Below are 72,089 nucleotides of genomic sequence, written 5' to 3'. Positions count from 1 at the left end.
AGAATGGGGAAAATCCCGTCTAACTCAACTTTTATCCAGATGCAGATGTTGCAATTGCGAGAAAGAGGTCGTAATTGCGAACTCCTCTCAGAATCTCAGTAATTGCAATTGAAATAAAATGGCGCAAATGCGAACCTTTCTTCACAAATGAGACTCTACCTTCGTAAAAGCGAAAATGGCAAGTTCGCAAATTGCAAACTTTACCTCGCAAATGCGAGGACACCCCCCCTCCCGCCATGCCCAGGCTTGCAAAAGTGAAGATTTCTTTGCAAATATGAGGCTCACAAATGTGAGATCTGCAAAATATGAGGCTCAAAACACAGATCTGGGTATAGGGTAATACTGCAAGGTGCAACATTATCGTAACTTAATATTGCAAAGCGTAACATCATCGTAGTGTAATACTGCAATGTGTAATATCATCGTAATATAATTCTGCAGCACATAACATCATCGTAATATTGCAGGGTGTAACATCATTCCCCCCATTTGGAACATTCGTCCTCGAATATTGACTGATGCTCTTATCATTTTCATAACTTATAGCTCTTGTGAATACCTTAATACTCTCCTTGCCATTTAGGCAGTTGTTCTGTGAATAAATCCAAAGTCTAGGGTATTCCCCCCTTTAGTCCTATTTCTCATACCACGACTTGTGGTCGAAATCTTTCCAATCTCGTAACTGTTTCTATCTCCTGTCATGTAGCCTGTATGACTCTGACTTTGTAAGTGCGCCTTATGCGACTCTTCTTTCCTTTTCCCTCTAGCTTTTAGCCAATCTCTAGGGCTCACTTAGTAAATATATACAGATCTTGACAAGATGTCCCTATGGGCATCTATAGGTATACTTGAAGTTCTTTGCTCGATACTTTGTTGAACTTACAAATATTGCTATATCTTATTTCATAGATTTGTTTATCCTTCCATTTGACTTTACTGCATCTAGCCGGGTCATACTATTCCATGACTCATACTTCGATTTATAGTTACTGAGATCTACAACCAAACTCCAGGTTACTCTTTCGCTGCTTATCATATATGTATAAGTCTAAGTCCTTTAATGCTTCCTCAGTACTGATCATGTTAGGAATAATGACATATTTTCATCTCGTACTTTGTAACTTTTATCCTTCCATTGTCGATTCACCTCAATATTGATTCATAATATACCAGTGATAACTTGAAACTTCTTACGTAATACCTTGCCACTAGGGCTTCCGTTGCATCGAGAAATATTTGAAGTGATTTCCATAATCGTATTTCATAGTGTCTCAATATGATTCACCTTATGGGGGTATCCTAATTCTGGCAAGCAAAATCTTTTCTCCTTTTTTTTCCAAATCATTATTCAAATGAAGGCCCAAACATCATCCTTTATCTGTCACAATTACACCCTCATTTTATTACCAAGTCAGCATTTCATTATTTCTAAATGCTATTAATCTTAGACTCCTTTGAGTTCATTCAGGCTATACTGAACTTTCAATAACTTAGAGAAACCATTATCTCTCTTGTTTTTATGGACTTAATCCCGAGGACTTATCCATTCTCGTCTCCTTTTCACTTGCCTTTCCTTATACTTACTCATGTTTTCTTAAAACTTTGTCGCTCTACCATACTTTAGCTTGCGACCTATACATATCCATTTATACTACTCACAACTTTCCTTCAACTTTCTTACACCATAGATTTCCTTATATTATTTTGGAATGTCAAGTGAGACATCACATCGTCTCTAACCCTTCTCTACTCTCTTAACTAGATTTCTCAGTACTTAGAAACCATAGGCTAGAAGACATGCCGCTTACGATGCCACTATCATTCCAGGTTATTGGATCCCCACGCTTCTAGCCTTTTATCCGAGGTATGGACTATTCACAACTTTCTACATTTGAGTATCTCGTACGTTGTTCACCTTTACCTTACTTAAAATCTCGCATCATGTCTTCTATCTCTTTCATAACCTCCCTTCCATATAGGTATGATTCACACCACAACTTGAAGCTCTATTATAATACTACAATCCGGTGGGAGCTTCATACTGACTTCTTATGAGGCTGTTACCTTTTTTTAACTGGCTTTCATAGAGCCATTATAAACTGTGATTGTTGTACTATCTCTTTCGTACCTCTAATTTTAAGGGAGATCCTGCAATGTTCTCGATCACGATGTTTCTATTTTTCTAGGTCCAATAATCAAACTCCTGATTTACTTGGGTGATGTAACTCTTTAGTTTCCTCCTCCTTCTGATTGGCCTTTAGGTCAGCTTAAGCTATCTTCCGATATGTGGTTCATGGTATTATTTATTCTGTTTAGCCTTTCATGGGCGCTGAGGAATATGCATGATACAATGCTTTAACAATTTAATCTTTCGTTTATGACCTAGGCTCAATTCTGTCTTTTAACGTATACCAAAATCTTCTACAGATGTATATGCTGCATATATAAAACTCCGAACCCTTAAGTGAGTTCATAACGTAACCAACTCTAGATCATTGATTGAATAATTTCTTTTATTCCATTTTAGCTTTCTTTCAACGTAAGCTATTACTTTTCCTGGTCTTTCTGCCCCTTGTTGCGTCCATACTTAGCTCATCTTAGTGCCAACACATGCCATAGTTTTCATGTAACTCATATGATCTCGAATAATACTTTTAATTTTACTTCCCGTTCATTAGTCACGGTAGGTGCCACTTTTCTTTGGAGTGCTTATAATGTTGTTGTGAGACTGTTGTTACATGACCATTTCCCCTTTAGGTCATTGTGCTTAAGTTGAAGCTTTTTTTCCTTATTTCCTCAACTAGTCTTTCGTTGTAGTACTTAGGGAGAACCCTTGATCCTCGTAAAGCTGTGAGCTTATTACGAACCTTTTGATGTCCTTCCTTGCCTATAATTATCCTTAGTTGCTTACTTCTGTGCCCTTGTGCTTGCAGGGTTGCTTATGAACTGATATTTTGATTGCCTTCCCACTGACACTTTCTTTTATCCCCGTAATACTCATATGGTACCTTTAACTAGCCCGAATCCTATTTGAATATATATCAAGTATTATAATGACATTACTGCGAGGATGAATTCTCTATGTTGGGGTTTACTACATTCATCTTGCATGATCTGCGAATTTGTCCGTAACTTCTTGTCTAGTCATGACTAGGTTCTTCCTGAATTAACTACTAAGTACTCATCAGCCCAGTCTCATATCCATATTCCGCGTAATCTTTCTTGGGTTATTTACTTGTCTTAACTTACCTCACGTACTGGCTCCTTATCTATCAATAACATCCTAGGCAGGAACCCTTACTTCTTTTTTTGATGTCATGCTTATATAACATTCTTGAATCATAGCGTATCTGTAACATTTGGATAAGTGCAATCTCATCCCTTTCTTATTTTTTATCGCATTCTTCCTTTATCATTCCATATTTTCCCCTATAGGGGAGTACTAAGACTTGGAGCTATGACGACCTACCTATAGATGTTTTTCCTCTTTATCTTTGGTGTCCTTTCACATCATCAATGACCCTTACTCGCCTTGAGGTAATTTTTCTGTACCAAGAATAACAAAATTCCTCACTCGCGATGGTGACACTTAGTGTAACTGGCACATACAGTCCCTTAAGCTTAACTTTGCTCATATTGCTTGCTTTAGGGAAGCGTCTCCTTGAGTGACCATTCTTTGAATTCATCATGGATCTTCTTCTGTTGTCCATTCTATTATTGCCGGAATGCAATATGAAATTCTCATGATGCTGACTATTATCAAATCACTCAGTTCCTAATTTATGTTTAGTTTATCTTATTCACCAGTCCATATTGATTTCTATTACTCCAGGGTCTAACTTTTCCTTATGTTAATCACGTTAGAGTCGCGAACTTATTTCTCGAAATGAGGATGTGACTGTATGGCCTATACTCTTTGTTGTCTTAAGGCCCATCACCTTTCGTCTCTTTTTTCATTTTCTATAACACTCTACTGTTGTCATCCATGTATCATATCTCACTCATAATTCTTCCTTATCTATCTTCTTATTACTCTGCTAATATTTCTGCCTATCCCTTTCTTGTGAAAACTTTAACATGACATTCTTTCGCTTTTAGCTCTCCTTTCTTCATTTATCGACTCTTCGGGTTGCTCAACGTCCTTGTTCTACTAGGGACGAGAGTCACACTAAGGTAATATTTATCCATTCCAGGCTTTCAGTGTCTATCATCTAATTTTTTTTGATCATGCTAGTATTCACATCTAATTGTAATATTCTAGAGTACACCATCTCGATGTCCCACAAGGAGATCTATTAGCATATTTGCAATATCCTTCGGCAATGTTAACTAACACAAGCAATCCATTTATCAATTTGGGTTACCCTAACCCCAGCCGGATCTTGATATCCCGTCCTTCTCTTAACTATACCTGTTAGCCCCCACAGGGCATAACTGAAATGGGTGTGACCAATTGTGCATACCTCCATTAATGTTGAATATAACTCAAAAAGCTTATGTTTCTCTGCCTGAATTATAAACACTGTTAACCTTCATTAACTGGGCGCCTCGTACCCTTCTTCATCTTGCTTCTTTTGCTTGTTGAAACTTGTATTTATACTCTTAATCTCTCATTGTCTTTCACCATAAAGGTAGATAGACATTCATTCCTTAAGTCTTCTTATCAGGAAGCTTACACCTTTCAGTACATCCATGATCTGCTACAGACCTCACATTTACTTATTGTAGGCATCATATAAAAATCCAATTTCTCTGACTCAGCTCTTTCACAACTATCTCTCTTTCCAACCTTCTTTCCAAATGTAGGTATCGTCTTATTATGAATAAAATAGAATTTTGGAATTTGAATTCTTATAAGTGAGCTCTACCACACGATCTAGAGTAAGAAAAAAGAGTGACAATCCTAAATGCCCTGTAGCCTCCTGCTTATAAGTGTGTTGCACGACACACCCATAAACAAGACTCTACTAGACATAACTTACAGACTCTCTAGGATAGAACTGCTCTGATACCACTTTTTTCACGACCCAAACCGATGGGCTGCAATGAGCACCCAGTACCTTATTCAACCGAGTACCAACATAACGTATCTTTTCATGTCATACTATCATAAATAATTGAGCTAGAAGGCTGCCGTGAGATAAGTAGAATACAATATGTGATACCAACTTATACATAAGAATACATGCATATAAGGCCAAAATAACCACTCGTACACTGAACATAGGCCGACAAGGCCATGCAATCTTTTACGTACATGACATCTGTCTACAAGCCTCTAAGAATACATAATTTTCATAAGGGTCGGGATAGAGTCCCACCATACCAAACAATACACATCTAACTTATACTAACCAAACAAGCAACTCCGAAGTAAATGGAGTGCACCCACATCTTCCGCTGAGCTGATAGCCTACTTGGAGGGCTCTCGACCTGTCTATCGGGACCTGAGGGCATGAAACACAATGTTCCCAAGAAAAAGGGATTCCAATAAAAATGATGTACTGAGTATGTAAGGCACATGAATAAGTACATAACAAACGTGGAAGAAATATAGAGTAAATGACTCAACCTGTAATTCTAGATAACTTTGTAAATTATGAAATAGTTATAGTATCATGCATATGCGCATGAATGTCATGTCATGCATAGGTACATGTTTCATAACATCATCAGCCTATAAGGGTATCCCATCATATCATCTTGGCCACTGTGGGCAAAATCATCAACGTATACCAGCTGATCAGGTGGTGGTGCGTATATAATGCCGTAAACTTTTCCCATATCCCATATCCCATATATATATATATATATATATATATATATCCATATATAATGCCATCTGGTCATGGGTCAATGTGCATGTATAAATGAATGCAATGCATGAGAAGTACGTTAATAAAACCTCTCAAAACGTCATAAGACCATTATACCTTTGATTAATATCATGAAACAAAATTTATCAACTTACGTATTTTCTGAGACCCATGAACAGACGATAGAATAATAAGACATATGGGAATTCAAGAACATAGACATCTCTAATACTTCTATGAATAGAGTCATTTATGGAAATTGTGCATTTGCTCGTTTCATTTGTGTCGTATAGATCATAACAAAAAGAAAGAAGGGATAGCCTTAACATACCTGAACTGCTTCTTTTTTGTGGAAACACATAACGGCGGATCGAAGTAGGGAAAAAAATCCGTATGATATTCTTGAGAAAGATTGTACCGGGCTTTGTTTTGAATTAGCATAACACATTGGATTTCTCTCTGGAATTTCAAGTTGGATCTTGTTGGACCATTTTCATTTCTCTTTCAATGGTGTAGGAAATGTTATTGCTGGATTTTTAGAATGTTGGACTCTTTGAAAGAAAGCTATATGATCATTTTTTGATTATTTAAAGACCAAGCTTCCAATTTACATTAAATGTCATATGTATGACACTTAAATGGACACCTTTCATCCCAAGACATGAGTCATTTAGTGTATTCCAATGGGCTGCAACATTTTTGGGTTTAGTGTTTATCCAAAGACTTCAATTAATCCACCACTAGTTATTAATTAACTAGGTAATGTCCCATTACCCAATAATTAATCAATTACCCACATAATTAAGAATTATTTCCACTTACTTAAAATACTACTCACTTTTCACATATCTTATACTCTTTACTGTCATGGTCATGTGGTACCTTGTATGGCTCTAGCCCATAAATAGCGAGTATTTTAGCTCGGGACGTATTTTATCCCAACATGCCAAACTTTGACGAAAATTTATTTTCTTTGACTTGCTTCCCCTTTCACCTTCACGAATTTACTCATCACTTGTGAAATAGCATAATCCTTATAATCTCCAAATAATCTTTTACTTGGACTGATGTTAATTACCTTACGACAAATTCAATATACAATACTATAGGGTGTAACATCGTAGTAACTTAATACTGCAAAGCGTAACATCACCGTAGTGTAATACTGCAAGGTGCAACATTATCGTAACTTAATACTGCGAAGCGTAACATCATCACAATGTAATACTGAAAGGCATAACATCATCGTAATATTATACTGCAGGACGTAACATCATTGTAATATTGTAGGGTGTAACAAATTCAGTGGCATTTTTGGTCATGTAGTATCCAGTGAAAGGATCTAGATCCGAAGAAGATTGAAGTAGTAGAGTTGGCCCAAACCTCCCTTGGCTACGGAGATACGGAGTTTTCTTGGCTTGGTGGGGGTATTACTATCGATTTGTATAGTTTTTCTTGTCTATTGCAGCACCTATTAATAGGCTGGCCTAGAAGGGTGCTCCATTCATATGGACTGAGGAGTGTCCGGAGAGCTTTCAAAAGCTCAAGACAACTTTAACTATGGCCCTGGTGTTGGTATTGCCTACTGGTTCGGGGTCCTATATGGTGTATTGTGATGCATCGCGCATTGGTCTCGGTGCGGTGTTAATGTAGAATGGTAGGGTGAGTGCCTATACGTCTAGATAGCTGAAGGTGCATGAGAAGAACTATCCTGTCCACAACCTCGAGTTAGCAGCTATTGTTCATGCCTTGAAGATCTGGTGGCACTATTTGTATGGTTTCCCTTGTGAGGTCTACACAGATCACCATAGTCTACAACATCTTTTTAAAACAAAAGGATCTTAACTTGTGACAGCAGAGGTGGTTGGAGTTGCTTAAGGACTATGACATCACCATTCTCTATCATCCCTACGCAAGGTGGAGAGTTTGGGCAGTTTAGTATATCTATCGATAGTAGAGAGGCCATTAGCCTTGGATGTTTAGGCCTGGCCAACCAGTTTATCAGATTGGATGTTTCCGAACCGAGCCAAGTTTTGGCTTGTGTGGTTTCTCAATCTTTTCTTTATGATCGTATAAGAGATCGCCAATATGATGACCCCTATCTATTTGTCCTCAAGGACACGGTTCAACACGACGATGCCAAGAAGGTTACTATTAGAGAGGACGATATATTACAAATGCAGGGAAGGCTATGTGTACCTAATGTAGATGGATTTCTTGAGTTAATTCTCTAGGAGGCTCACGGTTCGCGGTACTCCATTCATCTAGGTGCCGCGACGATGTATCAGGACTTGAAACAACATTATTGGTGGATGCGGATAAAGATGGACATAATGGATTATATAGCTCGGTGCCTAAATAGTCAGAAAGTGAAGTATGAGCATCAGTGACCAGGTGGAGTTGAGTACAACATTTTACCCTCAGATGGACGGATAGTCTGAGCACACTATTCAAATATTGGAGGATATGCTTCGTGTGTGTGATGGATTTTGGTGGCTCTTGGGATTAGTTATTGCTACTTGCGGAGTTTGACTTCAACAATAGTTATCAGTCAAGTAACCAGATAGCACCGTATAAGGCTTTGTATAGTAGGGTGTGCCGGTCTCAGTGGGTTGGTTTGAGCCAGGTTAGGCTAGGCTATTAGGTACAGATTTGGTTTAGGATGCTTTGGAAAAGTTCAATTGATTCATGATTGACTACGTACAGCCTAGTTCAGGCAGAAGAGTTATCCAGATCAGAAGGCTCGCGATGTTGCATTCATTGTTGGGGAGTGGGTCTTGCTCCAGTCTAGTCCCATGAAGGGTGTTATGAGGTTCGAAAAGAAGGGAAAGTTGAACCCTAGGTATATCGGTCCTTTTGAGATTCTTGAGAAGGTTGGAGAGGCGGTTTACAGACTTTCACTACCACATAGTCTCTTTGTAGTTCATCCAGTGTTCTATGTTTCCATACTCCGAAAGTATCACGGTGATTCGTCTCCTGTGTTAGACTTCAACTTAGTCCAGTTGGAGTAGGATCTATCTTATGTTGAGGAGCCAGTGGCTATTTTGGATAGGCATTCAAAAGTTGAGGTCGAAGAACATGGCTTTTGTGAAGGTTTAGTGGAGGGGTCATCCAGTCGAGGAGGCAACTTGGGAGACCGATCATGATATGCGTATCCATTATCCTCATCTTTTCACCACTTCATGAATGTCTCTATACTCGTTCAAGGATGAATGTGTGTTTTAAGAAGGGGAGGATGTAACAACCCGGCCAATCGTTATGAGAGTATTAGCCTCGATCCCCTATTTATTGCTTCCTTTGTTCCATTTTGTGTTTACTTGATTTGCCATAGTGCTTGGTGTAGGGTTCGGCTGAGTTTCGGAGTGGAATGGGACACAGAGTCCCTAAGTTTGAAGTTTAAGTTGTAAGAGTTCACCGTAGTTTGACTTGGGTAAAGACGACTCCAGAATGGAGTTTCGTCGGTTCCAATAGCTCATGTGGTGATTTTGTTCTTAGGGGCATGTCCAAGTGTTTATTTGGAGGTGTGTAGGTCATTTTTGCATTAATTACCGAAAGTTACAAAATTGGAAGATTTTTGGAAAGTTTGACCGAGAGTGGACTTTTTGATATCAGGGTCGGATTTCGATTATGGAAGTTGGAGTAGGTCCATAATGTCAAATGTGACTTGTGTGCAAAATTTGAGGTCAATTGGACTTGATTTGATAAGGTTCAGAATCAGATGTAGAAGTTAGAAGTTCCAAAGTTCATTAGGCTTGAATCGATGCGCAATTCGTGGTTTTAGCGTTATTTGATGTGATTTGAAGCCTTGACTAAGTTCGTATGATATTTTAGGACTTGTTAGTGTAATTGGTTGAGGTCCCGGGTACCTTGGGGGTGGTTCGGACCATGTTCGGCACATTTCGGGACATTGATGAATTGCTGACACTACTGATTCTACTGATGTCTAGTTTCTTCATTGCATTCGCGAGCAGGGTCTCGCGTTCGCGAAGGGGTACCAGAGAGGCAAGTGAGAAGTGCTCTTCGCGTTCGCAAAGTAGCCCACGCGTTCGTGAAGAAGAGTGGCAGACACGGGTTGACCTCACGCTTTGCCTACACGTTCGGGATCAGTGGGCACTCATGTTCGCATAATAGGAAAGTTGGACCTGAAGCATTTGTGCTTCACGAACGTGAGGCAACTTCCGTGTTCGCAAAGAAGAAATAACTGGGCAACAATATTAATTTTCAAAACGAGGTTCAATTCATATTTTGAGCTGGAGATCTCGGATTTGGGCGATTCTTAAGGGGATTTTCAAGGAGTTGATTGAGGCTTTCTAACTCTATTTTGGTTGAATTACATGAATCCATCGTTATTTTTGGGAAAAAATGGCGAAAGTCCTTAGACCGAATTTTTAGGTTTTGAGAGTCCAAATGAGGTCAGATTTGGATAATTCTTATATGGTTGGACTCAATATCGAATGGGTGTTCGAATTTTATAATTTTTGTTGGGTTTCGAGACGTGGGCCCGATTTGACTTTTTGGGGTGATTTTCCTATTCTTGCAAAAATCATAATTTCATTATTTAGATTAGTTTCCCATAGTTATATTTATAGTATGTAATTGTTTTTGGCTAGATTTAAGATGTTTGGAGTAGGAAAATCGAGGAAAAGGCCTTCTTATTGATTGATTGAGCGAGGTTTGAGGTAAGTGACTTGTCTAACCCTGTGTAGGGGAAATCCCTTAGGATTTGGTACTGTTGTGACAATTCATGATATTGAGTGTCGTGTACGCGAGGTGACGAGTGCGTACACGGGCTAAATATTAAAATTCCAGTTTTCGCTAAGTAGTTTCCTTTTTATGCCTTAACTAAGTTATTTTAGCACATGTAGTCTGTATACATATAAACTTATTGGGTCTAATCCATTCAAAATTTGAATTAAATTCAATTGGGTTAAATAATTAATTTGGGCTTTACAAGTTAAATTTGTCCATTTTATTATCTTCAAGACCAAGGTCCATTTCATCTTAAGGCCCAGACTCATGCCATGTATCAAGTGACATAGAAAATCTTGTCAAATTGCAAGCCAAAAAAACGATGCCACGTGTTAAATGACATGGCAATCCAAGTCAAAAAGCAAGAACCAACCACAGGTCGCCAAGTCACTAAAATGACATGAACCAATCAGAATCAACCAAGAGAGTTCATATGTGTCTGGACTGTCCAATCTCTACAACTATAAATAGAGGGTTACATAACTCTCAGGGGACATGAAGAGTTGGAGAAGAGCATTCTGCAATTGGTGAAGATATTCGCAAATAGAGAGATCAATCATCAAGCGCATTGTTCTTCAATAAAGGAGTGGTCAACGGAGTTCTTCCTGGAGATCAACCTGAAACAACAAAGTGGTGCTCGACATTCTTGGCTATTAAATATATCACAAGGTGGTCTGCATCGTCCTACATTTGAGAAAGATGCTTCTCAAGCCCTCGAATCACGGAGAATTTCATAGAGGAGAATCAAGGGATACATAGAATTGTACTCATTTCTTCATATTTATATTGTGGTTACAATTTATTTTTGTATCACAAATAATTTATTGTAAAAAAATTGGCACGCCCAGTGGGACCGATTCTGCTGTTCATCTCTCTTTCTTGCAAGTTGAAAACTACGAACTTAAGATCTACCGCTATAATGGCCTTCTGCAAGTGTGATGTTTCATGGAAAGATAGTACTACTGCCGTATCCGCTGAGCTTAGTCATTTTGGCCCAATCATATGAAAAACGTTCAAGGCTAGTGGCTTGAATGGATCTGAATAATTCGCCTCCTTGGAGATGGAAAATAAGAGCAGATATCACATGACATCTGCAACGACAATCTTTGGGAGCGACACCGGATTCTCGCTATTTGACGAACTTTCTCAAACAACCTCCAACCTTGGTAAATTTGAGGATCTGGTGGATTCTCTAGTTTCAATAAAAGTAAACGCCTTAATGACCGACGCAACTAACATGGACAAAAAGTTTGCCATGATGGAACAGGCTATAGAAGTCTTGAAGAAATCTATGAAGACAAAGACCTTCAAATCGTTCAACTTATGAACAAATTGGAGGCATATGCACCTGGAGAGTCAAGCCACGTCCCTCCTCGTTCACCTGTCTTCACCTTGCAAAATGGATATTGAGGAATCGCTTTCCGAGTTCGTCATTTAGAGGGAACATCAATCCACTTCGGTTGCAGCATTATCTATTTAAAAATTGCAAGACATGATACGAACACAATACGGCGGACCATCACAAAGTTCATTATACTACTCTAAGCCTTATACTAAGAGGATTGAATGTCTAACTATGCCAACCAATTATCAACCACTAAAGCTGCATCAATTTGATGGAAAAGGAAACCCATGGAATCATATTGCCTACTTTGTCGAGACTTGAAGCAATGCTGGAACGCATGGTGACCTTTTGGTAAAACAGTTTGTTCGTTCGCTGAAAGGGAATGAATTTGACCGGTATATTAACTTGGAGACCGAGTCCACTGATAGTTGGGAGCAACTTGAGAAGGAATTCCTCAATCATTTTTACCGTACCCGAAGAAGTGTAAACATGATAGAGTTGACAGGCACCAAGAAAAGTAAGGATGAGTTCGTGGTGGATTACATCAATCGTTGGAGGGAATTAAGTTTGGATTGCAAGGATCGCCTTTCAGAAATATCTGCTATGGAGATGTGTATTCAGGGAATGCACTGGAGCCTTTTTTACATCCTACAAAGGATCAAACCGCGAACTTTTGAAGAACTTGCAATGCGAGATCACGACATGGAGTTAATCATCACAAGCCATGGAAAAGAATCTCCATTTGCTGATCAAAAGGAGTTCAAGAAAAATGTAGCATCAAAGAACCAAACCAAAGAATCTATGGCAGTGAAATCAACTTCTGTTAAAGTCACGACTAAGTAGAAGGTCAAGGAGGATAAGACCCTGAGTCAATGTCCCAAAGAGGAGAAACGTCGTCCAACCTTGAAGGAATTGGAGGCGAAGGTTTATCCGTTTCTAGATTCAGACGTACCCACTTTCCTCGATGAATTGCTGACCAAGAAAGTCATCGATCTCTCTGAATCAAAAAGGCCTGAGGAAATTGGTAAAGTTGGCAATCCGAAATACTGCAAGTTTCATCGCGTCATTAGCCACCATACAGAGAAATTCTTCGTCATAAAGGAAAAATTCATAGCTATTGTAAGTGAAGAAAAAATCATCATAGACATGGATGAAACAGCAGAAGCAAATCATACAAGCATCGCGCCCAAGGAAATGAAGTGTTCAAAGTTGCATAACATGTTAAGCACTACCTTCTTACAATTTGGAAGTTTCGAGCCCGTTGAAGTTAATATTCCAAGGAAAAGTCTTAAATGTTCACTAGAGCTATACAATCACTTTAAAGACAAAGACGATGAGGGTTGGATTCTAGTCACTCACAAGAAGAGAAAACATCAGGCAGTTTTGAGGCTACGAGTTTCTAATCCAAGAGCGATGATGAGCAATGCGATAGGCTACAACCACCAAGAAATATCAAATCTTCTACTAGAGTGAATATTAAAAGTGCCTTATCACCGAAGTTTCGAAAGTCCATCACATTACATGAATTCTTTCCTAGAAAAATCCTTCATGGAGGTCACGTTCGTGCAACTCATATAGTTTCTAGTACAAATGAAACAAAGGAAAGCAATGATGCAGTTGCTCCAATGAAAACACCAGAACATCATGATAACGAAAAAGTAGTCACATGTTGTGCAACAATTTCCTTCACAGATGATGAGTTGCTACTGGGGTCTAAGCCACATAACAGACCTTTGTTCATTGTAGGGGCCATTAGGGAACAATATCTCTATTGCATACTTGTTGATGATGGTTCGGATGTCAACATCATGCCGAAGATGGTTCTAAAAAAGCTTGGGATCTCTATCGATGAGCTATCCAAAAGTAACCTAACAATCCAAGGAGGACAACGAGCCATATGTACGATCAGTGTAGGATTATCCATTGGTGATATGAAGTCAAACACCTTGATTCACATCATAGATGCTAAAACATCATACAACCTACTGCTTGGATGTTACACCCTATATTTTTGTACATGAAAATACGCCATAAATAAATTAATGAGAACCCAGAAGGGAGATGTCATGTCCCGCAGTACTACATTACGGCGATGTTGCACCCTGTAGTATTGTACGATGAATTTGCTGTAATTGACATCAGTCCAAGGAAAAGATTATGTGGGGATTATAAGGATTATGCTATTTCAACCAAGTAACAAGTAAATTCATGAAGGTGAGAGGGGAAGCATGTCAAAGAAAATGAATTTTCGTCCAAGTTTGGCATATTGGGATAAAATACGGCCGAGCTAAAATACTCGGTATTTATGGACTAGTACCATACGAGGTACCACATGAACATTATAGTAAGGTGTATAAGGTATGTGAAAAGTGAATAGTATTTAAAGTAAGTGGGAATAGTTTTTAATTTTGCGGGTAATTAATTAATTATTGGGTAACGTGACATTACCCAATTAACTAATAAGTGGATAAATACTTAATAAATTATAGCATAGTAACGTGGCAGCTAAGATCTTAGTCATTTTAAGTAATGAGGTGGCTACCTTAGAACCTTATAGGAAAAGATTGGTTCTGATTCCATTCCTTAGTTTTAAACTTTGACTATTTCATTCCATTTTTGGTTTGAACATTTCAAGAACCAGAGAACAAAATCGTTCATGATTCCATTTCTTGGTTTTAAACTTTGAATATTTCATTCCATTTTTGGTTTGAACATTTCAAGAACAAGATATCAAAACCGTTCAAACATTTCAACAATCAGAAACGTAAATTCGTTCGAATTTTCAAAGAAGCAGAAGCTTAATTCCATTCAAATTTTGCGGTTAAAGAGTACGGTGCAATCTTCGTCAAGAATATTATACGGAATTTTTTCAACTCCAGGTATGTTAAGACCATCCCTTCTTTCTTTTGGCATGGTCCAAATTATATAGAAGAAACGAGCAAACGAACAGTTTCCACAAATTACTCTATTCATAGAAATACTAGGGGTGTCTATATTCTTGATTCCCCTATGTGAATTATTATTATCTTCTGTTCATGGGTCTCAGAATAATATGCAGTTGAAAAAGTTTATCTGGAAGGAATATTGAGATTATTACGTATTTTCATGCATTTCACCCATTTATACATGTACATTGACCCATGACCAGATGACATTATATACGCGTATATATGTAAATATATGTATATGGGATATGGGAAAAGGTTACTACGTTATATACGCACTACCACCTGATCAATTGGTATATGTTGATGATGTTGCCCACAGTGGCTGAGATAATATGACGGGATGCCCTCAGAGGCTAATGATGTTATAAAACATGTACCTATGCACGACATGACATTCATACGCATATGCATGATACTATAATCATTTCGTGATTTACAAGTTATTAATACTTACAGGTGGAGTCATTTACTATTTATTTCCTCTATGTCTGTTATGTACTTATTTATATGTCTTACATACTCAGTACATTATTTGTACTGACGTCTTTTTTTGCATGGGGACGCTGCGATTCATGTCCGCAGGTCCCGATAGACAGGTTGAAAGCCCTCCAAGTAGGCTATCATCTTAGCGGAAGATGTTGGTGCACTCCATTAGCTTCGGAGTTGCTTGGTTTGGTTAGTATGAGTTAGATGTGTATTATTTGGTATGGCGGGACTCTATCCCGACCTTTATGAAAATTATGTATTCTTAGAGGCTTGTAGGCAGATGTCATGTACGTAGAAGATTTTATGGCCTTGTCGGCCTATGTTCAGTGTTCAAGTGGTCATTTTGGTCTTAGAGACCCATATGTTTTATGTATAAGTTGGCATTACCTGTTGTATTCTACCTATTATATATGGCAGCCTCTCCAGCTCAGTTATTTATGATAGTATGACATGTAAAGATACACTATGTTGGTACTCAGTTGAGTAAGGTAACGGGTGCCTGTCGCGGTCCATCGGTTTGGGTCATGACAAAAGTGGTATAAGAGCAGTTCTATCCCAGGGAGTTTACAAGCCAAGTCTAGTAGAGTCTTGTTTATGGCTGTGTCGTGCACCCCACTTATAAGCAGGAGCCTACAGGACATTTAGGATTGTCACTCTTTCTTCTTACTCTAGATCGTGTGGTAGAACTCACTTATAAGAATTCAAATTCTGAAATTCTGTTTTATTCGTAATAAGACAATACCTACATCTTGAAAGAAGGTTGGAAAGAGAGATAGCTGTGGAAGAGCTGAGTCAGAGGAATTGGATTTTTGTGTGATGTCTATGATAAGTAAATGTGAGGTCTTTAGAAGATCATGGGTGTACTGAAAGGTGTAAGCTTCCTGATAAGAAGACTTACAGAAAGAATGCCAATCCACCTTTATGGTGAAAGGCAACGAGAGATTAAGAAGATAAATACAAGTTTCAACAAACAAAGGAAGCAAGATGAAGAATGGTACGAGGCACCCAGTTAATGAAGGTTAACAATGTTTATAATTCAGGCAAAGGTACATAGGATTTTTGTGTAGTATTCAACAGTAACAGAGGTATGTACAATTGGTTACACCCATTTCAGTTATGCCCTATGGGGGCTAACAAGTATAGTTAAGAGAAGGACAGAATATCAAGATCCTGCTGGGGTTAGGGTAGCCCAAATTGGTGAATGGATTTCTTGTGTTAATTGACATTGCCGAAGGATATTGTAAATGTACTAACAAAATCTCCTTGTGAGACACCCAGATGGTACACTCTGAAATAATACAGCTAGATATGAGTACTGTAAAAAAAAGGGCACTAGAAGCCTTGAAAGGATAAATATTACCTTAATGTGACTCTCGTCCCTAGTAGAGCGAAGACGTTGAGCAACCCGAAGAACCAATGAATGAAGCAAGGAAAGTTAAAAGCGAAATAATATCGTGTTGAAGTTTTCACAAGAAAAGAGATATGCAGAAATATTAGCAGAGTAATGAAAAGAGAGATAAGGAAGCATTATGAATAAGGTGTGATACATGGATGACAACGGTAGAGTATTACAGAACCTATAGTCAAATGAATAAAGAGACGAAAGGTGATGGGCCTTAAGACAACAAAAGAGTACATGCCATAAGGTTATATCCTCATTTTATGAAATAGGTTTGTGACTCCAAGCCGACTACCAGAAGGGAGAGTTAATCCCCAAAGTAAGAGAAATCAGTATCAGTGGGTGAACAAGATAAACTAAACATGAATTAGGGACTGAATGATTGGAAATACTCGGCATCATGGGAATTTCAAATTTCGTTCCGGCGGTAATATAATGGACCACAAAAGAAGATTCATGATGAATTCAGAGAATGGTCATTCAGGGAGACGCTTCCCAAAAGCAAGCAATGTGAGCAAAGTTAAGTTTAAGAGACTGTATGTTCCAGTTATGCTAAGTATCATCATCGCGAGCGAGAAATTTTGTTATCCTTGGTACAGAAGGATTGCCGCAAGGCAATGAAGGGTTATCGATGATGTAAAGATAAAGACATAACACATCTATAGGTAGATCCTCGTGGCTTCAACTCTTAATACTCCCCTAAAGAGAGGAATATGGAGTAATGTGGCAGTAAGTTAGAATTAAGTGAATCTAGTAACTATGGAGCGATAAAGGAAGGATGCGATAAGAATGAGAAAGGGATGAGATCGCACTTATCCAAATGCTACAGATATGCAATGCTTCCAGAACTTTATGTAAGCACAATGTCAAAGAAAAGGAGGAAAGTAAGGGTTCCTGCACGGGATGTTATTGTTAGATAAAGAGCCAGTACGTAAGGTAAGTTAAGACAAGGAAATAACCCAAGAAAGATTACATAGAATATTATATGAGAATGGGCCAATGAGTAATTAATAGTTGATTCAAGAAGAGCCTAGTCATGAATAGACAAGAATTTACGGGCAAATCGACAGATCATGCAAGATGAATGTAGTAAACCCCAATATGGAGAATTCAGCCTCGCAGTATATAATACTTGAGATATATTCAAATAGGAGTCGGGGTGGTTAAATGTACCGTATATGTGTTACAGGGATAAAAGAAAGTGCCACTGGGAAGGCAATCAAACTATAAGTTCAAAGGCAACCCTACAAGCGCTAGGGCATGAAGGTAAGCAACTACGAATAATTATAGGCAAGGAAGGACGTCAAAAGGTCTATAATAAGCTCACATCTTTACGAAGGTCAAGGGTTCTCCCTAAGTAATAAAAAGAAAGACTAGCTGAGAAAATAAGGAAGAAGGCTTCAACCTAAGTTGAGTGACCTAAGGAGGAAATGATCTTATAACGACAGCCTCACAACAACATTGTATTCACTCCAATAGAAAATGACACCTACTGTGGCTAAGGAACGAGAAGCAAAATCAGAAGTGATATTCAAGATCATATGAGTTCTATGGAATTCCAATATGTGTGGACACTAAGATAAGCTATATATGCACGCAAGAAGGCGCAGAAAGACCAAGAAAAGTAATTACTTACGTTTGAAGAAAGCCGAGATGGAACAAAAAGAATTATTCGATTCATGATCCAGAGTTAGTTACGTTATGAACACACTTAAGAGTTTGGAGTTTTATACATGCAGCATATACAGCCGTAGAAAATTCCATTATAAGTTAAAAGGAAGAACTGAGCCTAGGTCATAGACAAAGGACAGTATCGTGGATATTCCTCAGCACCTATGAAAGGCTAAACGTAATAACTAATACCATGAACCACATAACGGGAAGAACCTTAAGCCTACATAAAGGCTGATCAGAAAAAGGAGGAAACTAAAGAGATACATCATTGAAGTAAATTGGAAATCTGGTTATTAGACCCTGAAAATTAAAGAAATCATGATTGAGAACATTGCAGAATCACTCTTACTATCAAAGGTACAAGAGAGATAATGCAGTAGCCATATTCTATAGCGGCTCTACCATAAAACCAGTTAGAAGTGTCCCATCCTCATAAGAAGTTAGTATGAAGCTCTCACGAGATTGTGTAAAAAGGTGCATGTATTATAATAGAAGTTCCAGACCCGGATGTGAATTGTACCTATGTGGAGGGAAGGTCATGAAAGAGATAGAAGATGTGATGTGAGGCTTTAAGGAAAGTAAGGTAAAGGTGAACAATGTATGAGATACTCAAAAGCAGAAGGTTGAGAATATTCCATACTTGGGATAGAAGGCTAGAAGTGTGGGGATTCAATATCTAGGAATGATAGCAGCGGCGTCAGTAACATATCTTCCAGCCTATGGTCTAGGTATCGAAAAGCCTAATTATAAGAGTAAAGAATAGTTAGAGATGATATGATGTCTCGCTTGATGTTCCAGAACAATATAAGAAAATCTATGGTGCAAGCAAATTGAAGGAAGGCTGCGAATAGAATAAATAGATATATATAGGTCCCAAGCTAAAGTATAGTAAAGCGACAAAGTTTTATGATAGGAGTAAGAATAAAAAAGGGTGAGTGAGATGGTGACGAGAACGGATAAGTTCTCGGGATTAAAACCCATGAAAACAAGAAAGCTAATGGTTTCTCTAAGTTATAGAAAATTCAGTATAGCCTGAATGAACTCAAAAAGAGTCTACGACTAATAACATTCAGAAGAGATGGAATGCTGCCATGTTAATAGGATGAGGGTGTAATTATTATGATGTTTGGGCCTTCGATTGAGTAATGATCAGACAAATAAAAAAAAGGGATCTCAGGAATTGAACAAGATTAAAATACCTACAAAAGGTAAATCACATTGGGATGCCGTGAGATACGGTTATGAAAGTAAGGTATTACCCTAGGTGGATAAATCTAATCATTTCAAATGTTCCCCGATAAAACATGAATCCTAGCAGCAATATTACATAAAAGGTTAAGTTATCAGGGGTGAATTATGGATCAAAATTGAGGTGAATCAACAATGGATGGATAAAAGTTATAAAGTATGAGAGGAGATTAGGCCATCACTCTTAAGATGAACAGTAATGTGGAAGCATTAGAGGACATAAAATTATACGTATAGGATAAGCAATGAAAGTAACCTAGGATTCGATACAGACCTCAGTAACGAGAAGTCAAGGTAAGAGTTATGGTATAGTATGACCTATGTAAATGCAGTAGAGTCATACGAATGGATAACCAGGTCTATAAAATAAGTTATAGCAATATTCGTAAGTTCAACAAGCGAAGAACATCAGGATTGGCTAAAAACTGGAGGAAAAATGAGAGGAGAGTCGCATAAGCACACTTTCAAGGTCAGTATCATAGAAGCTGCATGATAGGAGGTAGCAACAGTTACGAGATTGGAAGGAATTAGAACACAAGTCATGGTATGGGAAAGAGGCCTAAAGGGGGGAATGCCCTGGCCTTTGGACTTATTCACAGAACAGTTGCCTAGATAACAAGAGGACTACTAAAGTATTTGCAAGAGTTATGAGATATGAGAACGATAAGCGCATCAGTCAACATTCGAGGACGAATGTTCCAAATGGGTAAATGATGTTACACCCCATGTTTTTGTACATGAAAATACGCCATAAATAAATTAATGAGAACCCGGAAGGGAGATGTCACGTCCCACAGTACTACATTATGACGATGTTGCACCTTGTAGTATTGTACGCTGAATTTGCCGTAAGGTAATTGACATCAATCCAGGGAAAAGACTATTTGGGGATTATAAGGATTATGCTATTTCAACCAAGTAACAAGTAAATTTGCGAAGGTGAGAGGGGAAGAAAGTCAAAGAAAATGAATTTTCGTCCAAGTTTGGCATGTTGGGATAAAATACGGCCCGAGCTAAAATACTCAGTATTTATAGACTAGTACCATACGAGGTACCACATGGACATAATAGTAGGGTGTATAAGATATGTGAAAAGTGGGTAGTATTTTAAGTAAGTGGGAATAATTCTCAATTTTGCGGATAATTGATTAATTACCGAGTAACAAGACATTACCCAATTAACTAATAAGTAGATAAATACTTAATAAATTATACCCTAGTAACGCGGCAACATAAAATGACTCTTAGTCATTTTATGCAATGAGGTGGCTACCTTAGAACCTTATAGGAAAGATCGATTTTGATTCCATTCCTTGGTTTTAAACTTTGACTATTTCATTCCATTTTTGGTTTGAACATTTCAAGAACCAGAGATCAAAATCATTCATGATTCCATTTCTTGGTTTTAAACTTTGACTATTTCATTCCATTTTTGGTTTGAACATTTCAGAAACAAGAGATCAAAACCGTTCAAACATTTCAACAATCAGAAATGTAAATTCGTTCGAACTTTTCAAAGACGCAGAAGCTTAATTCCATTCAAATTTTGCGGTTTTAAAAGAGTACGGTGCAATCTTCGCCAAGAATATTATGCGGAATTTTGCTCTACTCCAGGTATGTTAAGGCCATCCCTTCTTTCTTTTGGCATGTTCCAAATTATACAGAATAAACGAGCAAACACACAGTTTCCATAAATTACTCTATTCATAGAAATACTAGGGGTGTCTATATTCTTGATTCCCCATGTGAATTTTTATTATCTTCTGTTCATAGGTCTCAGAATAATATTCTGTTGAAAAGGTTTATCCGGAAGGAATATTGAGATTATTACGTATTTTTCATGCATTTCACGCATTTATACATGTGCATTGACCCATGACCAGATGGAGTTATATACACGTATATATGAAAATATATGTATATGGGATATGGGAAAAGGTTACGACGTTATATACGCACCACCACCTGATCAGTTGATATATATTGATGATGTTGCCCACAACGGCCGAGATAATATAACAGGATACTCTCAGAGGCTGATGATGTTATGAAACATGTACCTATGCACGACATTACATTCATACGTATATGCATGATACTATAATTATTTCGTGATTTACAAGTTATTCAGACTTACAGGTGGAGTCATTTACTATATATTTCCTCCATGTCTGTTATGTACTTATTTATATGCCTTACATACTCAGTACATTATTTGTACTGACGTCCCTTTTTGCATGGGGACACTGCGTTTCATGTCCGCAGGTCCCGATAGACAGGTCGAGAGCCCTCCAAGTAGGCTATCATCTTAGCGGAAGATGTTGGTGCGCTCCATTAGCTTCGGAGTTGCTTGGTTTGGTTAGTATGAGTTAGATGTATATTATTTGGTATGGCGGGACTCTATCCCGACCTTTATGAAAATTATGTATTCTTAGAGGCTTGTAGACAGATGTCATGTACGTAGAAGATTTTATGGCCTTGTCGGCCTATGTTCAGTGTTCAAGTGGTCATTTTCGTCTTAGAGGCCCATATGTTTTATGTATAAGGTGGCATTACCTGTTGTATTCTACCTATTATATATGGCAGCCTCTCTGGCTCAGTTATTTATGATAGTATGACATGAAAAGATACTCTATGTTAGTACTCGGTTGAGTAAGGTACGTGGTGCATGTCGCGGGCCATCGGTTTGGGTCGTGACATTGGACGTCCTTGGATTCATGAGAATGGAGTGGTATATTCTACTTTGCATCAATTGCTAAAGTACATAAGGTATGGAGAGATAGTCAAGATTGATGCAGGTATCAATCCTTTCACTAAGACGGAGTCATACATTGCAGATGCAAAATTCTACCTAGATTCTTGTGAACCGAGTGTGGAGAAACCATCATCAGTCGACGAAGCTGATGTCAAGTCAGAATAAAAAAATGAGGCTCAATGGACTACCACCAAGCTTCCTAAGAAGAGAACTGAAGAAGTCTCCATTAACATAGTCATCATGTTTAGCCTAATTTCACATGTTTACCTGTCTTATCTCTTATTTGCAATTTGTGCTACATGCTTCGTTGAATTACCTGCTTTCCTCATTCCATATATATTAGTTAACTGCGTGATTCCTTACTCGAAATGGCTATCATTGAAATATCATTGTTTCAGTTATTATGTTTTGTTTTTCGTGATTATTGTTGAGATGATTTTTTGGTTATGTGGCACGAGGTTTCTATCGTGCGAATTGTTTTAGGCACGACGTTTCTACTGTGCAGATTTTATTAGGCACGAGGTTTCGTCCGTGCGGAGTGTTATTTGGAACGAGGTTTCTGTCTTGCGGAGTGTTATTTGGCACGAGGTTTCTACCCTGCTGATCGTTATTGTGAGACAAGGTTTCTGTCTTTGCAGATTGTTATTGTGGCATGGGGTTTCTGCCGTGTGGTTGTTGTTTTCCTCTAGTTGTTGTATTGTTTGTTGTTATTGTTGTTCCTTAAATAGTAAAATTCTTGTTTCCTTACGTGTTGTAATTGTCTTCTTTGATTCCCGTGCTGTTACTTTCCATACATTCTTATTGTTTTATACGCGACAAAATCAGAGGACTTGATTTCTCGCTGTCAAGTCATTTTGGAAGAACGCCTCGAGACCCCGAGGATGGGAAGCCATGAACGAGTTCCCGACCTCGGGGCTCGTCGAGGCCCGACTCAGAGAAGACGGAGATCGAAGCCAGGATAGAAGGGGAAGCTCCCAAGGCACACGGCTAAGTCTGACAGGGTCGACCTATCCAGAGACTATGCTGAGGCATCGTGTCAAGATATCCCATCTCCATACTTTGTAATTAATCTCCACGTACTTGTAGCCGAGTTCCCCTCCTATATAAAAGGGACTCACCCTACCTTATAAAGGATGGAGGTTGCTCCATTTTCTCCACAAATACAATAATCTCTCTCTCTCTCTCTCTCTCTCTCTCTTTCCTTTCTAACTTGTTCGTTCTCACTGGCCCGAAGTCACCTTAATATTAATTGCTTTCTTACTAGTTTTTCATCGTATTGCTTAGTATTGACCGTGAAGAGCCTTTTTTAATTATATCCTCAAATTTTATCCCATACCCGACTATCCCCGATAGCTCGAGCTCGACCCTGAGGTCCCCCATCGACCAGACCTATACCCGGGTAGTGGGCCCCTTGGTTTAGTTACTATCTCGTTTTAGCTTGCATTTTGTCATTAAACTCCTTATTACTAGCATCAACTGCTCTAACAACTAACTTGGGAATAGATTACGTATTTTTAGAATCCCATTTACAAATTTAATTGTTGTTACCATTTTCACGGTAAACAGTTTGGCGTCCATCGTGGGGCTAAAAATAATAGTGATTATTTTCTTGCTAGTTTCATTGCACAAGCGCATATTATCTTTCACACCTTTTCTTGCCCAAAGGTCCTTTGATTTCGGGTCAAAATGTCTGGCTCGGTAAACGGAGTCAAGAACGACCACTGTAAGAATCACGGGGAAAATGGCGTGGCTGTCCCGGCCACCGGATTATCACTATAGAATCCCGATCACGCGCCCAAACCGATTCTAGTGGACGCGGACTCACAGGATGCGCAATAAGTCAACAAAACTTCTCACATCGATGGGAGCATTCAGCATATCGACCAACAGGAAGCCCAACAAACCCCGGCTTGGGAAACACATGAAGTTATTCTTCATGACAATTTTGAAATATTGCAGGCACAGCAGTTGGCTATCGCTCAATTGCAGAGCCATCCGGGGATCCCCAGCACAGTAGCGCCGGAAACGGCTCCCTGCGCCGAACGATTACCCAAAATATCAAGCGACAACATATCGATAACACACCCCACCGTAACGACAGCGCTGGAGGATCTCTCCAAGAGAATCGAGTTAGGTTCATGGAGGTTCGTGCAACAGTTATCTCCTGGGGAAGTGATCCCAGAACCCGCTTCACGAAAGTCCGGAACGCCGGAACTCCCTAGATGTGACAGGGCCTCGGATCCCGACGGTTCACTACCACTTACACATGCGCGGAAAAAGGCAGCAACCTTCAAAATTTTGAGTTCGAGTCTGTCTAGTCGAAGAAGTTTGGGGAAATACTCTCAAAAGGGACCATGATGTGGTGCTGCAGCCTAGCTCCTGACCTCGCAAACTCGCTTACCATATCAGCAGATCCCTCCGCAGGAGCACCCACCGATGCCATCGAAGTAATAACGGAAGAGCCTGACACATCTGGGGCCGAGCAAAGAGAGAATGAAACATCATAAGAAGCCGCTTCTCACTCCCTAATAGGATGAATGCAATCGCTCCCGGTTTCGGATGACTGGACAACCCAGGCCTTCGCCCGATGTTTAAACGAAGCATGCCTGACGACTCCAGGTCTTTTCAAGCGATGCTTAGTCAGATACCCAGTCGAGACCTGGCCGTATGCCCGTACCCGGAACCGGCCACGAATCAGGGCCATGGACAACCGTCCGGGAGCCTCTACGGGCCCATTAAACCCAAGCAGGCTCCCAACAAAGAAACTAATGCCAAACAGATGGAGGTACCATCCATGCGCCGCGAATGGGAGGAACGCCACAAGATGCAACCTACCTCGCAACGGTAGGGAAATAGTTTGAGGGCAACATCCTTGAGGAACCTTCAGTGGTACCAGATCAGACGAGGCACAGCCGGCAGAGGAACCATCCCAGTAGAGTATGGTTTCAACATTGCTATACCAAATATCATGATCACCATAAGCGAAACCAGGGATGCCGAATGACTCAAGCCTATTCGACCAAGACCCTTCAAAGGAACCACAACCCGGCGGGGAAACCGCAGGGTGCGCGCGGCCACAGGGCCAAAAATGGCCACCAGGTCAGAGGGACGATAGCCGTGTTATTCAATAAAAATCACCGCCGAGTACTATCGATCGGTCAGGCTGGAGTCCAGCTCCAAGGAAGGAAGGAAACCGGGAAGGATGAAGTGAACAATCCACGACGTGTTGCCACGATAGTGAAGGAGCGACAACACCCTCTGAGGACTCATAACATGGGAAGTGAAGATGTTCACCGTCAGGGCAAAGCGGGCCCAGGGAAATATTTCGGAGGACACCCTTACAACCAAGGGAAAGGGCACCGAGGCTCCACCCCGGCGTCATATTGACGCATTGGTAACCCTCTCCCTCGTTTGATTTATCTTAAATAAAACATGTGTTCGTGAATTCAGGTGGTTTGGTCACGTACAACAACGATGTCGGACCAAAGTCAGTGAGGCGGTCCGAACTAACGGACTAAATCGCTCTCGCATCTCGTATCCCTGGCGAATTCCAAATAACAAATTGCCACAAAGACCATTCTTTTGATACGTCCCGTCTAAGCTCGGGCTGGGACGTCGAGCTCCGTACAAACTGGATTGAGGCACAAAGCACGGACATCTTATTCAGGAAACCACCGGCACACCACCCGGAGGCAGCGTCGACCCCATTTTGCCAAAAGTATGAAACCCCTCGCAAATGGCAGACTAAGATAAGTCGACAGAGAACGATACGCGACAAGAGGAAATTCTTCACCATCTGGCGCGTTGCCGACATCAATGCCCCTCCCTCGGAAGGATAAAAGGGTAATCAAACCATATCTTCGGCCTAGAATAATAAGACATATCGGGGGCTGTATCTGGACTCACGCCTCAAAAGAGTAGGAACATACCAAATCTCAAAACATTGCCTACACATCCTGCGGTGAGGAAGAACTGCTTTACTCCCTTGTTATTTTTTCACTAACCTATATGTAGACAACTGGCCAGGATATTCAAAAGTTTTAACTCTACTTGGAGATCCCTAGGCTCTAAAAAAGGGCCCGCCGCGCTCTTTCCCCTCAATCGGACTTCCGCCCCGAAGAGGGCCTCATCAGCAAGATTATTAGCAGAGCAGCGTACCCTCAGAGGAAGATTCAATAAGGTCACTGACCTTCTTCTATAGTCCAATGACGAGGGGTGATCTTCTTCTAAGGGCACCGTCCCCTCGGGAGGACCGAGAAACGGTAGACTAAGTCTCGATAGGGAGTTATGTACCAGATCAAATGGTCAGAGAAGCCGATCCCACATGAGCCGAGCTCACGACAATGAAACAATGTATGTCTACACCAAGCAATAAAAGGATATATTTTCAACATCTTATTCTCCAAACAAGGAAATCTCAAGTATACACCGACAGGGGCCTCTCCACCAATTGCGTCCCGAGATACTCGGAGACTTAGCGTCAACAATTCAACACCTGCACGACCCCAAGGTCAGAACTCGGGGCTCATAAAGCCCCCACAAGGCAACTCCAAGCTCACAAAAAGTGGTCTTCTCGCTTAAACAAATTTGATGATTCGGAGACTATCATTCATCGCCAATCGCCATGCGCTGGAAAACCCAAAACTGTAAGACCCCTAGCGGGCAGACTTGGCATAACCAGATCTATTCTACATTACAAAAACTGCAAGACCTCAACAGGCATGACAAACTGTAAGACCTCAACAGGCATGACAAACTGTAAGACCTCAATAGGCATGAAAATCCCGAAGTTTAGGCTATACGTCACATTTGTAAGAGTCCCGAAAGGGCATACCCTTAGTGTAGACGCCTGAACTATCACTCGGGATCAAAAATGGCTCCGGCCAAACACATATGACTACGGTCAAAACGACTGATACAACCAAACTAACGCGACTCGGGGACACCCGACCATCGCTAAAAAAAAATCATAGGCCACTACTTCGAATATACTTCGGAAAGAACTGGTTAAAACATGCTTCCCTCAACAGGAAAAAGCGAGCTTCGACCATGTCAGCTCCAAATCACAAGGCTTCGACCTACTCAGCCTACGAGCTATGAACCTTCCGAGGTGCTTGAAACATCACCGATGATGACTTGAAATCGAGGTTCTTCCAGAACCAACGACGGGTCAGGCAAAAATCTCTCAAAAGACCTTAACGAGCGAAAAACAAAGCCTACAAAAAACCCATGGGCAAAAACAGCGTAAGAGCCATTGTCGCCAGCTAAGCAAGCCTCCAGGACACATATTAAAAGGTCTCTACGACCAAACATCGGTAGAGCCATTGTCGCCAGTTAAAAAATTGACAACATGAGGATTAAAATGAGCTCGAATCGTAACCCAATTCGGACCCCGGATCCAAAATAGTTAACTATGCAAGCCTCCGGGCCACATATTAAAAGGTATCAATGACTAAAACAACGTAAGAGGCACTATCGCCGATCTGAAAATCAAAAATACTTAAGGGTCAATTAAAGCTCGAGTCGCAATGCGACTCGGAGACTGGACCCAAAAAAAGTTGAAACAACAAATGACCGAGGGCGAGAAATGAAGGCCACCATTATCAGCCCATGCAGGTAGGAAAGAACTTGAGGGTCAATTGAAGCATGAATCGCAACGCAACTCGGAAACTAGACCCGAAATGGCTAAACTACAATAGCCTAAGGGCATGTCATAAATTCCACTATCGCTAGCCGAGTGAGCCTCGGTGCCACCCACCTGTAAGGTCACTTCGACTCGAAGCGCAAGAGGCCATCGCCATCCGCCCATGTAGGCAGGAAAGAACTTGAGGGTCAATTAAAGCTCGAATTGCAACGCGACTCGGAGACTGGACCCAAAATAGTCGAAATGGCAAATGCCCAAGGGCAAGAAATGGGAACAATTACAACCTATCTGCACGGGCATAAATGATTTAAGGGCAGGAAAGCTCGAGTCAAAGCCCAGCTCGGAGACTAAGCCTAAACAGCTGGGCAAAGCAAGGAGGCCCCAACACCTACTCACGTCAAGGATCATACTTAAGAGCCCTCGGGCATGCCCGATCAGTTCCGGACCTACGAGGATCATGCCAAACACCGAAACCAGCCTGCCTGGTAAAAAGCAATGACAGAAAAGAGATGCAGAAGAAATAAAGCTTCACGTTTCCTCTTATCTTACATACGCAAAAAAAGAGGTGCACTCTCCATCTATAGACATGCTCTATAGATATCAAATACAAAGTGACAAAATGGCGAACTCTACGCTCCACTCCAAAGGGGCTACAACTTGCCGGTTTTGCTCTTTGCCTCATCAGCAAGAAATGACCGCGTGTCACACTCGTGCACCCTTTCTCGAGCCAATTCCTCTGAGAGAACGAATATCCTCACACCAATCTCCTCGAGTACTTTTCTTCGGGATCTACAACAAACATATTCCTCGATCCTCTTCTCTCGGTCGAGGGCTCACTTCAGCTCGGCTTCAGCGTCCGCAATGTCTTTCATATGAATCGCCATCTCCTGATCAGCCTTGGTTCAGCTTAGTGCCACTTCAGCCCGGGCATCAATTATATCAGCCCTGACCTTTGAGAGATCAGATTCAAGTTTCCCGATCATACCACTTGAACTTTGGCATTATCATAAGACAAGCAGAGTTGGGCTTTGAAGGCGGGGACCTTGTCCGAGCCGTCTGTCTCCTCTAAAGCATGAGCTTGCACCTAAGCCCTTAGCTCACCACAAGCAGTTCTGACACGGTCAATGTCGCCCTTGAGGTACTCCAAAGCCTCCATATTTCTCTACAGCTAATATAAAAAAAATGGGGTTAACCTTAAGGGCCAAAGAGAGCAAAGTGCGAGCTGCAAAAAGTTACCTGCTCCATCAAATAGCTCTCGTAGTTCGAGCTCCGGTATGCCTCATATCGCCAATGCAGCAACTCGAACCCCTTCTCCTCGCTAAGGATCCCAAAGGACTCGCCCTCGCCCAAAATTTTCTGAAGCCTGGCCCCTTGATGGAGCAACTCAAACATAAGCCTATCGCAGGACTGCACAAGGAAAGCTCAATAGGGGGAGGAGGACGCGGAATATAGGAAAACTGCACCTAAACTCACCACGAAGTGAAGCCGACGGACTTCCTCGAAGTCATTATACACTCCTATTGATCTTGCCTCTTCGGCCCCAGAATAACCGACCTCGAGCAAAGCATATTCACTTGGAGCAACCGCTGCCCGGGAATCAGATACTCCGGGAGCAGCAGACTCGGACAATGCCTTCTCCTTGAAAACACGAGCTTGTTCAGCACCACTAAAAGCTCCATCACACTGCGGGTGCCAATCCCGTTTATCGCCATCGTCCCTCGGCTTAAAGGCCAACACCTTTTTCTCCCCTTTGGAAGAACACTACGTTATCCCGAAGAACCGCCCAATACCTAAAAACGGCAAAGCCGATACAAAAGAGAGGAGGGAAATGTTACCTCAAATATATGAAGGCCAAGTCAAAGTCAGCATGCGTGCATACCTTGGTATTTTGCTCCCCATCTGGCACGGAATACAGCTCACCACCGACGCTCATCGCAGGTCGAATGGGTCACCAGCCTCCGGACCCAGCCGGGCAGGTCAAGGACCTCGCCCGACATCCATGAAGTTGTTGCAACAAGGGAGAAAATGCTATTATTCAACTAATTTTTGCTATAGGCAAAATCTGAAAAGGCACCAGACGCGCCGTTCACGTGCATAATTCCACCCTTCGGGAAATGGAAAAAGCTCCACAAGGATAATGTCGACCGTCTGGACCCGAATAAACTAACTGGCCCACTCTCGATCCCCTTCCTCTTCGTCATCAACTACAAAAGGTGTAGACAAACGACACCTCAGTGTCAGCAGGCCCTGGTGATAAAAGGGACGGTATAGTCTGACGAGGTGGTTAAGTGTTAATTCAAGACCAGCCTTTTCCGCAATGAACCTCATTGTCAGCACCACTCACCAATATGACGGATTTATCTGTGCCAAAGTAACCCGATACTCCGAGCAAAAATCGAGCACGACCCTATCAAGGGGACAAAATGCAAAAGGATAGAGGTATACGCTCAAGAATCCATCAGTAGATTCCGTAACACTCTCATCCGGGGGAAGCACCTGCAGCGCTACCCCTTTCTCCATCCACAATACCTTCTCACCATCTCTAGATGTTCCCCTCTTATCAAAGGCACCGTCTTCTGAGAGAACTCCCACTGTTCCTAAGCGCCCGGAGTAGCACTCTCCACTCCCTACCGGGCCGACCCCAAAGTGCTTGCCATGATTATGGTAAAACTAATAGATCAGAGCAAGGGCGCGCCAACACTTTTTGCGCCGGAAAAAATGAAGAACCCTATACCAAAGTGGAAGGGCATCTACCTAAAAATAGTGAGGTCTTGCGAAGAAGCCAAAGGCGCCCCACGTATATACGAGAAGCGGTGACAACCCGCCTAATCGGAGTGAGCCCCAGGAAGTCAACAGCCTCGATACAGATCGACGGAGTGGGACCTGATCCAGGAAGCATCATTCGAAGAGAAGCCAATACTTGAGGAACTGTCCATACTATCTCCAATCTCGAGGCAACATTCTACCTCGAGGATCCCCGCCCAAAAGAAGTCGGACTTCGGGAAGCTTTCAACGCCATCACTCGATGCAAGGTGAGTACCTAGTCTCATGGTTTCCCCTTTCTAAAAAGAAGAACAAGCATAGGAAGCTCCGATCACGAAAGCTCCACGAAGGTTCGAGGCAGCGCCTGAGTATAGGCAACTCCTCAGCAGAAGTCTATCCTATACGTTTTAAAGGGTATATCTACATCAAGATCAAAAGGGACCCCCAGGTACCCGAAGCCGACCTTCATTCATGGTAACGTCCTCGAAGGCCCCAAAATTCGGCGTATTATCTCCATACAACTTGGAGGGCCCCGACAGCTCGGGCCTATCAGATCAGTCCAAGATTGGTCCGAGGTACGACCATGGGTTCGAAAAAGAGACATGTCGATTAGCAAAGGATTGGAAAGAACGCTAACGCCCAAGTCAAATATCGGCGGTCGACAAATAAAAGAAGACGATAAAAAGGAATAGGAAAGCAAGCCAACAAAGGCATTGGGATAGGAAAAACAATGCCAAGGCACCCCCATTTATAGGGGGTTCTGACACGGTTGTCGAGACATTGAAAGATTAACCGACGGGCGCAGTTAATGCATCTTTGAAAAACTGAACCGACGGGGGTACCTTCACCTCGGAGAGAGGGAATCGGGAGTGCATTGAATGAAGTAAAAAATACACGAGCCTGTGGATGCCTGATTATCATAAAATTCACGCCAGGAGTCGCATCATCGGTATCACGTCGCCTTAAGAAGCTCGAGGAGTCAAGTGTCAGAATCATTTTCCATCACTTCGTTATGGGAAACGCGGAGACTATCTGTAACACCCCATAAAATTCGGCTTAGGTATGAATGAGTTAAAAGAGTAGTAAGGATATATTTTGAACATGTGAAGTCCCATTGGGACGATTATGGGTGAAAATAGTTGTTTCAAAATCAAGATGGAAAGTGAGGTGCATAAGATTTGACAAAATCGACTAAGTTTGCAGAAGGTCTATCTTCTAGTAGGATTTAGTGAAAATTTGTAAGGAATTGGGAACAACTCAAATCATTAAAGTTGCAAGCCTTTGAAATATCTTTCGAACGATATATTGTGGAGCCCAAACAGAGCTCTGTGCAAAATGTTATGCCTGTTTTATAGAATGGTGTCTAACCACCATGGTCCTGCCACATTTTTACCGCGACCGCGGTGGTGAGGCAGTGTCCCAGCAATTTACCATGGTCGGGACCGCGGTCGCGCCGACTGGGATGCGGTGGATGACTTGGGAAGTCATTTTTTTAGCCTTATTTCATCTCCCACAGCCCCAAAACATAAAAACTTGCTCTAGAAAGGAAGGCTCTCAAAAACCTAACTCCTTAAGGGTCCCTCCACCACCCAAGGTAAGTTTTAATGGTGATTCTAAGTTAATTTCAGTTAGAAAACATCTTACTAACAAGGGTAAACCCTCCATATCATTAGATATTCGATTGGGACATCATTGTTGAGAGAAGGAAGCCTAGAACTCGAATTCAAAGGGTTTAAACTTCAAAAAGGTAATGTCTTCACCCTCTAATTGATTCTAGCATTGGTTTAATGATTATAAACCCTAGTTCATAAGATATGAGTTGATGGGTTTGACAGAAAAACATGAACGATTATAAGGTTGGGGTGTTGAGTGTTGATTATTGGTTAAGGGTGTTGTTTACCTTATGGGTGATGAAGAATAATGTTGATTATAATCATTTGAGACTTTAGAATTTATCTAAGAACAAGAGAATGGGTTGTTGGGTGTAGAGACAACATTAATAAGGATTATGAAGCTTTATTTTCACCAAGTGTTTGATAAAATGCTTAAGTGACCAAAACATGAGCATCATAGCTAATATGGAATTCCTTTGACTTGTATTGCTGTCGATTAAAGTTGAGAGGGTTGACAAACATTGTATTACGCTCAATGGTAGGATGTTAAGGTATGTAAGGCTAACTCTTTATGTTGGGAATGTTTATGATTCTCCATATGTCCCATTCATTATGACCATTACCAGTTTCCTCAGAAAGTAATTATGCCTTAGTTCCCTGAATGGTAGTTGAACTTCTATTCTCTAGATTGCATAGTTTCATAATTATTCGATATTCTATGAGTTTCAGTTATGACAAATCAACTTATTATGAGTACCCATTTCAGTCTAATCCTATTCACTATTCCAGTATCATGTACTGGCTCATTATTTTAGTATCATGTACTGCAGTATGATTCTCAGTTCCTAATTTTTATATTCTTGAAAGTTGAACACCTGTATTTGGGCCTGAGGCCGCAGTTTATGTTTTATGTATCTTTGGGCCTGAGGCTGCAATTATGTATACGTATACTTGGGCCCGAGGCCGCAGTTGTGCACATATATACATAAATATATTGGGTCTGAGGCCACCATTTAATATTTAGTTAAACAGGTTGTTCATCATTTAGAAGAGGGAGTATTCATATCCTTACTTCCTTGTTCAGTTACCAGTTTATCAGCTAGAAGTTCAATTTCAGTTTCAGTATTTACAGTTCTTTTCTTTAGCTGTTTTACATAGTAGTGCAATTCAAATGTACTGACGTCCCTTTTGCCTGGGGCCTACATCTCGCGATGCAGGTAACAATTTTCAGGTTGACGATTCTGCTTGCTAGGACATCTCGTATCAGCTATTGGTGAGCCCCAGTCTTTCGAGGCCTTATCTCTCTTTTGTTTTAGTCATTATAGTATTTCAGTTAATAAGGTATACCGGGGAACTTGTCCCGATAAACAGTTAGCATTTTCAGTGTTCTTTAGAGGCTTCGTAGACTATAACCCAGTCAGTCAGATATTAGCAGGCTTTCATGTATTATCCTTGTCGACTACTTGTTTATACTTGCAGACCTTTTTAGTATTTTCTGCATCTATGATATTTCAGTCATACTCTTAAGTAGATTTTCATGTTTTATATTTACCTCTAGATCATAGTTATACCACATGTTGATTCAGCCATACAGTTGATTTGCTCGGTCACATACAGTTAGACACCGAGTGCCGTGTTATGCCCAGACCATGGTTCGGGGCATGACAAAGCTTAGTATCAGAGCCCTAGGTTCAATAGTCCTAGAGAGTCTATGAAGCATGTCTAATGGGGTCTCATTTATGTGTGTGTGCGCACCACACATGTAAACAGTTGACCACCAAGACATCTAGGATTGTTCCATTTCCTTCATACTCTATATCGTGCAGTTAGAGCTATGCTTTCAGGAATCTTTATAACCCCTACGAATTGCGTATTTCAGAAAAATGCCTGCAAAAGAAAGTACACCAGGAGGGCCTCAGCTACTAGCCAGGGGGCGACAACTAATGCTACTCAGGAGGAGGACACTACGACCGAGGGGGTTTCACCGGGATTAGTGCCCAGTGCTTCAGACATGGATGTCAGTGGAGCTATCCAGTTGCTCACCCAGATTGTTGCTACTTAGGCTCAAAGGCAGGGAACAAGTGATGTTCATGGGACGGGTAGTTCCAGGTCTAGGGAATTCATCAACATGAAACCTCCCATCTTCACAGGATCCAAAAAGGATGAGGATCCACAAAACATCAATGATGAGGTTCAGAAGATATTTCGAGTGATGCATGCTACAGACACTGAGGCAGTAGAGCTTGTTGCGTACCATCTGAAGGATGTTGCCAACACTTGGTATGAAACCTGGGAAGAGTCCCAAGGGGAGGATGCAGATCCTGCGACTTGGAAGGAGTTTGCAGATGCGTTCCTTGAGCACTTTCTACCCATTGAGGTCTTGGAAGCTAAGGCTTTGGAGTTTGAGAGACTTAGATAGAATGATATGAGTGTGAATGAGTACTACCTCAAGTTCGTGTCTCTGGCCAAGTATGCTCCGAAAATGGTACGTGATATGAGGGCCAGAGTTAGGCGGTTTGTGTTGGGGCTTTCAGATGATTTGTTTGCTGTGCTAATATATCTACTCAGAATAATGACATGACCATCACTAAGATGGTTGCCTTTGTTCAAGGGAACGAAGACAGGTTGAAGGAAGAAGAGCGGCTATGGAGAGAGAAGGAGGGGGAATTCAACAAGAGAGCTAAGTTTACAGGAAATTTCAACCATGGGGGATCTCAAACAGGAGGCAATCACTAGTTTTTCAAGAAATCAAAATCAGGACCTGCTCCATCTTCAGCTAGTGCACCGGTTTAGAGGTCAAAGTTTAACAAGAAAAATCAGAATTTCAGAACAGTAGACTCACAATCACAGGCTAGTGTGGGCTACAGAGTCCCTGGTTACCCTATTTGCAACACGTGTGGTAAGAGGTACCCAGGTTGTGTCATTTGGGCACAAATGGTTGCTTTGGGTGCGGTCAGCAAGGCCACTTCTTGAGGGATTGCCCATCGGCAAAGTAGAACAATGGAGGCAATACAGCTCAGTCCACTAATTCAGCAGCCCATCATAACTCTAAGGCCAAACAAGGGCGCGGTGCAGCAAAGTCTAATAATGTAGGCGGTGGTCGAAACCGCTTGTATGCATTGTCAGACCATCAGGATACAGAGGCTCATGGAGATGTTGTCATCGGTATGCTAACAATATTCACTTTTGATGTCTATGCTCTTATAGATCCGGGGTCCACCCTATCTTATGTAACCCTATATATTGCAAAGAAATTTAGGATAGAACCAGAAAAGTTGTGTGAACCCTTTGAAGTGTCCACTCCAATTGGAGAATCAGTTATAACAAGGTGTATCTATAGTGGATGTCCAATCAAAGTGCATCATCATCTTACTGCAGTAGACTTAGTAGAATTGGAGATGGTAGACTTCGATGTAATCATGGGCATGGATTGGTTTGAGTCCTATTATGCCACAGTGGGTTGTAGAACCAAAATAGTAAGTTTTGAATTTCCTGGTGAACTAGTCTTAGAATGGAAGGGTGATGTAGTAACACCTAGGGGTTGGTTTATTTCCTATCTTAAAGCCAGAAAGATGATCTCCAAGGAATATATCTATCACCTGGTTCGAGTTAAGGATATAGATGCTCAGATCCCCACTCTCCAGTCGGTACCAATTGTAAATGAGTTTCCATAAGTGTTTTCCGAATATCTCCCTAGAGTCCCTCCCGATAGAGAGATTGACTTTGGAATTGATCTACTTCCAGGCACTAAGCCGATATCTATTCCGCCTTATAGAATGGCTCCAGCAGAGTTGAAAGAGTTAAAAGTCCAGTTGAAAGATCTTCTAGATAAGGGATTTAAGGCCAAGTGCCTCACCTTGGGGTGCACCGGTCTTGTTTGTCCGAAAGAAGGATGGGTCTTTACGTATGTGCATTTACTATCGTCAATTGAATAAAGTCACCATCAATAAAAAGTACCCTCTTCCCAGAATAGATGATTTATTTGGTCAACTTTAGGGTGCCCAGTGTTATTCCAAGATTGACCTCAGATCGGGATACCATCAGTTGAAGGTTAAGGAAGTTGATATTCCAAAAAAAGCTTTTAGGACTCGATATCGGCATTTCGAATTTTTGGTAATGTCATTCGGTTTAACGAACGCACCAGCAGCTTTCATGGACCTTATGAATAGGGTCTTCAAGCCTTATCTTGATTTGTTCGTTATCGTGTTTATTGATGACATCTTGATTTATTCCGTAGCGAGACTTACCATGCAGAACATCTTAGAATTGTGTTGCAGACACTGCAGGATCACAAGCTATATGCAAAATTTTCTATGTGTGAATTCTGGTTGAAATCAGTAGCATTTTTGGGCCATGTCATCTCAGGGGAAGGTGTGAAGGTGGACTTTCAGAAAATAGAGGCAGTGAAGAATTGGCCTAGACCCACCTCCGTATCCGATATAAGAAGTTTCTTGGGTCTAGCAGGTTATTATAGGCGTTTTGTAGAGGGATTTTCTTCTATCTCGTCCCCTTTGACTAGATTAACTCAGAAGAAAATCAAGTTTAAATAGTCGGACGCGTGCATGAAAAGTTTTGAGGAGTTAAAGAAGAGGTTGACTTCAGCTCCAGTCCCGACACTACCAGAAGGAACCGAAAGGTTCGTTGTTTATTGTGATGCTTCAGGGGTTAGTCTTGGGTATGTATTAATGCAGCATGGTAAAGTCATAGCCTATGCGTCGAGGCAACTCAAGGCTCACGAGAAGAATTATCCGACTCATGATCTTGAATCAACAGCTGTGGTGTTTGCGCTTAAAATCTGGCGCCATTATTTTTATGGGGTACATGTTGACATTTTTACATATCACAAGAGTCTCCAGTGCATCTTCAAGCAAATAGAATTAAATCTACGTCAGAGGAGGTGGCTCGAATTACTTAAAGATTATGATGTTGATATCCTCTATCATCTGGGGAAGGCAAATATTGTAGCCGATGCTCTCAGTCGGCATTCTATGGGAAGCTTAGCTCATGTTGAGGCAGACAAGCAAACTATGATGAAGGAAGTCCACCGGTTAGCAAGTCTAAGAGTTCGACTTTTGGACTCCGAAGATGGTGGTGTTCAGTTCTCCAGAACAGGGCTGAATCCTCCTTAGTAGCCGAAGTAAAAGAAAAATAGTTTAGTGATCCCTACTTATTGCAGCCGAAGGAAGGAATTCACAAACACAAAACTATGGCTTTTGAACAAGGGGGAGATGATGGTACTTTGAGATAGAGAGGCAGACTATGCGTTCCAAACGTAGATGGGCTCAGACAACAGATTATGTCAGAAGCCCACAATTCTAGGTATTCTATCCACTAGGTTCCACGAAGATGTATCATCATCTTAAGGAGGTTTACTGGTGGAACGATATGAAAAAGAATATAGCAGACTTCGTGGCTAAGTGTCCAAATTATCAGCAGGTGAAAGTCAAACACCAGAGACCTAGCGGTTTAACTCAAAATATAGAAATTCCCATTTGGAAATAGGAAATGATAAACATGGACTTCATAACAGGTCTACCTCGCTCATTCCAGAAGCATGATTTGATTTGGGTGATTGTAGACCGACTTACCAAGTAAACTCACTTCTTGCTAGTGAAGACTACAGATTCGGCCAAGGATTATGCCAAGTTGTATATCAAAGAGATTGTCCGATTGCATGGGACTCCTTTATCCATTATCTCAGATCGTGGTGCTCAGTTCACAGCAAACTTTTGGAAATCCTTTCAGAAGGGATTGGGCACAAGGGTGAACCTTAGCACCGCTTTTCATGCTCAGACAGATGGCCAGGTGGAGTGCACCATTCATACTCTTGAGGACATATTGAGGGCGTGTGTTATTGATTTTAAAGGTAATTGGGACGATCATCTACCTCTCATTGAGTTTGCTTATAATAACAGCTATCACTCTAGTATCAAGATGGCACTGTACGAAGCTCTGTATGGGCAAAGGTGTATCAGGCTATGGAGAAAGTCAACTTGATACAAAGTCATTTGAAGATGGCTCAAAGTCGCCAAAAGTCCTATTCGGACGTGCGGCGTAGAGACTTAGCGTTCCAAGTTGATGATTGGGTGTTTCTGAAAGTATCGCCCATGAAAGGAGTTATGAGATTTGGGAAGAAGGGGAAACTTAGTCCCCACTATATTGGTCCATATAGAATCCTGCGAAAGATCGGACAAGTGGCTTATGAGTTAGAATTTCCACAAGAACTAGCTGCTGTACACCCGGTGTTTCATGTGTCCATGTTGAAGAAATTCATGGGAGACCCGTCACTTGTGGTTCCTACAGAGGTTATAGGGGTTAAAGACGGCCTGTCTTACGAAGAAATTCCAGTGGCTATTCTTGATCATCAAATCCGCAAGCTCAAAACTAAGGAAATTGCTTCAGTAAAAGTGCTTTGGAGGAATCAAAAGGTTGAAGAGGCTACATGGGAAGCCGAGGAGGACATGAAGTCTAGATATCCCCTTCTCTTTGAAGAGCAAAAGGAAAATGTGGAAGGTAATTAACCTTTCCATTCAGGTATTATATTATAATCTTTATGTCCTTCAGTATTTACTCAGCTTAGTATTTAGTGATCACGTGATCGTCCAGTTTGATATACATGTATTCATGATATTTCAGTATTCTCATATCTCCATCACACACGTTTAATGTCCATAGATAGCCGTTGTTGCAGCCAGAACCATCATTCGAGGACGAATGATTCCAAGGGGGAGATAATGTAACACCCCGTAAAATTCGACTTAGGTATGAATGAGTTAAAGGAGTAGTAAGGATATATTTTGAAGATGTGAAGTCCCATCGGGATGATTATGAGTAAAAATAGTTGTTTCAAAATCAAGATGGAAAGTGAGGTGCATAAGGTTTGACAAAATAGACTATGTTTGTAGAAGGTCTATCTTCCAACAATGTTTAGTGAAAATGTGTAACGAATTGGAAAAACTCAAAGCATGAAATTGTTGGACTTTGAAATATCTTTCCAATTATATATTGTGGAGCCCAAACGGAGCTTTGTGCAAAAGATTATGCCCGTTTTACAGAATGGTGTGTAACCATCGCGGTCCGGCCACGTTTTTATCGCGATCGCAGTGGTGAGGTAGTGTCCCAGTGATTTACCGTGGTCGCGTCGACTGGGACGCGGTGGACAACTTGGGAAGTCATTTTTTAGCCTTATTTCGTCCCCCACAGCCCCAAAACATAAAAACTTGCTCTAGAAAGGAAGGCTCTCAAAAACCTAACTCCTTAAGGGTCCTCCACCACCCAAGGTAAGTTTTAATGGTGATTCTAAGTTAATTACAATTTCCCAATATCTTACTAACAAGGGTAAACCCTCCATATCATTAGATATTCGATTGAGACATCATTATTGAGAGAAGGAAGCCTAGAACTTGAATTCAAAGGGTTTGAACTTCAAAAAGGTAATGTCTTCACCCTCTAATTGATTCTAGCATTGGTTTAATGATTATAAACCCTAGTTCATGAGATATGAGTTGATGGGTTTGATAGAAAAGCATGAACGATTATAGGGTTGGGGTGTTGAGTGTTGATTTTTGGTTAAGGGTGTTGTTTACCTTATGGGCGATGAAGAATAATGTTGATTATAATCATTTGAGACTTTAGAATTTATCTAGGAACAAGAGAATGAGTTGTTGGGTGTAGAGACACCATTAATAAGGACTATGAAGTTTTATTTTTACTAAGTGTTTGATAAAATGCTTAAGTGACCAAAACATGAGCATCATAGCTAATATGGAATCCCTTTGACTTGTATTGCTGTAGATTAAAGTTGAGAGGGTTGACAAATGTTGTATTACGCTCAAGGGCAGGAAGTTAAGGTATGTAAGGCTAACTCTTTACATTGGGAATGTTTATGATTCTCCCTACGTCCTATTCATTATGACCATTACCAGTTTCCTCAAAAAGTAATTATGCCTTAGTTCCCCGAATAGTAGTAGAACTTCTATTCTCTAGATGACATAGTTTTATAATCATTCGATATTCTATGAGTTTCAGTTATGAAAAATCAACTTATTATGAGTACCCATCTCAGTCTAATACTATTCACTATTCCAGTATCATGTAGCCCATTATGGCTCATTATTTCAGTATCATGTACTGCAGTATGATTCTTAGTTCCTAATTTTTATATTCTTGAAAGTTGAACACCTGTATTTGGGCCTGGGGCTGCAGTTTCTGTTTTATGTATCTTTGGGCATGAGGCCGCAGTTATGTATACGTATACTTGGGCCCGAGGCCACAGTTGTGCATATATATATGTCCTGAGGCCACAGTTTAATATTCAGTTAAACATGTTGTTCATCATTCAGAAGAGGGAGTATTCATATCCTTACTTCCTTGTTCAATTACCAGTTTATCAGCTAGCAGTTCAGTTTGAGTTTCAGTATTTACAGTTCTTTTCTTCAGCTGTTTTACAAACCAGTGCAATTCAAATGTGCTGACGTCCCTTTTGCCCGGGGTACATCTTGCGATATAGGTATTGATTTTCAGGTTGACGATTCTGCTTCCTAGGACATCTCGTATCAGCTATTGGTAAGCCCTAGTCTTTCGGGGCCTTATCTCTCTTTTGTTTTAGTCATTATAGTATTTCAGTTAATAAATTATACCGGGGACCTTGTCTCGGTAAACAGTTAGTATTTTTAGTGTTCTTTAGAGGCTTCATAGACTATAACCCAGTCAGTTAGATATTAGTAGGCTTTCATGTGTTAGCCTTGTCGGCTACTTGTTTATACTTGCAGACCTTTTTAGTATTTTCCGCATCTATGATATTTCAGTCATACTCTTAAGTAGATTTTCATGTTTTATATTTACCTCTAGCTCATATATATACCACATGTTGATTCAGCCATACAGTTGGTTCGCTCGGTCACATGCAGTCAGGCACCGAGTGCCGTGTTACGCCCAGACCATGGTTCGGGGCATGACACTATCTGTATGCGGCAAAATCAGAGGACTTTATTTCTCGCTTTCAAGTCATTTCGGAAGAATGCCTTGAGACCCCGAGGATGGTAAGCCACAATAAAGTTCCCGACCTCGAGGCTCGTCTAGGCCCAACTCAGAGAAGACAAAGATCGAAGTCAGGACAGAAGGGGAAGCTCCCAAGGTACATAGCTAAGTCTGACAGGCTCGGCCTATCCAGAGTCTATGCTGAGGCATCACTTCAAGCCATCCCATATCTATACTTTGTAATTAATCTCCATGTACTTGTAGCCGAGTTCCCCACCTATATAAAAGAAACTCACTATCATGATCCAAACCGATAGGCCGCGACGGGCACCCGGTACCTTACTTGACCTAGTACCAACGTAATGTACCTTTCTTATTACATCATGATATACATGTGACATATGGCCTAATAGACTAACATAATCATTTATAAACTCAAAACATATGCCGGCAGGGCCGTACAATCTTTCACGTACACGACATATGTTTACAAGCCTCTAAGAGTACATAAGTGCCACAAAGGTCGGGACAGAGTCCCGCCATACCAACCAATAGACGTCTAAATCATACTAACCAAATACGCAACTCCAAAGCAAATGGAGCGCACCAACATCTTCCGCTGAGCTGATGGCCTACTTGGAGGGCTCTCGACCTGTCTATCAGGACCTGCGGGCATAAAACGCAGCATCCCCAGGCAAAAGGGATGTCAGTACGAATAATGTACCGAGTATGTAAGGCACATAAATAAATACATAGGAGACATAGAAGACATATGGAGTACATGACTCAACCCGTAAGTCTGAATAACTTTGTAAATCATAAATTACTTTCAGCGTCATGCATATGCGTGTGAATGTCATGTCGTGCGTAGGTATATGTTTCATAACATCATCCGCCTCTGAGGGCATCCCATCATATCATATCGGCCATTGTGGGCAAAATCATCATCGTATACCAACTGATTAGGTGGTGTTGTGTATATAACGCCATAACCTTTCCCATATCCCATATATATATATACATACATATATACGCGTATATAACGCCATTTGAATACATACATATATATGCGTATATAACACCATTTGAATACATACCCATATATGCGTATATAACACCGTTTGAATCATATTTCAGCCACTGTAGGCAACATCATCATCATGTACCAGCTGATCAGGTGGTGGTGCGTATATAATGCCATAACCTTTTTCCATATCCCATATACATATATTTACATATATACGCGTATATAACGCCATCTGGTCATGAGTCAATGCACGTGGATGCAATGCATGAAAAGTACATCAATAAAATCATTCAGAATGTCATAAGACCATTTTGTCCCTTGAGCAATATCATAAAGTAACATCCTTTCAACTTTCGTATTTTTCTGAGACCCATGAACAGATGATAAAATATTATGACACCTGGAAATTAAAGAACATAGATATTTCTATTACTTCTATGAGTAGAGTCACTTTTGGAATTTGTGCATTTGCACATTTCGTTCATATCGTATGGATCATGCCAAAAGAAAGAAGGGATAGCCTTAACATACCTGCACAGATTCTCTTTTGCGAAAACATATAATGAAGGACCGAAGTAGGGAAGAATCCGTATGATATTCTTGAAAAGATTGTACCGGGCTGTCTTTGACTTAGCATTTCACGTTGGACCTTAAGTCTGCCTTCTCCACTAACTGATATGATATCTCCAGTCTTAATGGTAGTATTGCTTTTGTCACGGTTGTCCAATTGACACGAACATCTCCATTACTAATCAAACTGGCCATTTTGGTTCGTGAAACATTGAATCCTGCACTAGCGATGACATCAAGTCTCAGTGATGCCTCAACGGATTTTAAGGACTTGGTCCTTGGTGGTTCATATTCAAGGGCTAGCAATGGAATCTTCTTGCAAGATACAGAATAAATCATATTTGAATTCTTCAAAGCACATTTAATAAAAGTGAGATGTGATTTATGTCTTTTAGACATAATGGACCCATTTCCTAAAATAGTGCTTTTTTCACGTTATAAGACTTTTGTCAAGTCTTCAAATCATGCCACATACATGTTACTAATGCATGAGTCACTAGGATTTTCAAGGAAATCTTCCGCGTTATGCCTTATCCAAAATATATCTCCAACTAATTAGGTAATATTCCGTTACCCAGTAATTAATTAATTACCCACAAAATTGAGAATTATTTCCATTTGCTTAAAATATTACTCCCTTTTCACATACCTTATACACCTTACTTGCATGGTCATGTAGTACCTTGTATGACACTAGTCTATAAAATACCGGATATTTTAGCTCGGGCCATATTTTATTCCAACATGCCAACTTGGACGTTATTTTCTTTGAGTTGCTTCCCTTCTCACCTTCATGAATTTACTTATCACTTGTTTAAAGTAGCATAATACTGAAAATCTCAAAAATAATCCCATCCCCGAACTTACATTGATTAACTTACGACGAAACATTAACATACGAAAATGCGGGATGTAACACTCACCCTACCTTGTAATGGACGGAGGTTGCTCCATTTTCTCCACAAATGCAATAATATCTCTCTCTCTCTCTCTCTCTCTCTCTCTCTCTCTCTCTCTTTCCTTTCTAACTTGTTCGTTCTCACTGGCCCGAAGTCACCTTAATATTAATTGCTTTCTTACTAGTTATTCATCGTATTGCTTAGTATTGTCCGTGAAGAGACTTGTTTAATTATATCCTTAACTATTATCCCATCCCCGACTATCCCCGATAGCTCGAGCTCGACCTTGACGCCGACCCCGAGGTCCCTCATTGACCAGACCTATACCCGGGTAGCGAGCCCCTCCATTCGATTACTATCTCGTTTTAACTTGCATTTCGTCATTAAACTCCTTATTACTAGCATCAACTGCTCTAACAACTAGCTCGGGAATATATCATGTATTTTTAGAATCCTATTTGCAAATTTAATTATTGTTACCATTTTCACAGTAAACATGTTTCATTTCTCTGCCATTTTATTGCATCATTTTATCTTCTGCCTTATTACTTATACTCTAGTAGGGTCCTGACCTGACCTCGTCACTACTCTACCGAGGTTAGGCTTGGCACTTACTGGGTAATATTGCGGTGTACTCATACTATGCTTCTGCACATTTTTTTGTTCAAACCCAGGTACTTCCTACCAGCCTCGATATTAGAATGTTGTGCTGCTGCTTGGAGACTTCAAAGTACACTTGCCGGCGTCCGTAGGCCTTGGAGTCCCCTTTTATCTTGTTCTTCTTCTTATTTCCTTTTTATCTTATAGACAATGATGTATAGAAGCGTTCCACAGTGTATCTAGAGCTTGTGATTTATATTTCACAGGGTTTATAGATTTATACATGTATATAACTGTTGATGTTTGCTGTTTAAGTTATTATACATGTATAGTCGTAGAGACTAGGTGCCATAACGACATCTTACGGAGGGAAATTTGGATCCTGACACAATGGCAACTAGCTCCTTCTCATAGTGATGCGATCCCATTTTCACTCAGGTATAACCATCTACTGGACTAGGCCACCTGGGCTCTGGTGTTCATACTTAACCTGTTGGCAATTTAGGCACCTCGCTACATACTCAACTATGTCCTTCTTCATCCTTCGCCACCAATAATGCTGCCTCAGGTCGCGATACATCTTCGTAGCACCTAGATGAATAGAATACCGAGAACTGTGTGCCTCATATAGAATATTCTCCCTCAATCTATAAACATTAGGAACACATAGATGGCCCTAGAGTTGGAGAACACCATCCCCACCGATAGTAACCTTCTTGGAACCACCTTGTACTACCGTTTCCCTAAGAACCATCAAGTAAGGGTCGTTGATTTTACGAGCCTTGATCTGCTCGAAAAATGAAGAATGGACCCTCCTCTACTGAAATGAATGTCAAACTACACATACTCTCAGCCTTTCGACTCAAGGCATCCGCGACCACATTTGCTTGCCCGGATGATAAAGGATGGTGATATCATAGTCCTTTAGTAGCTCAAGCCACATGCGCAGCCTCAAATTAAGATCCCTCTACTTGAATAAATGATGAAAGATGTGATGATCGATGTAAACCTCACAAGACACCCCATAAAAATAATGCCTCAAGATCTTGAAAGCATGAACTATCGCGGCCAACTCCAAATTGTGTACGCGGTAATTTTTCACGTAGGGCTTCTGCTGACATGAAGCATATGCAATAATTTTCCCTCCTGCATTAATACACAACCCATGCAATACGTGAAGCGTTGCAATACACAGTATACATCCCTGAACTGGAAGGCAACAATAAAACCAGTGTTGTAGTCAATACGGTATTGAGCTTTTGAAAGCTCTCCTCACAATCATCGGGCCATCGAAACAGATCACTTTTTTGGGTCAATCTAGTCGAAGGTGCTGCAATAGGTGAGAATCCCTCCACAAACCAGCGATAATAACCTACTAACCCCAAGAACCGACGATATTTCAATGTTATCAATGTTCGTTTGGGATTTTGAGTCTAGCAATATCTCCTTATGGTGATTCTGGTGGTGGAAGCGCGTCCGGAAGTGGATCTGGAGGTCCGTAGGTCATTACGGGCTCATTTGGCGAAACATAGAAATTTGAAGGTTTTTCAAAAGTTTGACCAGGAGTGGACTTTTTTTATATCAAGGTTGGATTCTTATTCCAGAAGTTGGAGTAGGTCTGTAATGTCGAATGTGACTTGTGTACAAAATTTAAGGTCAATTGGACGTGATTTGATAGGTTTCGGCATGGAATGTAGATGTTTGAAGTTCTAAAGTTCATTAAGCATTAATTGGGGTAAGATTCATGAATTCAACATTGTTTGATATGCTTTAAGGCCCCGAGCAAGTTTATGTTATGTTTTTAGACTTGTGTGGGTGTTTGGTTGGAGCTCCGAGGGCTCAGGTGAGTTTCGTAGTAGCTTCAGAGTGTTTTGTTAAGAAATTGGAGTGTTGGTTTAGGTATAATCGCAATTGCGATGTTTTGATCGCAAATGCTGTATACGGTGAAATCGGAGGGATCAATTTCTCGCCACTAAGGTGCATTTGGGAGTCATATCGATATCTCGAGGCTGCAAGGCTATGATCAAGATCCCTCCCCCGAGGTTCGCCCACAACCCAACAAAGATTCTGAGGGTGGGGAACTCCCGAGGTGAGAAACTAGCATCAGCAGAGTCTAGTATCGCACCAAGCCATCCCATCCCCGTGTCTTTACATTTAATGCACTCTGTATTATATTTTATTCCCTCTCCTATATAAAGAGAATCCACACCACTTTGTAAGAGGCTACTATTTCTCCAACTATTTTCCACAAGACCAATAATCTCTCTCTCTCTTTCATCTCTCTAACTTACTCGCTCTTACTCGCTCGAGGCCATCCTTAGCATTTATCGCTTTATACTTGTTCTTTATTTATTGCTTGGTATTGGCCACAAAGAGCCTTCTGTAATTATATTCTAACTGTTATACCATTCCCGACTACCCCCGATATCTAGAACTCGAGCCGGATATCGACCCCGAGGCCCTTCATCGACCTGTCTGGAGCCTGGGTAGCAAGCCCCTCATTTGATCGTTGTCTCATTTTTGCTTGTATTTCATCGTTAAACTTCACACCCCTAGCATCAACTGCTCTAACAACTAGCATACAAATAGATCACGTATTTTTAGAATCACATTTACAAATTTAATTGTTGTTACCATTTTTACGGTAAATAGTTTGGCGCCCACCGTGGGGCTAAAAGTAATAGTGATTATTTTATTTCTAGTTTCATTGCACAAATTCAAGTTATCTTTCACACTATTTCTTGTCCAAGATCTCTTGATTTCTGGTCGAAATGTCTCGCTCGGTAAACAAACGACTACCTCGAAAATCACGGCAAAAATGGTATGGCTATTCCAGTCATTAGCGCGCCACCGCAGAACCCTGATAACGCAATTGGACCGATCCCAGCGGATGCAGGTTCGCAAGACGCACAGTAGGTCGACGAAACCTCACACACCAACAGAATTATACAACACAGCGACCAGCAGGAAGCCCAAAAGATCCCGGCTCGGGAAGCGTAGGAAGTTATTCTTCACGATATTTTTGAAATGTTGCAGGCACAACAGTTGGCTATCATTCAGTTGCAAAGACACCTGAAGACTCCCAGTATAGTAGCGCCGAAAACTACTCCCCCAACTGACCGGGTACCGGAGAGGCCAAGCAATGACGGATCAGTAGCCGATCCTGCCATCATGAAAATGCTGGAAGACCTCATCAAAAGAATCAATTCAGGTGAGAAAATGATAGCAGCTAATGATAAGAAGGTCGAAACTTATAACTTCAGAGTTGACCAAATCTCGGGCGCGCATCCGATCCTGAAAGGTATAGATTTGAGGAAGTTTATGCAACGGCTGTTCCCAGAGAAAGCAGCTCCGAAACCCATTCCGAAGAAGTTCAGAATTCTAGAACTCCCAAAATACAATGGGACCTCGGATCCCAACGAACACGTCACTGCCTATACATGCGCAGTGAAAGGCAATAACATAAAAAACGATGAGATCCAGTCCGTCTTACTAAAGAAATTTGGGGAAATGCTCTCCAATGGGGCCAAGATGTGGTACCACAACCTAGCTCCCAACTCCATAGATTCATTCTCAATGCTAGCAGACTCCTTTGTAAGGGCGCACGCCGGTGCCATCAAGGTAGCGACAAGGAAGTCCGACGTATTCAAGATTAAGCAGAAGGAGAACGAAATGCGATGAGGATTCATGTCAACGAATGGAACTACCCCCAGCCTTCGATGACTGGGCAGTGCAGGCCTTCACTCAAGGCCTAAACGAACGAAGCTCGGTGGCCTCAAGGCAGTTGAAAGAGAACCTGATCGAGTATCCCGCCGTAACCTGGTCGGACGTCCATAAATGATATTAGTCAAAAATTAGGTTCGAGGACAGCCAGCTGGGAGCCCCTTCGGGCTCAGTATACCAGAACAGACTCTTAGAGAAGGAGTCAAAATCAAATAAAGAGAGGCCCCAACTGTACCCCGGTGATAGGAGAAACGCTCTGAAATGCAATCTGCTTCGCAATGACCGATTGTTAAACCGAGGACAGAACCCTCGGGGGCCCCTTAACAGAGGTGGCTTCGATGGGGACACGGGGACAATGGGGGTCCCCCACCTATCGAAGTACAACTTCAACGTCGATGTATCAAACATCGTGTTCGCCATTAGAAAAATCAGGGATGCCAGATGGCCTAGACCTGTACACTCGAATCCCTCTTAAAAGAACTACAACTTGATTTGCGAGTTTCACAACTTGCACAGGCACCGAACCGAGGATTGCATGCTCCGAGAGGAAGTGGCCCGACTTCTCAATAACGGGCACCTTCGGTAATTTCTCGGCAACCGGGCCAAATACTAGTCCCGAGAAAAGAAACAGCCAAAAAGTACAATGCGGACGAGCACCAACACCTCGTCCACATGATTTTTTGATGCTCGCCCCAGGCTTGTTCAAATAGAGGACCACATAGCAACCGCCAAACGAACGCCAGAACCAAAAGCGCCATCGCCGCCAAGGTATAATTACCTCTCCCTTTTTCTATCTTTTACTTCACGATAACTCTTGCGCAGGCCAGTGACCAAGGCAATCGGGATGCCACTCCGGCTCGAGGACCCTGAGGTATCAAAGCGTATGTTGCACTCTTTTCCTTTGAACGGTTTTTTATCCCGAAATGGGTTTTTGCCGGCAGATTTTTAACGAGGCAACGTCCACCCACTTCCTGATAAGGATTCAATGAGCCTACCAGACTTTCTTTGCAATCAGCTCCGTCCTGGGAAATGACAAACGAAGTTCCAACGGGAAATCATGTACCAGGCCAAACGGTCAAGGAACCGTGCCCGCACGGGCCGAGCTCTCGACAACGAAACAACATGTATTTACGCCAAGCAATTAAAGAATATCTTTCAGCATCTCGTACTCAAAAAAGGAAAATTTTATCATGCTCATTGCAAGGATTCCCTCCACGGAGTACGTTCCGAAACACTCAGAGACTTAGCGTCAACAATTTGGCACTTTCACGAACTCAGGGTCGGAACTCCGAGCTCATAAGTCCCCAATGAGGCAATTCCGAACTCACGAGTAACAGTATTCAGGCCTAAGCAAACTCAATGACTCGGAGACTATTGTCAGTCGCCATACACTGGAAAACCCAAGGCCATAAGACCCCGAGCGGGCAAACTCGGTCTAGCCAGATCTATTTTACATAGCAACAAAAACTGTAAGACCTCAACAGACATGGCAAACTGTAAGACCTCAACAGGTATGACAAACTATAAGACCTCAACAGGCATGGCAAACTGTAAGACCTCAATAGGCATGGCAAACTGTAAGACCTCAACATGCATGACAAACTGTAAGACCTCAACAAGCATGGAAAACTGTAAGATATCAACAAGCATGACAAACTATAAGACCTCAACAGGCATGAAAATTTTGTAAGCCCTTACTACATGTATAAAACTCAATCCCAAAGTTTAGGCTATATGTCGCATTTGTAAGACTCCCGAAAGGGCATACCCTCGATGTAGACGCCTAAACTATCACTCAAGGATCAAAATAGGCTCCGGCCAAACACATATGACTACGGTCAAAACGGTTGCACCGGCAAAATTAACGCGACTCGGGGACACCCGACCGTCGCTAACAAAATCACAGGACATTACTTCAAATCTACTTCGAAAAGAACCAGTTAAAACAGGTTACCCTCAACAGGCAAATGATCTTCAACCATGTCAGCTCCAAATCACAAGTGTTCGAGCTACTCAACCTATGAGCTAAACCTTCCGAGGTGCTCGAACATTGCCGCTAACGACTTGAAATCGAGGTTCTTCCCGAACCGATGATGGGTCAAGCAAAATTATTTCAAAAAGATCTTAACGAGAGGAAAACAAAGCCTATAATAAGCCCACGGGCAAAAGTGTAAGAGCCACTATCGCCAGCGAAATGAGCCTCAGGGCCGCACACTAAAAGGTCGCAACGACCAACAGTGTAAGAGCCACTATGGCTAGCTTGAAAGATGAAAACTTGAAGATTAAAATGAGCTCGAGTCGTAACCCGATTCAGAAACCAGATCCAAAATAGTTAACTACACATGCCTAAAGGCACATCGTAAGTGCCATCATCGCCAGCTCCACAAGCCTCAGGGCCACATACATAAAAGGTCGCTCCGATCCAAGGCGTAAGAGCTATTGTCGCCAGCCCGTGCAGGCGTAAAACTTGAGGGTGAATTGAGCTCTAGTTGGAGCTCAACTCAAAGACTCAACCCTAAAAATTATTAAAGTGCATACGCCCAAGGGCAAAAAATAAAAGCCGTTGTCGCCGACCTAATGAACATCAGGGCCATATTACAGGTTCGGAGATTTTTACTGATCTAAAGGCCGAATCGACCCGATTGAGGTATTGACGAACAAAAGTACAGAAGATACAAATTGCGGGGTTCCCCTCTTATTTTTACATACTGACGGTGAAGCACAATCTCAATCTATGACATATTATGAAAGCTGTATACACAAAGAAGAAGGTAGGGAATAAACGTTCCCCCCTTCGGCAACTACGGCCCGGTGGCCCCTTCCTTACCTTCTTCAGCATCGGATAGAAGGAACTGGGCATCATACTCCTCCCCTTTGGCTTGCTCGATCTCCCCCGAGAGATCGAAACCCTGGAATGAATCTCCTCGAGGATTTCCCTCCAGGATCTGCACCTTGCATACTCCTTGCTATTGCTTGCACGATCAAGGGCCCTCTTCAGCTCATCTTTAGCAACGACATCGCTCCTCGAATAGGATGCCAATTTCTGTCCCGCCTTGGTATTACTTATCACAACCTCGACCCAGACATTCACCACCTCGGTTTTCACTTTCGAAAGCTCGGACGAAAGCCTTGCGATCATTTTTGCCCGAGCAGAATCATTCGCATGAACGGTCTAAATTTGCGCCTCAATAGCAGAAACCGCGGCCTGAGCCCTCTCTTTGGCTGTAAAATAGGCACTCGCATGCGCCTGCAGCTCGATGAATTCGCGTTTGACTCGGCCAACCTCGCCCTTAGTTGTCCCAGCTCATCCGCTTTGTCCTTCAACTTAAACATCAAAACATCAAGACGCCAAGATAGAAAGGGAGTGCAAGCTAGCATGAAATACAGGGTACCTGTTTCTCCAGGCAGAACTCACAGATCCGGTTGGGTCCACCTCACACTGTAAGGGAACGAGCTCGCTTTCCTTTGCCGCACATAGAAGCTTGAGGGATCTCTCCCTATCCAGAGCCTTTCGCAGCAGGGCCTCGCTACGAAGCAGCTCGGATTTAAGCCTGTCAAAGGCCTGTGAAAGAAAGCGAGATAAAGAAAAAGAAGAGGGGAAAAGGAAAAGTGCGGGGCCAGAAAACCTTATAACAGTCGAAACTCACCATAAGGCCAAAGCACTGAACCTCGCCGAAGGCCGAAGCAATGCCCAACGGCGTACCACTTCCAGAAGGTTGCTGATCGACCGAATCGCTCCTCCTTAACTGCTAAGAGGGAGTCACCTCACTACAAGCCCTTTCAAACCCTAGAACGTCTTTCCTTTTATCAACACTCCTTGATCCCGAGGCTAGCAATCTCTCCTCCTCCCCCAGGGGACACAGCCTCACTTCGAAAGGACCCATAGCACCTGCGATAGTTAAATCAAATAAAACGGCAAGAAAAGCGCCATTTTTTAGAAGGCAGAGCACCAGACACCTATAATGATGCTTCGCCTCCCATCTCCCTTTGGACAGATCTCGCCACCGGAGCCTGTCATAAATCATACAAGCTGCCAGCTTATGAGACCACTCGGCTAAATTAGGGACCTTCCTAGGAGACCAATGAGTTGCTAAAAATAAAGAACAGAAAGATATCGGGAGCCAGCCTCCAATCGTAACAAAGATAGTTCATATAAGGCACTTACGTGTGAAGTTCCATTTCGCAGGAAATGGAAATGATTCTCAAGGAATGACGTCGGTCGTTCAGATCCAAATGATCCAATTCATCCATCCCCGGTCCTCATCCTCCTTGCTGCCGACTATAGGAGCTCGGGTGGATCGACGCTGAAGAGCAATCAGGCCCCAGTAGCACAATGGCCGATACAACCTCACGATATGGCTGTAGGTAAACTCTATCCCAGCCTTGTCGGCAAAATATCTCATCGCCTGCACTATTTTTGAAAGGGAGGGATGAACCTATGCCAGTGTTACTTGATATCTCCGACAAAAATCGAGCACGACCCGGACAGGGGAACCCGACGCAAAAACATGAGTGTATATGCTCAATAATCCCTCAACATATGTCAGAACGCTCTCCTTGGGGGTAGGTACTTGCAAAATTATGCCTTCCCCCATCCGCAATCTTTTCTGATCATCTCAAGGTTTTCCTCCCCCACTGATGAAATGATCCTCGACACATGCTCCTAATGGGCCGGAACATTGGGAGGTTTCCCTGGCGTGATAGCTCTCCTCGAAGTAGGGCATCCTGAGCCTCCCTCATCTGATGCCAAAAGCAAACTGCTGGTGCCAAACGAATGCGGAATGCAGAAGGGACTCCCCTCTACCCGATGATCGGACGTCGATGTAGCAGCCATAGCTACGGCAAAGTGGGGGGGGGGGAATAAGGATCTAAACAAAATTTTCTGAAATAGGGAAGCGGAAGGACTAGCACAAAGCGCCAGGCTCTGTAGAAGGGAAAGCCTTTCCAAAACAGCAAATTTGCCACTTGAGAGGCGGATGAACAAATATATAGGGGCAAAGCAAACAACTGCCCTCCTACCCAAGAGGGCCAATTAATTATAACTGCCTTAACGCCACCCTCTCCTAGGGAAGCGTACTGGCAGAATCACCCTGGCCCCCTCTTTTTTTAAGATCATATGAATATTGTTACCCCACATGACTCAAAAAACTGTGGGTTCTTGGGGAGCCCCCCTCCCCCCGATGTCACGAGAATTAGTCCAAGAGAAGCTGTCGATTTAACCCCGGTACAAGGCCAATTTCAGGTTCTCGGTTGATCCGAGAGTAGGCTCCAAAGGGCCGACGCTGAGAGACAAAGGCTAAAATGCGAAAGCAAAGAGGAAAGGAGACTAAAAAAAGAGGGGAAGAAAAGGGCTGACAGAATGAAAACCCCTTTTTTACATTATCAAAAGAACATCTTTACACAACCCATTCCCCTGGGGGCCGCATACAATGGGAAAAGGTGTACAAAATGACTCGGAGACTACTTCTCATCGCTATTATCTTCGCCCTTATCAGGGGCAACTAAAAGTGCCAGTTCTTCCTCCACTTCACGGGCCTCCTTGAGATCAGCTGATAGGTCGATACCTCTGGCTCCAATTTCCTCCAGGGTCTCTCTCCTCGCCTTCACCTTAGCATAAGTAATAGCTCGGGTTAGTTTCTAACCAGCTACTATTGATATATCACGAGCTATTCTATACACCATGGCCGCAACCTCCTGATAAGTGACAGCGTTTCGTTCGACCTCAGACTTAGCCGCGGCCAAAACAGCAACCTCCCTGCGAGCATCCTTGAGAAGATACCAAGATGTCACCAACTCCCCGGCCGCTATTTCATTTTGCTCCCTTAGCTCGAAGATCTCCACATTTAGTTGATTAATCTGTGAGCCACTCTGCTCGACCTACGTTAGAAAGGTAAGCAATATATATGGGAATATGAAATAAAAGTTAGGCACAAGCAAGGCAAAGTACCTGAGCAGCAAGATTGGCCTTCACCCAGAGCGCTGTTCCAAAAGCGGACCGAAGTTCTCCTAGTTCTTTCCCTCCCCGGGCAGAACGAGCCTCTGAATCTCACAGCTTTGAGGTAGCTTCCTTACACTCCTTTTTATGATAAGAAAGCTCCCAACAGAGCCGAAGGATGGCATAATCGTAGATCTCTTAGAACTACAACATAGCGAAAAAGTTAGAAAGACGAAGAATGACGTTCGAGGAAGAAAGAAATGCACGAGAAATTGCTATCACCTATTGCATGAGCTTCTCTGCCGCTTTGACGGCACCAAGAATATCAAGATCAGAGCTATCACTAGCACCATCAAAGATGTTGGCAATAGAGCCTCCCCCTTCGAGAGGAATCCCCGCTGTGGCGCCGATTATCCCTTGAGCATCCCCAAGTTCCCCTGACGAGATCGGGAAGCACAAAAAGAAGTCGTTCAGATCGCCGACTTTTCCAAGTGGCAACCCACGTTCCTGAAAGGCTCCGATCCATGACCCCTCAGGATCAACGGTAGCGGTCCCCCGGGCGAAAGTCGTATCGAATCCAGTTGCGCGATTTGAAGCTACATCAACATCCTCTTCGAGGATCCCCGGCTCACGAGGCCGACTGGAGCCAACCGTTCCTGACTCAGAAACCTCCTGCCGAAGTGCCTGCGAGGCTCTCTCACTCGACCTCGTTCTCCGCTCTAGCGGGCATTCATCGTCATCCTCTCCCTCAGTGTGAGGATTCACCTTTGAGGTTGAAGCAGCAGTCCTAGCAGTGGGTCGATGCTCGAGTGACCTAGTTTTCTTTGTCGTAGGACCGACAGCAGCTACCCTGCTTTTCCTCTTCTTACTCGTGTAAGGCTCCAAAGTCCCTACTTCGCCACCAAGGGGCAGTCTCATCTGTATATTCTCTCCAAGACCTGCACCAACGCAGTAACCGCAAGACGCTTTCACTAAGGGCTCAGAAAGAAACACGAAGTACAATGCATAGGTGGTAAAGGAACCTCATCATGATTCTTAGCCACCCAACGCTTCTTGACAAGGCTAGTCCAAGACAGAGCACGATATTGTAACTTCTCATCCAACCACTTTATCCATCCCAACAAATTTGGAACCACCTATAGGTACCAAGTAGCGGTCGTAGGAAGCGCAAAAAGATCATTATTTCAAAAGGTAGAATAGTTGAAAAGCGGCTAAGGGAAAAATTGCTTATGTCAGGTATTCCATATCTCTGGAAAGGGAATCCCTTGGGCCGAGATGATGTCTGAGGTCTTCACCGGGATAAACCTGCTCATCCATCCTCTATCCTTTCCCTCGTCAACGCTCGAGAAAAAAGATTTTTTAGACCGATGGCAGATCCTAATTAAACATCGATAAAATGGAGGGCTATACATCCTGATCAGATGATTGAGGGTAAAGATCTCACCCTCAACCCCTTCGGTGAAATGATGAAGCATCAACACTATCCTCCAAAAATAAGGATAGATCTGACCAAGCGTCACTTGGTATTGGTCGCAGAAATCAAGGATAAACGGGTCTATCTCAAGGGGAGAGGACTCGGTAGAATTATCGTGACCCAGGGTAAATGGGTAGGTGTACATGTGAAGGAAGCCAGCCTTATGGTCCGTTATATTATTGTTGGGACCGGGAATCTCCACCCCCACTGCCTCGCTCCATCGGCAGCCCGTCCTTACCTTGTTAATATCGGTCACGACGCTCACATACTGGGACACATGCTCACACTGGCTCGGTGTAGATGAAGTGGCATCGACACTATAATCCTCTGACATATCGAGATGAGGTGGGGTGCACTGTTCCAAAGAGAGAATCGCTCTGGTTTCTTCCTTAGGCGATCAGGATGATGATGCAGCATCGTTCCATTGGGGAACCGTCCTAGAAGTCCTAGTCATGTCAATGGTGAAATTTCTTCTACAAAAATATGAAGGAGTGTCAAATACAAAAAATTCTGATTCATGAGCTTGGAAATGGGGTGAAAGTGGGAAGTGTCAAGCAACCGATGCATTTATAGGAACCGCTTGGGGAATGGAAAGGACGAGCCAATGACAGTTCGTGGGTTTCTCAATTATTGCATCTGATGGAGTCCTTGCACAGTTATCTGGAACATTACATTTAATGCTCTTAAATGGTTGATGTCACAACAATGATGACCTCAAGACGACGGTTCAAAATCATTTCCTATTACTTTATTCTAGGAAACGCAGAGACTATCTGTATACGGTGAAATTTGAGGGATAGATTTCTCGCCACTAATGTGCATTCAGGGAGTCATATCCGAATCTCGAGGCTGCAAGGCTACTATCAAGCTCCCTCCCCTGAGGTTCGCCCACGACCCAACAAAGATTCCGAGGGTGGGGAACTCCCAAGGTGAGCAACTAGCATCAGTAGAGTCTAGTATCGCGCCTAGCCGTCCTATCCCCGTGTCTTTACATTTAATGAACTCTATACTATATTGTATTCCCTATCCTATATAAAGGGAATCCACACCACTTTGTAAGGGGCTGATGTTGCTCCAACTATTCTCCACAAGACCAATAATATCTCTCTCTCTCTTTCTTCTCTCTAACTTACTCGCTCTTACTCGCTCGAGGCCACCTTTAACATTTATCACTTTCATACATGTTCTTCATTAATTGATTGGTATTGGACACAAAGAGCCTTCTTTAATTATATTCTAACTGTTATCCCATTCCTGACTAATCCCGATAGCTCGAACTCGAGCCGGATATCGACCCTGAGGCCCTTTATCGACCTGTCTGGAGCCGGGTAGCAAGCCCCTCGGTTTGATCATTGTCTCGTTTTAGCTTGTATTTCATCGTTAAACTTCACACCCCTAGTATCATCTACTCTAACAACTAGCATAAAAATAAATCACGTATTTTTAGAATCCCATTTACAAATTTAATTGTTGTTACCAGTTTCACGGTAAACAAATGCGACTACCACATTTGCGAGGTAGTCCTCGCATTTGTGAACCTAGGATTCTGGGGAATGATTCGCATTTGAGACAATATGGTCTCTTTTGTGAAGCCTGTATCACATTTGCGATGAAGGCCTGGTCTGCCAGGGGTCGCATTTTCGATGCTTTGTCTGCATTTGTGCAGGTCGCATTTGCGAACCCCCTGTCGCAAATGCGATATCTGCGACTGGAGTCAAGGGCTTTTTATTCCAAGACTTAGCTCATTTCCCTCATTTTCCACTTGGACTTAGGCGATTTTTTAGGTCACCTTGAGAAGGGTTCCATCAACATCAAGAGGTAAGTGATTTCTTCTAGTTGTGAGTTAAATACAAGGTTTATATATGAATTTAGACATGAAAGTTTGTAGAAATTTGGGATATTGAAGAAATACCTAGAAATTAGTATTTTTGGATTTTGACCACGAATTTGGGCATGGAATTGAGAATAAATTATATATTTGAGTTTGTAGGGTTATGGGTAATGTTTATGTTCAAAAACGTTTGGAATCCGGACATGTGGGCCTGAGGGTGATTTTTACCGACTTTTTGAAAGGAGTTGGGAATTATTATAAATTGAATTATAACAAGTGTTAAAATGTATAGGATTTGCACATTTATTGACGAACTTTGGAGCGTTGGGCATCAGTTTGAGTTGTTGGAAAGGCTTGGGAGCTGGTTATGAAATTTCAGAGCGAGGTAAGTCTCTTTTCTAACCTTGTAAGAGGGAATTAACCCTATAGGTGAACCCAAATTATTACACGCTTCTATTATGGGGGCTACATACGCACGAGGTGACGAGAGTCCGTATGTAGCTACTATTCATGCTTATGTTGGATATTTTTAGGGTTACACCATGCCTTATTGTTACCGATATTTGATTTATGTTTATTATTTGCCTTGAGAAGAAGCGAGATTGAGTTGTTTATTAATTGTTTTGAAAATATTTGAAATTGTGGAATTTGAGATTTAAAAGTTTTCATTTGAACTTCGTAATTTTGAAAAGAATTGAGGAATATTATAATAATTTGAGAAATCTATGTTCAACCGCATCGCTAACATATTCTGCTAGCGGGGTAAATTTCCACTACTCTCATAGGAGCGGGCCAATCACCTCGGCAGGTTAAATAGATGCATCTAAGGTTTGTGTTGTTCGACCCTCAACAGTGCGCATTTTATATTTATATGTTGGATCGGGTCGTACGACCTCGTCATGACTTGCGCATGATAACATGATGAGTGGTGATTTTACCATTCATTCTAGTCTCTTTTCTTTAGCTTTTATGTCCTTTAAATATAATATGAGTTCGTTTATGGTGTGTATTATTAGATTTTCAGGTAAATGATGCCATGAAGTGATTTGAATTCAATTGGAGTGGAATTGAGGAAAAACAAAGGTGAAAACCATGCAAAAAAACTCCCCTGTGATTCCGCATCTGCGGAAGGATAGTCGTAGAAGCGACCCGCTTCTGCAAGAAAAGTCCCTCTTTTGTGGAGTTGTCTGAGCTTGCAAGAAACCACATCCGCGGTTAGATTACCGCTTTTGAGGTGTCACATCTACGTCTGGTGAACCGCATCTGTGGTGACAGAGTTTTAGTTGTCATTTCGCTTTGTGATGGGATCTCTACATCTGCGGAGCCGCACCTGCGAGGATTCTTCCGCAGGTGCGGTGAACAGGCATCAGACCTGGGCAATTCAGGCATTTCACATGTTTTCAACCCCAAACAATTTTTATACATGACCTAGTAGATATTTTTGGAATCTTTGGCTTATTTTCAGTTCCAAGAGACTAGAGAGAACAAGGTTTGAAGCTAGGGTTTTGCAGACACACTTGGTTTGATTTCAAGCTTGTGGTTAAGGATTTATTACCCATTTATGTTTATTTCTTTATTTCCTTGTTTTGTATTGAATATTTAAGTGTGTAGTATTTTATTCAACACTTGAATTTTAAAGTATGGATTAAATACCTTGTTGTGCTTGTGTATTGAATGATTTTTATCCTTTTATGAAGTGAGTTATTGTTACTTTAATTATTCTTGTTCTTTAGTGTTTTCAAAGGGATTAGATAACCCTAGGACTCGCCCATTAACTCCGAATTAATTTTGAAAAAGATGATTTGGGGTTGGGAAAGATTAATTAACAAGAACTTGAGGCTTTAACCTCATTTTATAGATTCTACCTAGGGATAGGATTGAACTACTTGTAGCCATTTCGGGTGTGCTCAATCTCTTAATTGTTTTAGGGATAATTCTATTAGGAAGTCTTGTTAGTCTTCGGAAGAAGCTAATTAAGAATTATTAATAGTGGCTAATTAACATAAACTTGCTCATATTTATAAAATTGTGAAATACAATGGATCGTTACTTGAGTGTAATTCCCGAAGCATTCATACTTATAGCCATTGATCATTTTACTTGCTTTCTAGGTTAGTTTACATTTCCACATTTAGATATAAAATATTTTCTAAATCAAAATCTAAGTGATTGGCATTGCGAGATAAGTGATAATTCTCTTACATTCCTAACCGTCTACATATTGTTCTCTGTGGGATAGTTGGGTAAATTATATTGCATGCGACTGTGTCCATTTACTTTTTAGTAGTGGATTTGGATGTCATCATAACTCTTGGAACTAATAATAATTGACTTTGCTTTATTGTCTTGATATATAATTTGTTAAATGATGAAGGATGAATTTGGTAATTTCCATTAGTAAAACAATTATTGATTATTTATGGTTATTAAATTTTCATCTAGGTTATGTATCCCATGCTTAAGTATTGTCGCGCCCCCTTTTTCCCCCTCCGCGGAGAGGAGTTCCGGGTTTTGACATTCATGGGGTGTGATGACTCATTTCCTTTTAGGAATTGGATATTTGAAGAGTCGCCACTTAATAATTTTTAAGGTGCATTAAGTCACCTATAAGGTTCAACTACAACTATGTTTGATAACCAGAGATAGGGTAAGGGCTTGAAATTATCCTAAAGGGAAGGTGTTAGGCACCCATCAGGATCCACTAGTGTGGTTCCCAGCCAGATAGTTTTTGTGAATTTGTGCAAGTATCAAGTAGACAAGTAGGGCTCAAGTAAGAGGGGATTTAATTTTGAATACACAAGCGTTTGAAAACAACTATTGAAAGGGAAGGTTTTGAAAAGAGTTATAATCTAAACATGCTTGTGAATGTAAAAGGGGTCCTAGGTTTGTTTGTAATATGGATCACATCAATGAAATACCCGGTATGACACTCCTCAAAAGAGGGGATACACGTGGTATTAACGAACCGGTCATCATATCTATATCTATCCTTTTTTGCCCCGTGAAGGTAATTAAAGCGAGGGTTGGTCTAGACCTCTATTGCATGCTGTTACCCATCCTATTACTATCAGTCTCGGAGGAATTTAGGACTCTTATTTCTATAAGAAGGAGGTTCTAGACTGACCCTTAGGTTCAAAGGTAAAATGCTAAGGCAACAGACAAAACATATAAAACTACAATTAGGGGAAACATATATGAAAATAGAAGGTTCAGGTATACTTCTGCAAACAACGCACATAGACAATATGACTCATACAAAGTTAATGTATGAATTTTAAAATCCTAAAGCAGGGTGTTTAAGTCAGAAACAGATTCATTATATAACTCAGAAAAGAAGTCCGAATCAGTCCTGCCTACTGGTTGTAGCAGTTGACATTTAAACAAAGGCAACTCCAATTTTATTTAGGTCATTACCTAAGGCTTGCCTAGGCGTAAGCAGTATTCAGTAGTTATTAAGAATCATTAAGATGGTTTGGAGATTATTATTACCAAAGACATGTTGTTCTAGTTGTTCAGTACATATAATTATTGGCAGTTGGTTGTAAAGACTAAGTAAAATTGTTTTATTCCCTTTTATGCCTTCATATTTAGCCTAAGTGTGCTTAAGCGAATGTAAATGAAATCCTAAAGACATGGTATCTAATGTGTAGAGATGTAGAGTGATGTATATGCAGAATCCTAAGTAGGATTTCTATATGCAAAAATATTACAGCGTTTAGGCATGATTACCAGAATATGCAGAGATGATATGTTTGTTAGTGTTGTTTAGCCTAAAACAGGATCTCTAAGTGTGCATGGCAGTAGGAACATGATCACAGAAAATACCAGTTATTAACACATTTAGTGTAGGAAATTCTAAGTGATATGATAGTGAAATGGACATGCTGAAAACAGTAAGTGTAAATCCTAAGGAGCATGATCTCGAATGCATGAAATGAGTCCTAGGCATGGTTTCTATTGCGCAAGTGGAATGTAAAACTAATAACATGCTTTCTACCCCTTTGATAGCAAAAACATGCATATTTTCCATCCCTTTTCACTAGCCAACCCCATACTTGTTTACAAATTATTACAGTCCAAATGATTGAATTACAAAAGAAGTGCAAAAATAAGAAGTTACAACCATAGGAAGCTTGATCTTGACTTCCTCTCTAAGTTATGTAATGGACCACTTCAATGCCAATATTATTCCAAAGCCTTTCTCATATCTGGGTCTGTCAGAGTTCCCTAAGGACCTCAAGGGATCCCGGGTAGTGCTCACACCCAGATATGCATAACCAAACAGAATGAGTGCAATGTGGAAGGGCAACCTCTTATGTGTCCAAGTTCAGTGGAAGCTCAAGGGTCCCAAGGCAAGGCTCACACATAAAGGGCAGAACCTAAAATTTAAGAGTGTTGGTGAGAGTGCTTGACATAGTTTGAAAAAGAGTTTGCTTAAAACTGGGTTGAAAGTAATCAGTAACATAGGTGATTTGAAAGCAGCTGTAGTAGTAAACAAAACTCAAACTCCCAAGATGGGATCACACACAGAATCAGTAGTTATACAATGGGGTCAAGGGGTTTAGGACACACATACATTTGACTGTAAACATATAAACCCATCAAGGGTCTTAGGACTAGTTGGACATGCACAACAATAGCTGATACTCACATGATCACAGGCTAGTCAGAAAGAACATAAGCACATTGAAGGGATAGGGACTTGGGATGGCAAGTACACAATAAATGACTGACTAAGTATGCCTTGAAACACATATAGGGGAGTGCATTAATCTAAAGGGGAAAGGGAGACATATTACAGCATGCTAGTAATGCATCTTAACAGAACCACAAACAGAAGTAGGCCAAAGATGAAAGAAGCTGAAACAAATAAGAAAGCATGTTGTTGTAGAAGCTTTAACATTAAACTAGGACATACCAGTTGAGAAAGTAATTAGGGGTTTATAATAAAACCTTGCAATTAAACCGTCCCTTAAGGAAATCAAGATTAATCAAGAAGTAGTTATGATTTTGTAGTTCATCATATAAATAGAAAGGAATGAACATGCGTATTAGACATGCATGGTCAATCATATTGAAAAAAGGGTAAACTAGATGAAGATAAACATACAGGAGTGACATGAATAGGCTAAGGACTATTCAAAGCATCGTAATCAGCAAGGTCAAGCAGTCATGGCTCACACGTAGAACCAAAGTGAAGAAACCAGTCTAACAGGTAAAGAAGTCAGAAAAAAGTAAAGAACTCACAGTAATAAGTGGGGTAAACCTTTTAAGAAATTAGGGTTTTAACAATAGTCGAGTTAAAAATGGTAAGAACTCTAAATCAGTCAACAAAGAAGAGGATCTAAACACAAAGAACTTAATCGAAATAAGTATACATACAAAACAAACAAAGACAGTTTCAAAACTCAGATAAAATTAGAAAAACCTAGGGTTTTAACACGATGAACCAGATAGAAGAAAAACATAAGCAAATCACTTAAACATAGTGAAACAAAATTGAAAATCGGAGAAGAGATCTTTAAAAAGAGTTTAAGAAACCTTAATTTTTTAAAGACAAAGGGTCACTTTCAAAAATCAGAAAAGCTTTGAGGAAAACACTTAAGAGGTTCATAACATACACAGATTTAAGATAGATCTAAAAGAAAATCAAATGATCTTAAAAGTTAGGGTTTCAAAGAACCCAGAAAAGTGAGAAAAACTTTGAAAAGTTACCGATCTAGCTGGAAAAGCCATGGACTGACTCGATCGGCCATGGATAGCTGGAAAAAGACCATAGACAGAAGTCGAGCAGGATCTGGATTAGATCTCTTTGAGATCTTTCCATGGAATCACGAAAACAGGCCTCAAGGAGACATAGGAGACAAGTACACATCTCAAACAGCCATGGGAGTCCATGGATTGGGTAGGGATTGAAAGGGATTAGGGTGGATTTGGGGTGCGGCGGCTAGGGTTTAGGTGAGGTTACAGAGAAAATTAGAGAGGAAGGAGATTCAAGGGCGGCCGGTTGGTGGAAATGATTTAGGATAAGGGGTCATTTGGGTTTATTTTAGGTAGGTGAAACGGTGGCCGTTGATCTAAAGATCAGCATACCAAGATTAAAAGGGGTAGGTGGGAATCCGGGTTTGGGTAGGATTTAATTGAGTAAGGGTCGAGTTTAAATTGTAATTAGGCTGGGGAAGTGGGGTCCAATTTAGGCTAAAATTGAAATACAAATGGGCTGTTATTTAAATAGCCAATTTTCCCCTTTTTAAATTATAAAAAATAGTAAATGGCTTCTGAAGATAATTTAAAAAACTAAAATGATTTATAACATATAATTAACAATTTAAAAATACAGGACCCCATCTTATAAATATAAAACCCAATTAAACCTTGAAAGGGCTAATTTCGCAATTATATGCAAGTTAGCTTTAAAAATACTAAATAAAATTATAAAATTTGTTAAGATTATCTTAGCCATATTTTTGCATAAATATAAAAACCCAATAGATGAATCATAAAAAATAATACTTTTTGAAATAATTATTGGGATTTTATGGATAAAAAAAGTGGAAATAAATCAATTTAAAACCCTTAAAATTTTAGGAAAAATAATAAAATGCTTGGGCATGCTTATATATGCATATATATATATATATATATATATATGCATATATATATATATATATTCTATTTTGAAAGTATTTTACATATTTAAAATATATAGGAAAAAATTGGGTATCAACAGCTGCCCCGCTTTACCCGGGAAGGATGAAAGAGTTGTCGGGTAAAGATATGATGACCAATTTTGACTGAGCAAAACGGTTTGAAGAGATTTAGGCCACACCCTGGCTTCTGAGCTGCCTACATATCCCTAGTTTTGCTGGAATCAGGCCGTATGTAGTTCGGGATTCATCGGCGGAGTGTACCAATGAAGACCTTTCAAGAAAGGATGCAATATCTAGGGCTGGCGAGTGAAAGTTTATGGGAATGGTTGGGTTTGATATGGCTGAGAGAATTGAAGCAGGATCACTCCTACTGGGGTAGCCATTTCTCGTCGGTTTACCTACAATTAGAAACAATACAAGCGTGTATTGTGCGTAAATTTAAACATGACTCAAATTCCCATTGGACTATGAATGTTGTCTTCTGATGATGAGGATGATGTCCTTAGACCATAATGTATTGGGATATGAAGCATATGATAAAGGATTAATAGGCCATGAAATGATGTTATCAGGCTAAGAGGATGGTGCCTCCGAACCATGACGCCTTTGAATAATGATATGCAAAAGATTGAAAGAGATCTTCAGGCCATGACATGGTGTTCTCAGGCTATGAAGATGGTGCCTCCAAACGATGACGCCTTCAGATGAGTTGGCAATATTTCAGCCCATGAAGGATGCAGTAGTATGATGCGGACAAGACAGAGCTTAGTCTTGCGAATTGAAGGGTAGAGCTTAGCCCGTAAGAAAAGCGAAATAAATAGTGCTTGAGATGACGCTCAGTTTTGTAACAAATTGGAGGAAGAGCTTAGCCTCGGAAGGCAGAATGATAGCCTTATGCAAAGATGCGAATGCAGATGGAGGTGTAGCTTAACCTCGAAAGGCAGAATGGTAGCCTTATGCAATGTGAATGTAGATGGAGACAACGTTTAGTCTCGGAAGGCAGAATGGTAGCCTTATGCAAAGATGCAAATGCAGATGGAGGTAGATCTTAACCTCGAAAGGCATAATGGTAGCCTTATGCAATATGAATGTAGATGGAGACATTATTTAGTCTCGGAAGGAAGAATGGTAGCCTTATACAGATTGGAAGGCAAAATGGTAGCCTTATGAAATATGAATGTAGATGGAGACAACGTTTAGTCTCGGAAGGCAGAATGGTAGCCTTATGCAATGCAGATGCAGATGGAGACAACATTTAGTCTTGGAAGGTAGAATGGTAGCCTTATGCAAAGATGTGAATGTAGATGGAGACATCGTTTAGTCTCGGAAGGTAGAGTGGTAGCCTTATGCAGATTGGAAGGAAAAATGGTAGCCATATGCAATGTGAATGTAGATGGAAACATCATTTAGTCTTGGAAGGCATAATGGTAGCCTTATGTAGATTGGAAGGCAGAATGATAGCCTTATGCAATGCAGATGCAGATGGAGACAACGTTTAGTCTCGGAAGGCAGAATGGTAGCCTTATGCAAGTTGAAAGGCCGAATAGTAGCCTTATGCAATGCAAATGCAAATGGAGATAACGTTTAGTATCGGAAGGCAGAATGGTAGCCTTATGCAAGAAATAAGATAACAAATGATAGTAGAGTTTTCTTAACTGATAGCAGACTGCGGCGTTGTGATTACTGGGAGCATTGTGACATATGTGACACCGCTGGTGTGTGCTGATAGAAAATATTGGCAAGTGCAACCAATCGAAGAGTCGTATTCCTGAACAATGATTGTTCCATGGGTGTACAGTATGTTTAATGATTTCGCAATCCTAGTGCCTGCATCCAAAGAAAAATCGTGAGTTTTGTAAGAGGGAGGCTAGTTCGTATCCCCGCTGACTTTTCTTGACTCATTCGGCTTTGATCTGGTGATACCGTCTGTATCATTGGGGTAGCGTCGCTAAACAAAGCAGTTTCAATAGTAAACATGCATAATTTTGTAAAAATATGACATAAGTGTATAACTAAAAAAAAGTAACTTTCAGATGAACCGACGACTGTGACATGGTTTGGAACATTGCAACCTCTCTTGCCACGAAATTTTAAGGCTCTTCCTCAAAATTCTGCCCCAGTTTGATGGGTTGACGTTTCTGACTGTTGCTCGTGCGACGATTGGCTGAAGTTACTTCAGAATTTTTTGCGGGGGGGGGGGTGGGGGGAGGGGGGAGGAATGAAATATTATTGAATTGTGACCGAACCTATAGGGCTGCCTACGTATCCCCTCTTAAATGGGAATCAGGTCAGGCATAGTTTAATTTACATCACATAAGAAAAGCATAAAGATTACATATAGTAACGCTTGACTGCATCTGAATTGATCGGGTTTGGCCAGACTTCTCCCTCCATTTTTGCAAGTATGAGAGCTCATCCTGTCAAAACCCGGTGAACCATGTATGGACCCTGAGAACTTCCCTTTGGCTTCATCTTGATGCAGAAAAAGTTTCTTCAACACCAGCTGTCGCGATGTGAACTTTCTTGGCTTGACTCTCTTGTTGAAGGTTCTGGACATTCTGTTCTGGTAGAGTTGACCATGGTAGACTGTATTCATTCTCTTTCCATCTATAAGGACTAGTTGCTCATAATGACTTTTACCCATTCTGCGTCGTCGAGCTAAGCTTCTTATATGATCCTTAAGGAAGGAATTTCTACCTTAGCAGGAATGACAGCCTCTATATCGTAAACTAGCATATAGGGGGTTGCCTCGATTGATGTGCAGACTATGGTGCGATATCCTAATAGAGCAAATGAAAACCTCTCATGCCACTGCTTATGCTTCTCTATCATTTTCCTCAATATCTTCTTTATATTCTTGTTGGCGGCTTTTACAACTCTATTCATCTGAGGCCTGTAAGCTGTGGAATTCTTATGTTTGATCTTGAAAGTTTCGCCCACAGCTTTCATCAAGTCGCTGTTGTGGTTGGAGCCATTAGCAGTAATGATTGACTCTGAAATCCTGAATCGACAAACAATGCGGTCGCGGACAAAGTCTACCACGACTTTCTTAGTCACTGCTTTGTAAGATGCTGCTTCGACCCATTTGGTTAAATAGTCGATGGCTACCAGGATAAACCTATGTCCGTTGGAAGCGGCATGCTCGATTGGTCCAATAACATCCATTCTCCAGAAGGCGTACGACCATGGTGAGCTTGTTGTGTTAAGCTCGTTTGGAGGTACCTTTATCATGTTTGCATGTATTCGACAGCGGTGGCATTTCCGGACATACTGGATGCAGTTCGTTTCCATAGTCTTCCAAAAGTAACCAACCTAGAGTATCTTTTTTGCTAAGACAAAATCGTTCATATGTGGACCACAAGTCCCAACATAAATTTCCTCTAGTAGCATGGATGCTTCCTTCGCGTCAACACATCTTAATAGTCCCAAATCGGGAGTCCTCCTATACAGGATTCCTCCGTTGTGAAAGAAGTTGTTGGACAATCACCGAAGTGTGCGTTTCTGAGTAGGATTTGCAAGCTCTAAGTACTCTCTTTTTGCCAAATATTCCTTGATATCATGAAACCAAGGCTTTCCGTCTGCTTTTTCTTCAACATGGGCACTGTAAGCTGGCTGATCATGGATCTTCGCTGGAATAAGATCAATGAAATTCTTGTTTGGATGTTGTATCATAGATGACAGGGTAGCAAATGCATCGGCGAACTCATTCTGGACCCTGGGAACATGCTGTAATTCCGTCTACATGAACCTCTTTCTGAATTCCTGCACATGATGCAGATACGGGAGTATCTTGGAGTTCTTGGTTGCCTATTCTTCTCGCACCTTATGTATAAGTATGTTTGAATCTCTAATCACTAGCAACTCTTGAACGTTCATGTCAGTGGCCATTTTGAGTCCTAAGATGCAGGATTCATACTCATCTATATTGTTGGTGCACAGAAACCTGAGTTTGGCAGACACCGGATAATGATGATCGGTTTTTGATACTAGGACTGCTCCTATGCCAACTCTTTTGAAGTTTGCCGCTCCATCGAAGAACATTCTCTAACCGTCATAGGATTATGTGATGTATTCCCCTATGAATGATACCTCTTCATCAAGAAAATACGTTTTCAGGGGTGCGTATTCTTCATTCACGGGATTCTCAGCAAGGTGGTCTGCCAGTGCTTGTCCCTTGACTACTTTTTGAGTTACGTAGACAATGTCAAACTCACTCAAAAGGATTTGCCACTTGGCCATCTTGCCGATAGGCATGGGATTCTGAAAGATATACTTCAAAGGATCCAGCCTTGATATGAGATATGTAGTATAGGCACAAAAGTAATGTCTCAGCTTCTGAGATACCTAAGTGAAAGCACTACAGGTGCGTTCCAATAGGGAGTATCGGGCCTTGTACGGGGTAAACTTCTTACTGAGGTAATAAATGGCTTGCTCCTTCCTCCACGTTTCATCATGGTACCCCAGAATGCAGCCGAAAGCTCCATCCAACACTACAAGGTAGAGTAGTAAGGGTCTACCTAGCTCAGGTGGAACTAAGACTGGTGGTGTTGATAGGTACTCCTTGATTTTGTTGAAGCCCTTTTGGCAGTCATCAGTCCATTTAGTAGCGGCGTCCTTCTTCAACATCTTAAAGATTGGCTCACAGATAACTGTAGACTGTGCTATGAATCGGCTGATGTAGTTGAGCCTTCCCAAGAAACTCATCACATCCTTCTTGTTCTTTGGAAGTGGAAGTTCTTGAATGGCTTTGACTTTTGATGGATCTAGTTCTATTCCTCGGCGACTCATAATAAACCCAAGCAATTTCCTAGCAGGAACCCCAAATGTGTACTTTGCGGGTTTTAGTTTAAGGTTGTAGCTCCACAGTCTATTCAAGAACTTCCTCAGATCTTCCATGTGATTAGTAGACTTCTTGGATTTGATGATAACATCATCTACATATACCTCTATCTCATTGTGTATCATATCATGGAATATGGTAGTCATGGCCCTCATGTAGGTGGCTCTTGCATTCTTCAGGACGAATGACGTCATCTTGTAACAGTACATTCCCCACGGCATAATGAAAGCCGTTTTCTCAGCATCTTCTTCATCCATCTAGATCTGATGATAACCAGCGAAACAATCCACAAATGACTACAGCTCATGCTTGGCGCAATTGTCAATCAGGATGTGTATGTTCGACAAAGGGATGTCGTCCTTCGGACTGGCCCGGTTGAGATCCCGGTAGTCGACACAGACTCTGACCTTCCCATCCTTCTTTGGCACTGGCACAATGTTGGCTAACCATGTCGAGTATTCTACTACTCTGAGAACCTTAGCTTTGACCTGCTTGGTGACTTCTTCCTTGATTTTCAATGTCATATCAGGTTTGAACTTTCTGAGCTCTTGCTTTACTGGTGGACACGTTGGATCAGTTGGCAGTTTGTGAGACACAATAGACGTACTCAGACCAGTCATGTCATCATACGACCAGGCGAATATGTCCTCATATTCTTTTAGAAATTTTGTGTATTCATTCTTTTCTGATGGCGATAGGTGAATGCTGATTCGTGTTTCCTAGACGTTTTTTGCATCTCCCAAGTTGACAATTTCGGTCTCGTCCAGGTTGGACTTAGGTCTGTTATAAAAGTTCTCAACTTCTTTGACAATCTCATCAGGTATGTCATCTTCCTCTGAATCAATGTCCGTTTGTTGCGTTGTCTCATTGCATGTCACAGTCATTGGTTCATCAAGATAAGTAATAATAATGATGTATTGGTAAAGTAGGGGAAGAAAATGATAGCAATAAATATTAATTCATAAGAAAATTAGAAATGCTTTTGATTAACTGCTTTGAACATCGAAGATCTTATTGCGGGAATAAAAAATGCGAAAAGAAAATCATTTAGTAAATAAAAATAGTGAATGACGCTTGTTTTAGCCTTGCTACCCCGAAGCTCGTCGGGCTTTGGTTGTCGTGATGGGCCAATTCTTGAGATGTTCCCTTGGATCTTGTGAAATGAGATGATGATGCCAGAGTGCACGAACTAACCTTTGGTGAGGGGAATAATAAAAACAAAGATAAAAACAAATGGTAATCAAGTCATTGAGGAGTATAAAAAGTATTGCAATATATAAACACATTGTGCGGGAACGTAAATCGTGTTTTAACTTGGGAACTTTTTTTGTGACCGAGGTAGGCCTAGAGACAAATTGATTTGGAGAACTTAGAATGCTAAGTGTCTCATCTTATTGATAAAAACAGACGAATCCCAAATTGACACTAAATAAACAAGAAATAAAAGTCACTAATGGCCATTGGCCTTATTACATTCATAAAGCAAAAAAGGTTAACTCCTATATATTTGGTCCCAGAAGGACCTTCCCCAGGTTGAATGCTCTCGTTGATCAAATCCTCCTCCAGCTTGCGTAGGTTCACCAGTAAAAATGCCTTTGCCAGGTGTTCTCCTTCGTTTCCTTCAGCATTTTGGCAATCGACGACTCTCTTCCTCACTTTTCCTTCCAATTCCAGCAGACTGTATTCTATATATTTTAACTTTTCGCTAGCTTTGGCAGCCCTCTCTTTCCACTCATTGATTTGGTCTTTTGATGGAAGACTCCTCCACAGTCTAGCAAGAGTGAGGGTGTGTTAACCATACTGAAGCTAGGGACCCCGTTCTTTATTTTTTGCAAAACAAAAGGGTTAAGACCATACCCCCACCGGACCCGACTATTTAATATCAACAATTAGCATGAAGCATTTAGTTCTCCAAATAAATGCACAAAATGTGATGATGTCCATTTGGGTTTAGAGAAACCCAGTGGACTTTTGGACAGGGCTATCTTAATTGATCATTATGTGGACAACATAACTGACCCGACAAGGTTTGACCATGATGCATGCATAATTTAAATAAAGTAAGGTTTCTATGGGGTTTTAGACTAGTACCCTTGAACTGACAACTCAAGGGGGAAGGCACGGAACTGTCAACTGCACCACTGATCGACTAGTTTTACCGCAAATATGCCTTTCCAAGTTTAGGGGGTAATGATATAGGAAGAGCGCAACCACTCACTAAAAGCGTTGCTATAGTATTTGTTTGGCACGAGTGGAGTATGATGTTGAGAATGATTATGCAAAATAAAAAAAAAACATGTTGACATGTATTTGCACATTAAGAAAGCGATAAATATAATAGTTTTATAATTTAAAGCAGCAATAAAGGAAGGAAACAAGGAAGATAGGTCGGTTTCGCTTTTGAAAAAAAGAAATTAAATGCTTAAAGGAATTAAACAAGTAATTGCACATAAGGGGAGGGGTACAAATTCACAAGAACAATCTAAAATGGTAAAAGCCTAAATATCCCCAGCAGAGTCGCCATGCTGTCGCGCCCCCTTTTCCCCTCTCCGTGGAGAGGAGTTCTGGGTTTCGACATTCATGGGGTGTGATGACTCATTTCCTTTTGGGAATTGGGTATTTGAAGAGTCGCCACCTAACGATTTTTAAGGTGCGTTAGGGCACCTATAAGGTTCAACTACAACTATGTTTGATAACTAAAGATAGGGTAAGAGCTTGAAATTATCCTAAGGGGAAGGTGTTAAACACCCCTCAGGATCCACTAGTGTGGTTCCCAGCCAGATAGTTTTTGTGAATTTGTGCAAGTAGCAAGTAGACAAGTAGGGATCAAGTAAGAGGGGATTTAAGTTTGAATACAAAAGCATTTGAAAACAATTATTGAAAGGGAAGGTTTTGAAAAGAGTTATAATCTAAACATGCTTGTGAATGTAAAAGGGGTCCTAGGTTTGTTTGTAATATGGATCACATCAATGCAATACCCGGTGTGACACTCCTCAGAAGAGGGGATACACGTGGTATTAATGTACCAGTCATCATATCCATATCTACCCTTTCCCGCCCCATGAAAGTAATTAAAGCGAGGGTTGGTCTCGACTTCTATTGCATGCTACTACCCGTCCCA

At 41.3% G+C, this 72,089-nt stretch overlaps 1 long non-coding RNA gene across 1 annotated transcript; it reads left to right on the top strand.

The window, feature by feature from the left end:
• The first annotated feature begins 14,605 nt into the window (after nucleotides 1-14,605).
• LOC138886397 (uncharacterized) lies at nucleotides 14,606-44,664 on the top strand. Its single transcript, XR_011405113.1, has 6 exons — nucleotides 14,606-14,789; nucleotides 21,116-21,279; nucleotides 21,931-22,023; nucleotides 33,658-33,713; nucleotides 40,235-40,290; nucleotides 44,590-44,664. It is a non-coding gene; the product is annotated as an uncharacterized lncRNA (long non-coding RNA).
• The last annotated feature ends 27,425 nt before the right edge of the window (nucleotides 44,665-72,089 follow it).

The sequence above is a fragment of the Nicotiana sylvestris genome, chromosome 2, assembly GCF_000393655.2.
Source record: "Nicotiana sylvestris chromosome 2, ASM39365v2, whole genome shotgun sequence".
NCBI lineage: Eukaryota > Viridiplantae > Streptophyta > Magnoliopsida > Solanales > Solanaceae > Nicotiana > Nicotiana sylvestris.
The sequence above is the reverse complement of the archived record's forward strand: the minus strand, read 5'-3'. Positions and strand labels throughout refer to the sequence as shown.